We start from the raw sequence: 67798 nt of genomic DNA, 5'->3' as shown, positions 1-67798 counted from the left end.
GTTTCCAAGTTGAATAATACTCCAAATATATTGATGACTTAAAAGATCACTGATGACTAAAAAGGTAAACTGATGACTTAAAGAGGTAAAGGTAATGAAAAATGTCAATCTATATATATTAACTTAGAAGTTTCTAGAATAGTCTTCCATTTACTACAGTAATCATAATCTAGCAACTTCACCAATAAAGATCATTCCAGAAGTTTCTATCTAAATATAATGCATGAGTTTTCTACAATAGTTAAGAACCTTCTAGTACATACATGTAGTTTATGTTCTAAAAATAGAACAATGATAATATTGGAAAAACCAACTGGTCAGATACAAACTATATACATGTAATATGTTGCATACATAACAGATGTTCAATAATTGGTGTTAGTAATTGTTAGTTCACTAATCGAAACACAACAGCTAGGTTTGTTTAGAAACACATACATCTTAAGGTGTTCCATTTTTCAAGATTAATAACCCTACAAGAAATTATTACGTCATTGTTATGCAGGCTATGCTAACATTGCTATATGACTTTGCATGTAAAACTTAGAATTAACATATGCAAGTTAACCAGTTTTACTTCGGCCGCATATTTTAAAGATACTCCTGGTTTGTGCTGTCCTTGGTGTTGGTGTGCATGTCATGGCTTATTTATTCTCATATATGTTAAATATTTGTATCGTACATGTTTTAAATGTCCATGTACATTAATTCCATACAGAAATGAATTTGTGAATCTAGGCAAATATTGCCATTTTTTCTGTTTGTGCTTGTTCCTGTCTGCTAGTTTTCCTTAACTGAACTGCTTATATCAGAAAATCTGAGGTGTATTTAATGTGGGGTCTCCCTAATTACCGACAAGAACCGTCAGGAACCGACAAGAACCGACAAGAGCCTATATATTACAAATAAACAAGTACAGATGTGTTTTTATGATTGTTAAACATGCAGGGCATATATATTTTACATATTTGATAAGGTTTTTCTTGTATTTTTATAGAAAATTAAATGTATGCGTACCGACAAGAAAAATTCGAGTGTAACGCGTACTGTTACTGTTACGTTGACACCGACAAGAAAGATTGGTTATTTTCAATATAATATAAATAATATAATCAGTTGCAAAAGTTGTGGTCAGAATATCTTATAAACATGTTTCAACCTTATTTGTAGTCATAAAATAGTTTTTCATGACATTGCATGAATGTATATGCAACCGACAAGAAAAATCCAGGGATCATGCTTAATGAACATTTATCGACAAGAAATTGAGAACGAGCTGTAGTGTAGAAAGAACATGTATATAGTCTTTTTTTTGTAATTAAATAACTTTTAAGACTTTAAACTTTCATATTTTAATGCATATAAGAAAAAAATATCTGTGCTTATTCCTTTTAGTTTTAAAATATATTTAACAAATCGATTACCGACAAGAAAAAAACAGGGATCATTCGTAATGAAGATTTACCGACAAGAAATTGAGAACGAGCTGTAGTGTAGATGTAGAACATGTATATAATCTTTTTTTTGTAATAAAATAACTTTTAAGACTTTAAACTTTCATATTTAATGCATATAAGAAAAAAATATTTGTGTTTATTCCATTTAGTTTTAAAATATATTTAACAAATCGATTACCGACAAGAAAAAACCAGGGATCATGCGTAATGAAGATTTACCGACAAGAAATTGAGAACGAGCTGTAGTGTCGGTGTAGAACATGTTTATAATATTTTATGTAAATAAATAACTTTAAACTTTCATATTTTAAATGCATATAAGAAATAAATATTTGTGGTAATTCCATTTAGTTTTAAAATATATTTCAACAAATCCATTACCGACAAGAAAAAAACAGGGATCATGCGTAATGAAGATTTACCGACAAGAAATTGAGAACGAGCTGTAGTGTAGAAAGAACATGTATAATAATCTTTCTTTTGTACTTTTTTCAGTTTTTGAAGAAATTGATGATGACTTAATTCTCACCACTGAAAAGAAAAGACGGACATCGTGGCGTACAAAGATGTGATGTTATGCATTATACGCTTGTATTTGTTTAATGAAAAAAACATTGAAACCTATTTCGACCCCTCCACAGGTCTCATCAGGTTGTGGTTCATTTCTCCACCAGAAGTAAAGAAATAAACAGACATCCCCACTATAGGTTTTAATATTTTATTATCATAAAACTTACGGGCAGTTACGCCACGCCAGAGGTTGCTGAAATTTTTAACATTTTTTTTTTTAAATTTAAAATTATTTACATAAGTTACAGCACTGCTTTGAACTTACGGGCTTTCAGGTACTGTACACAAACACAACACTGCATTAAACTTACGGGCAATTTTTTCTTTCGTTGCTACTTTTTATATACAATGTTTTCATTTGTCACAATTAAAACTGCGAGTTTGCTTTTTGTATTTTATTGATAGGCATAACATAAAATAATAGGGATCGCGGTTTTTTATTTTCTCTATTTTATCGCCGCAGCCTTTCTTTAGGGATACATACTTTCTCTATTCTATAGTTTTTTTTATTCTTTCATTAAATTTAGACATAATCAGTGAGAATTTCATAGATGTCAATAAATTTCCGTGATTAAAATAGTTTACCCAAGGTAAATACAAAACAATTTATTGCTTTACCTTTTCAGTGTAAGTTCTGATTTTGTAAAGGGAGATGATTTAAATATTTGCTAATTTATTTCTCGGAGCGTCTTGTTTAGTTGTCGAGAAGCCAAAAACTTGATCCCTTGGGATCTAAATATCCTATTTCTTTCATTTCAGTAACCAATTTGAGCTATATTTGCGTATGATGGTATTTTCGGCTCAAACTTCACTTTTTAAAATATTATCTGCTGTTCAATCATTCAAAGAATGCATAAATATATAATTAACATAATTTTTCAACCAGATAAAATTAATGCAATATTTTTTAAAAAAAAATCTTATTTTCGTAGCCGCGATCATATTTTCGCGAAAATAGCTTATCCATCTATACCAGTAACCAAGTAAACCAGCCAAAGACTACTAGCCAGTCTAAAATAATTATCCGAAGACTGACGGAAAGGACCGAGTAGTTGCGATTTGATTGCTAGCCAATAGCAACTTGGCGGAACGTACCGAACGGGTCGCACTAAACTGCTGACGAATTAGCTGACGATATAGAATATATCAAACTCCTCACAGCGGTTACGTCACGCTTTGCTACTTTAACCACTGCCACCACTGAAATCACGTGATGATAGTTGTATCATGTGACAAAAACATGGCGGCCAGTTTCAGAACGCCAAGGATCCCATATCAAACTGGCAGATTTATAATTACATCCTTACCAGACAAAATAAGTTCAATACACACAATTTGTTATCACTTTAAAACAAGTGCCGGATCAAATCTTTTTGTGCAATCGTTCAATAACTGTTTATATTCTGCCATTATTTACTGGTTGTTACTATGCATACGGTGTCACAGTGAAAATATCTTTCGTTATGTTTACAAAATAATTTTTATACGTATAATTTTTTACTTTCTTGTACATTAAGCATAACTATTTAACGAAAGAAATCTAAAATGATAATATGAAAAAGGCAAAGCCTCAAAGCGAGCTCGATGTACTTTTTTAGTTTTTACGTGAAATAGTATGAAGTTATTTCAGATGCAGTGACGAGTGCGTGTGACGTCACACGTACTGTGTTAAATATGGCTCCGCCCCTGTCGTGAAATGAATAACGAGTTTTGAAAACGTTTATAAAACTTTATTTTATTTCACTCTATAATTTTTCAAGCGAAATTAAGATAATTTAAAGTGAAATAAATATAAAACTTAAAACGTTTGCGACATTAAAAAAGCGTATTCGATTTGTTTGTTTTGCACGCGCTGTTTGGCGCTACATTGTGACGTCACGTAAACAATACTTTAAACGACTGTACAGCGTTAACGACTGAATAAAAGATATTGGTGTTCGGATTCATTTTCTTAGTTAGACCATTTTCTTTCATTCTAGATAGTTTTCACAACAAAATTCGACAAAAAATTGTTTTTATTTATCAGATTTCAAACAAAATGGCGCCTTCGATTTTCATTTTTTTATACACAGCTTCCGTTATTCTGGTTCCCTGTCCAATTATGGTTCCCATAGACGTGCGCGGGTGACCAGTCTACATGCACATCCGTTTTCAGCCAGAATTCCTCAGTTTTTATCGTTATCTTTAAATTCGAAAGGTTGCGATGTGTCCAATTCGGTACTTTGGACGAAAGTTTTCAAAACCATCACTTAGCAGGTACTCGCGTTACCGTAAAGCTCGCTTTGCGAGCAGGCCCTTCGGGCCAGCTCGTCGAGCTCGCTAATATCTATTTTAATAAGAAATAATGAAATACTTTTTCACGGATTTATAATATGAAAAAGGCAAAGTCTCAAAGCGAGCTCGATGTACTTTTTACGTGAAATAGTATGAAATAATCGCTCATTTTTATTTCAAATCCAGTAACGAGTGCGTGTGACGTCACACGTACTGTGTTCAATATGGATCCGCCCCTGTCGTGAAATGAATAACGAGTTTTGAAAACGTTGATAAAACTTTGTTTATTTTATTTCACTCTATAATTTTTCAAGCGAAATAAAGATTATTTAAAGTGAAATAAATGTAAAACTTAAAACGTTTGCGACATTAAAATAGCGTACTTGATTTGTTTGTTTTGCACGTGCTGTTTGGCGCTACATTGTGACGTCACGTAAACAATACTTTAAACGTCTGTACAGCGTTAACGACTGAATAAAAGATATTGGTGTTCGGATTCATTTTCTTAGTTAGACCATTTTCTTTCATTCTAGATAGTTTTCACAACAAAATTCGACAAAAAATTGTTTTTATTTATCAGATTTCAAACAAAATGGCGCCTTCGATTTTTTTCATTTTTATACACAGCTTCCGTTATTCTGGTTCCCTGTCCAATTATGGTTCTCATAGACGTGCGCGGGTGACCAGTCTACGCATCCGTTTTCAGTCAGAATTCCTCAGTTTTTATCGTTATCTTTAAATTCGAAAGGTTGCGATGTGTCCAATTCGGTACTTTGGACGAAAGTTTTCAAAACCATCACTTAGCAGGTACTCGCGTTACCGTAAAGCTCGCTTTGCGAGCAGGCCCTTCGGGCCAGCTCGTCGAGCTCGCTATAAAGTATTCTATTTTAAAATTAAAAGTGAAAAAAATATATCCGGCTATATTCGACCGAATTTACTTGTGGTGGCAGTGGTTACTGTACAGATCAGGGGAAGTAACCGCTGCGAGGAGTTTGAGAATATATAGGAAACTGCTGACCAGTTAAACAAAGAAGGATTATCGAAAACTGCTGACCAGTTAGATAAAGAAGGGAAAACAATGAAGGTGTCAAATTGCCGTTGGTGATATTACAGGCGAGGTCGAGAAATGCTTGATAAAATGTTTTTTCAAGATGTCAATATTACAAATGATACATATTAATTATAAAAAATTCAATTGATATATACTGTATATTTCTCAATTTATTTTGATATAATATTTTATTTAAGTACCTTAATGAATTTTCTTCTATGTGTTATATATTGGTTAAAATTTTAAAAATGTAGTCAAAATATGATGTACGAAAAATCATAATTTGTTTCAAGTATGTATAAAACTATGCATCATAGGTTAAAATATATACATGTACATATACGTAATGTATATTTTAACAAAATATAATTATTATGTCGTATTTAGTGCAAATATGAAATAAAGTGATTTCTGTTTCCTTATTTGTTGTTCGTATAATTGTATAAGTAATATTGAACAAAAATTAATAATGTGCTAATTGTTATAGTTAATAAGCTTTTATTACATTATAAACAACATGTTTCCACAGATATCCATTAAACTGATAATTTATCGAGATCGATATGCCCCAAGGTCATATTAAAATCGATTTCACACGCGACGTGTCATTCTTGATTTATCTATGACAAAATACAATAAACAGTCAAAAATATGTTATTAAAATGCTGACCATATTGTAGAATCTGCTGAAAAGTTAGATATATAGAGAAAAATATATTTAAATGCTACGAAATTGTTACTCATTATGCAAATTTAATATATTTTATAAAATAATGTCGACATTTAATTAAGTAAAAACACTGCTGACCAATTTAATGTTAATTCAAATTGATTTAAGCCGTAAAACTCTCTTATTCTATATGGTCAGCAAATTTAACGCTCTTTACATTCAGGCGAGAAAATGCTGACCAGTTAAACATATAGTAGAATCTGCTGACCAGTTAGATATATAGGGAAACTGCTGACCAGTTAGATATATAGAGAAAAATATATTTTGCCGTGAAATTGTAATTCATTTTATAATGTATGCAAATTCAATATATTTTATATATTTCAAATTGATTTAAGCCGTAAAAGTCTTCTTATTCTATCATTGTTTATTTATTTAAGAATGTTTATAATTTGTATGTTTTCGTATGCCATGTGACTATGTTTAATCAAATCTTTTGTTAAACAAGACGATGTACCTATGTATAAGTCTGTAAATAAAATTCTGTTCTGTTCTGTTCTGTTCTGTTCTATATGGTCAGCAAATTTAACGCTCTTTACATTCAGGCGAGAAAATGCTGACCAGTTAAACATATAGTAGAATCTGCTGACCAGTTAGATATATAGGGAAACTGCTGACCAGTTAGAAATATAGAAAAAAATATATTTTGTCGTGAAATTTTAATTCATTTTATAATGTACGAAATTCAATATATTGTATAAAATTTTGTCGACATTTAATTAAGTTAAAACACTGCTGACTTATTTAATATTAATTCAAATTGCAATTATTGCTTTTGAAAATACATTTTTTTTTCCGTTACAAGATTTTTCTATTGAAATATCACTAACAAGAGATTTTGATAAAACTCATAACATCATAATTCTTTATAAAACATTAATTCAAATTTTTGCATATCTTTAGAGGTATAAAAAGCTGTTTAATATATCCTTTTAAAATCACGGATTTATATTACATGTAGTAATGTAAATCCGTGTTAAAATGTATGATATTATGGTACTTTAAATGTATATATTAATTTAGTTTATAAACATAGTCATATAAATGCAAAAATTAAAAATATAATTAAAAGAATAAAAGTAATTTCCCATCTTTTTATTACCCCCTACGGCGTGTTTATATAACTTCACACCTTCAATGTTTCCCTTCTTTGTGTAACTGGTCAGCATTTTCCGATAATCCTTCTTTATTTAACTGGTCAGCAGTTTCCTATATATCTATATCGTCAGCTAATTCGTCAGCAGTTTAGTGCGACCCGTACCGAACACCTCGACATATTATTCGACGGTTGACGGAAAATGCCGAGTAGTTGCGAGACCGTGGGTTTGGGATTTCCCACGGTATTTTTAGGGTCTCTCTTATTTTTAAGTAAAATATGTGAAAATTATTTAGAATAGTGAAAGTTGAAGACTATCTTTTCACCTGATAAAAGTTTGAAGTGATATAAGTGACGAGACTAAAATATGGGATAATTATTTGAAATTATTTCATTGTTTTTGTACTTTCACTTTCACTTGGGGAAACCAGTAGAGATTTTCGGAAAATTGAAAGGAAATCTGAATAATTTTCAGGGCACATAACAGGTACAAACTTTCAATTTACATCTAATCAGACAAATAGTTATTATCTGAAATGAAATCCATAAGACTCACGGAATGTTTTTTTTTTAATGACAATGTCTTTGGGCTCAACTTATAACACTAACTGGCGGTAGTCAGACTATTCTCTCCCTTACCACTTCCTCCCCTGACGTTTCCTCCCTGACGATTCTCTCCCTATTTTGGGGGAGAACCGTCTGCATATTTGCAAATAAGCAGACAGTTCCTCCCCATTGTTATTTTTATTAATGCATTATTATTGAAGTATTCAGATGTTAAATAATGGGTAAGTTTAATTAAAATTGATATGAATTAGAAAAAAATATTTTTAAAATTGAAGTATTAAGATGTTAAATAAATAGGTAAGTTTATTATTAATTGATAAAAATGGGAGAGAAAAAAATATTGTATTGAAGTATTTAGATGTTAGACAAATTGGTAAGTTTATTATTAACTGATAAAAATTACAAAAAAAAAATATTGATGTATTAAGATGTTTAATAAATTGATAAATTATTATTGATATAAATTAGGAAAAAAAATCATCGACGTATTTAGATGTTTAATATATGGGTAAGTTGATATAAATTAGAAAAGAAAATGTTTTAGCATAATAATTAATTATTCTGATTTTTTTTAATCAGATCTAATGTATACTTTTTAATGTGTTTAGTCACTGAAAATAATTAAAATGAATCATTTACTTGATTAGGATAATCATTAGGTATTAACTATATTGTGTTGTATTTATTTTATTCATTATTTTATTAATAAATAAATAAGACTAAAATTTATAAGAAAAAATGATTAATTAATGCATTTTATACCCAAATGTCATATTTTTGTATAATGAAGAAAGTTGTTCAATACACATGTGCATTAAGTTTGCTGTCAGAGATAATTAAGGTGTTTATTAATTCATTACTCAAGAATCAAGGTGTTGATTAGATTAAAATAGCTGTGAAAAGATGTTGAGGACTAAATATTTTTAGTAATTATTTGGTCTTATATATTGTTTCAAGTGAATGTCTACATTTCCTTTAATCAAGTTTGTATAAAAGTAAATGTGAAATGTGATTGCATACCAGGTGTTGCTTATTTATTTTCTAGAACATACTTGTTACTATGTTATTTGCTATTTAACAAATAAATAAATATCACTTGACCTGAACATAATTACAGGTGTATATCAATCACTGTCCAGTTATCTTAATCTCTCACAATGAAGGTGTTGATAGGATTAAAATACCTAAAAAAGGTGTTAAATTTACAAACACTTTTCAGATAAACATAAAACATAAAATGCACTGAACATCAAACATCTTCATTAAGAAATGTTAAATATTAGATTAAGTCAAAACTAAATGATAACTTATAAAAATAAAATTGGGGGAGAACTGTCTGCTTATTTCAAATTTGGGAGAGAACCGTCAGGGGAGGAAATGGTTTGGGAGAGAACCGTCAGGGGAGGAACTGGTAAGGGAGAGAATAGTCTGTCATTCCTAACTGGCCTTATGCTGTAATGAATGACGATAGTTTTGTAGGACAGTGATTTCCTGCTTATATAACAGACTCCGGTAAAAGGCTTCTTTCAAATTTTCCTTAATCATGCAGTTTTCACAAAGATCAGAACTTAAACCTGCTGTTTTACTTTCCACATTATAGCAATTTTAGCGAAATTTAGCAAAATCAAGCGGCTATGGTTTCTTCCCAATTAAGTGAGAAAGATCACTATAGGATATGTGAAATATTATCATCAGAAACTTCACCAAAATGTTTAAAACGTATGAAATAGGAAACATTACTATAGTCCTTTAAATATGATGACGCTTTGAGATATTTTTGTTTCTTGGCAAGGCTTGACCAACATAAACTATAATTAAGAAACCTGTGACGTCTGATATATAATTGGACTAACATTACTAGAGCATGTCAATATTAAGAATCGGCAGTTGATGTTGATGATTTTATTGCGAGATACGTGAATACACTGGTACTATGGAGCCACCGGTATCACGAGAATTGCAGAAGATGAATGTAAATCAGGGTCAGTGTCTTTTTAGTCAAAATATAGAAGCATTTTGGATTTAAGGTGAAAAAATTATCGGGAAAATGTCTTCTTTGACTGCTTTTTCAATGTGCTGAATTTATCTTTCTGACATTGTTATTTTTGTAAGAACTGACCATCAGCTGAAACTGCCTTTTTGGGAAACTGTGACTTTTTGGCAAGCTGAAATTTGTGAATAAATGATAATACAATATCTTGACACTTATGCAAATAAACCCTACATTGTTGAATCCAAAATATTGTTAAAACACTGCAATAGACGGCTAGTTGTATAGAGTAAAGGCTACGCTATTTTGTTGGATATTTTCCATACCGTTCCTAATTATTTTCCATACCGTTCCTAATTGTCAAGATATATGTAACTGTTAGTAACTACATTATAACCGTTATGAATGTGCTATAAGTGAGTAAGTAAAATAATTTTTGTGTTCAGCTTATGCACATTATTACATGTAGTCTGCAAATTGTCTCATCCAGTACATCTAAATGTTGAACACTTTAAATTATTTTATTAAACTTGAGTAATTTATCCAAAATAGTTTAATCACCTTACATATGACAATACAAATGTGATGTTTCTATCATCTGTGCTTCTATTTTGAATGATATTTCTATTTTATTAGGTATTTTACTTCTCAAAGCTTCAGAAAATATTAAAGCTTTTAGCCATTTACTTTAACTATCAAAATGTCAATAGAAAACATAATGTTGTTACATCACAACTTTAAATAAATTTTGCATAATACATCTGTGTGAAAATATAAAGTTTAAATGGATTACAGGCAATTTTCTTTAGTCTACTCTTATTGTGATACGTATCGTATCAAGGACCCTATACCGTGATACGTACATTGTAGTGAATGTCAGACATTTCAGTCCCAAGACATTTCACTAATGAGACGTTTCACTCCCAAGACGGTTCACAACTAGACGTTTCACTCCCATTTTGTCAATTGTATGGATGTTTCACTCCAAATTTTTAGAGATGTTTACTAAGAAAGTTAACAAATATAAATTTCATTAATATCAAACAGTAAACAGTAAAGTTACTTACTTACTAAATTACTAAAGTTATAAATATTGTTCAAATAATAAATAAAATATCAATACTGTATATTTAATTCATTGACTATATAATGATTATTTTTTGTAAGTCTTAAACAATGAAATACGAAACATGTGTATAATAAAATTATTTTATTCATCAATTTATTAAACAGTAGCCATTAAAAACCTTAAGTAATTGTGGTGTTATCTCATTGCCCAATTAGTTGTTTAAACACTGAGACAATCAACTAACAGTTTGACACCACTATTAAATCATCAAAATATTTTTTGACTACAGCCAATTTGAACACAGAAACTTCTCCATAAGTTTTGTTTATATAATAATGAATTTTAATCACAAAAAATGATAAAACATGACAAATATTGTAAAAGTCCCATTATGCTTCTAATTTAATTTAAATTCAACGGCCATTGTACTTTTTGACATATATCGTAAAAGCACTATACTAGCATTAAATAATTTAACAATTTTTTATCCCATGTTTAAAATTTACAACAAAAAAAACACTTTACTAAAAGTTAATTGTTGTCACAAGATTGTTATGCTTTAAATCAAAATTGCCTATGGAGTTTGCATGTTTACAAAAGATTTGAAATGATAGAACTTAAAGTACCGAGTTTTAAGCCATTGACAAAAAAGTGAAATTCCCCTTTTTAATTTATTTTTATTAAATTTAAGATCTATTTTAGTTCAATTCAATTCAATATTTTTGGTCTCTTTTAGTATATCATGAGTATCAAAATAATTTTGTTATAAAAAGGGAGTGAAATGTCTGGGTGTGAACCGTTTTAATAGTGAAACGTCTGTCTACCAGCATATCATGAGGTGAGCGTATCGTTACACCCTTAGTTTGAGGAAACATTTTACAAAGAATCATGTCAGGTCATTCATCCTTTTGCTGCTTATCTGAAGTTTAAAAAAGATTTGACCTATTAATCATTTCTTCTTTTGCTTTTCTAAGATTCAGTTGAACGTTTTTCTTATGGGATACTGATTCTTGATAAGGGATAGAAATACAGTATTTTGTTTTTTCTACTGGTTCAGATTTTCACTGCTCCATGACCAATTCGATTTCCAATTATCCACAGCCCCGTAAGCCCTTCTGCAATAACATCAAATGGAAATGAGAATTATCAGTGTTATTAGATACTACCTTAAGTATAAGAATAACTTAAAACTCAGTAACACACTGTAGATTGATATTCACACATATATAATGAAGAGTACATGTATGTTGAATAACATTTTAATTTAACCAGTCTAAGAAGATACAGTCAAATTGGCATATTTAGTTATTGAACCATTCTGTCTTTCTGTCCATATGTATGTTAACCTCATGCAGTCAACAAGTTGGATATATCTACACCAATGCCTTCATAATTTATACAGTTATTTACCAATATAAACTCCATTATCTTGGCAAGTTGCATATGAATCTGTGGCTTCCAATTTTAATGAGTTATTTCCCCTTTTTGCACTTTGAAAGTAGGTATAATTAAGCTATTCTGCGACAGTGACACAAAGGCCAATATCCTGAATGAGCAGTTCTCTTCAGTTTTCAACAAGGATGAAGACTTCTCAACTATTCCTGATATGGGACCAAGCCCACATGATCCGGTTGGACATATTACAATCACAGAGAGCGGAGTACAGAAGATCTTTGCAGGACTTAATCCACACAAGGCTACAGGTCCAGATCAACTCCCAGCAAGACTACTAAAGGAAGCAGCTACAGAACTTACTCCTGTATTTACACTGTTCTTCCAGGCATCTGTGGACCAAGGAATCATCCCTGACGACTGGAAAACTGCCAACGTGGTACCAATTTTTAAGAAGGGCGACCGCAGTAAAGCAAAGAACTACAGACCTGTCTCTCTTACTTCCATAGCATGTAAGATACTTGAGCACATTGTCACAAGCACCATTATGAAACACCTTGACACCTACAACATACTTACAGATGCCCAGCATGGATTTCGAAAACGCAGATCCTGTGAGACTCAACTCCTACTGACAGTCCAGGACCTCGCTCGCAATATGGACTCTGCTGGTCAGACTGATGTCATTTTATTAGATTTCTCCAAAGCTTTAGACAAGGTCCCACACCACCGATTACTTGCAAAACTTCAATTCTATGGTATATGAAACAACCTACTGAAGTGGATAAACAGCTTCCTAGGGGATCAGAGCCAGAGAGTGTTACTAGACGGCAGCAAATCAGGTGAAGCACCTGTCCAGTCCGGTGTCCCATAAGGCAGTGTTCTAGGACCTCTCTTATTTCTCATCTTCATAAATGATCTACCCAACCATGTATCACCTGAATCCACCACTAGAATGTTTGCTGACGACTGTGCCCTTTACCGCTCAATCCACTCAGACCAAGATGCTATAGCCCTACAGAAAGACCTAGATGGACTACAAAGATCTGAAAAGGATTGGTTGATGGAATTCCACCCTCAAAAATGCCAGATACTCCACATAACAAACAAGAGAAAACCAATCAGACAACCATATAACATCCATGGACACATCTTAGAAGAAGTAGATACAGCAAAATATTTAGGCCTCAACTTCCAAAAGTCACTAAACTGGAACCATCACATTGACCTAACTACAAAGAAAGCCAACAATGCCACATCCTTTCTACAGAGAAACATCCATCAATGCCCAAGAAGGACCAAAGAGCTCTGCTATATGACCCTCGTGAGACCTCTAGTGGAATACTCCTCTATCATCTGGGACCCGTTCACTGAGGCAAATATCTGGAAACTGGAGATGGTGCAGCGCCGAGCAGCAAGAATGGTCTTCTCAGACTACAGAAGAACCAGCAGTGTGACATCGATGCTGCAACACTTACAGTGGCCTTGTAACCCTCCGAGAACGCAGAGCCCATGCCAAGGTGACCATGATGTACCGCATAGTAAATGTGTTCTGCTTTCGTTTTACGTGTTCTGCCTTCGCTTATTGGGCAGAATCTTTCACAATGGGGAATATCTAGATATAAAAATATAAGAAAGTTTAATCCACTTTTCCAGCTTTTATTTAATTTGTCAACACATATAGTTACTAATCAGGCAGAATGATCAAATACAAAACATAATAATAAAGTCTAACATATCAATGAAAGTAAGTTTTACATTCATTTACTTGAATTGCTTATAAGACAAAAAATAGATATTATTCAAATATTAAGTAACATCTTGATACCTGAAGTTTTTAACAAAGTTTTTAACATAATTATATTTTCAAGTATTCAAAATAAGAACAGCCTAGTGTTTTAGTTGTTTAACAAACATTTACAAAATGTACATAGAATAAAATACAACTTACCTAGATATAAAAATATAAGAAAGTTTAATCCACTTTTCCAGCTTTTATTTAATTTGTCAACACATATAGTTTAATCGGCGCAATTAAATTTACCTACACTTTTATGCCAATAACTATTGTTCTATAGTTAATAATATTCAATTAATAATTTTATTCCATCATACAACAAAATGACCTGAAGAGTTTTCTTTGAAAAATACATATTTTGGGGCCGGAATGGCCGATTTTGGGGCCGCACTGACCAATTTTGGGGCCGCATTGACCAAATAAAAATACTGTGGGGCCGGATTGACCAATTTTGGGGCCGGGTTGACCAATTTTGAGGCCGGGTTGACTTGGGGCCGGGTTAACTTGGGGCCGGGTTGACTGTAATTCATACTGCCAGCTGGAAAAGGGATCTTTTAAGGGGTTCTCTCACTGTCCATTGGTTTAACTTAGTTGACCAATAATTAAACATTATTTCTGGAGAGGCGGAACTACAAGTTCTGGCTTAAATCTGAAAATACTTGAGAAATAACTTACATATTTTCTAATCACTATTAGTAAATTTAATTGTCTATGTTTTTAAAAGAATTAAGTTTATCACAGATGTTAATATAACAAGCATTTTGCAATGCTTTGTCTGGTGTAAAAGGTTTTTAGCACATTGGCTTCTCTGTAACAACATGTCACCAGCTGTTTGAGACATTCTAATTGACCACATAAATGTACTTGAGATTTAACAAAGAAAAAGGGTATAATTTAGTTTTATCATTTATAAATTTATGCCTAATTTTGAAATCAGAAAATACAAAGTAAAATTTAAAATGAAATTCAATACAAATATTTCACTCACTTATTAAATATACACAATATAAAATATAACAAGAAAATAGCTACTTTTTCATAGCATGACAAATGGCCTAGTTGAAGTCCCTACATCCAACCTCACCCCAGTCATCTCTGTTCGAGGACATGGACTTCACTACCTGGTACCATTTGCAAGGACCCAGTGCTACCAGCGATCCTTCTTCCCAGACACCATCCGCCTCTGGAACAGTCTTCCCCAGACAGTTGTAAGCTGTACAACCATAGACAAATTCAAGAGGGAAGTACTAACACTCACTCTCCTATAGACAGTCCGGTGTTTTTACCTTTTTACCAGCACTATACATAGTACTTTTTTAAATCACTCTTGTACATACATAGACACTTCTCACAACGCGCTGCGCTAGTACGAGTATACGCCGGAAGGTGTCAGTACTATATTGGAAGAAGAAGAAGTTGGATATATCTTAAGTTTTATCTGTACCAATGGCTTCATACTGCACACTCTTAGGCCATCCTTAAAAAAATGTTTGTTTGCAGTAACCCGACCCAGAATTCTCAAGGTGGGTAGGTAGGTCAATTTTTTTTTTTTATTGAACTGTACTCCCAAATAAACATGGAATTTCAAAATGCTGGACAATATATGCTTTAATTGATAATCTGGTAACAATTAATAAATTGATATCTGAATTCTAATTTAATAAGCCCTACATTTTATTTCTTCTATTAACCTTTAAAAGAACGAAAACAAAGCACAAGGCATAATTTTCTGATTCCAAAAAAAATAATTTTTTATCCAGACCATGAAAAAAAATTTTTGAGTAGGGGCAAATTTTTTGAGTCGGTTGTGTTACTGCAAACAAACATTTTTTTAAGGATGGCCTTATCAAAACAAAGTACCATATAAGTACTTTTTTATGCGGTAACTTTATTTCTGCTATTTCTGCGGTTCATAACGGCACCGCAGATTTAAAATCCACAGAAAATTAAGCCTTCTTCAATGTTAATGTCCAAATATTTCAGCTACAGGTTTTGGTTTGTTTGGTATTATAGTTTGACGGATGTATTGTATTGGCTGTTGTTGAAGGAAACGTTTATATTGATAATTATTGCAATTAAATTCCTAAATTTATGTCTGGTTTTTACCACTGTTTTAGTTTCCTTATTTTAGAATAATTTTATTTAAAGATATCATAATCAAAGACATGATAAAAAATGACTCTTGTTTGTTATTGTTACTCAGAACCTGCTATAAACATGCTCTTTAATCTGTATTTGTACAATATCTTGTCTATGTGTGATTTTTCCATTGTTTTTTTTTTCACACTTCATATTTTATACACACACATACAGTAGTAAAATTGTTGTCATTGCAAGTCCTTTTTTTTTCTTGTTTATATATATATTATACCAACATATTAATGATTACGACAAACCACATTATCAGTCCTCTGCATCTTTAATGGGAAGTAATGAAGTATCAATAAATCTTGAAATGATGTCTGTTCTAATTGGTTAATTTTGTACAAATATCTTAATTAAAATGATGCAGAAATAAAACACATCAATGTGAGAAAGATGACACCGCAGAAATAAGGTACGCAGAAATTTTAACACCCTTATTTTAACAAAAATCAGAACATTAAGCCCACAAAAATAAGTAATTATACGGTATATGATCTTGGCAAGTTATGTAACTGTTAGTCTATGTGACATTCATTTTTGCCCACTTATTTCATATCTTATCACTTTGAAAATAGGACCTGTTATGGTAAACATATTCCTGCAAGTCGGATTTATCTTAAATTAAGTTTCTTCTTGCAACCTCATTTCCTAACCAGTATATTTCATATCTATTTTGGTTTGACAAAATGTCATTTGCTTACTGGACTGTCAGTGTCTAGTCTTTGTTGGTGCTTTTCACATATTTCGTATGCTTAATAAAAACAAATACAGCTAATACATGCTGCAAATAATGTGTCTGCTGCATATATTTACCTACCATTGTAATAGAATAGATAATATAATTGTATTTTATGTTCTTTTATTGATTACAATTGTTCTGATTTATTGTGATTTATGATTTAATTAACTAAATTTTTACAGCAAAATTAAGTCTACATTATTTTGGATCATCCCTCATATGATAGTTAATGTGAAGAAATTATTTAAAGTAAAAATTCAACATGTTAAGGATCTCTGTACGTGGGCTTAAATAATAACAAAAAACACATTTTCATCTAACCAGTTTAATATACTAGAATGGTATGAGAGAGAATAAAGTTTACATTCACATTCACATGGTAAGGTGGCTTCAAATACAGTATACATATTATTACTGTCAACTTAAGAACCAGTGCTTGCTTGAATTGTTCAATATTAGACAGGGTAGGTTCTGAAGGGTGATAGAATAGGGGAAAATGAGAACTTGTGGTAATCAGATGGAACTTGCATTTTCCGAAACTTTTTATATATCCATTTGGCATATTTTTTAATGACCCATGCATATATATATATATATAACTATGTGAAATTTTAGGGAAATCCACTTAAAGGTATCCATTTTTAGATTGGGATAAACCCATTTTTCTCTAAAAATAATTCTGCAGCTGGTATTCCAAAATCTAAAAATAGTCATTAGACTCATCATAAAATGGTGTTTTGAACCTCTTATATAATAGTTCTGGCTTCCAAAACTTTATAAGCCGCTTTTTAACATTTTTGTTTTTCATCTGATGCAGCGTTCACGTCATGTCATAGTATATAAACGGGTACGCTGAAGACCTTAAGCTACTTATATAACAAAGAATTTATCGGGGAACATAAAAGCATTATGCTCTTGTAGGTATGCCACTTTGATCTTTTGACAATTGACCATAATTCTCAGGTACTGAGAAACTTTCAATAAATAAAAAAATGTTAATTGAAAGATGCTAAAGTATTTGTGTTTAAATGTAAAAGGTTTACTCTGTTTCTGGCATACATTTAAGTTAAGTTTGCATTTTTAGCTTGACTATTGGAAGAATACTCGAGCTAATACAGTCACCCATTTGTCGGTGTCGACGTAGGCATCCCTGTGGTTAAGTTTTTATGTGCAAGCTGGTAATTATCTCCATAACTACTGAAAGGAATGGATTGAAAGTCCACACACCTGTTTTCTGTGATTTTCTAACATGATTGGCACAAGTCCCATAACTCTGTTTGCTTTTTTTCATTTTTATGCCCCTTTTTTGACTTACAAATTCTTGGTTAAGTTTTTGCTTGTATTATTTAGCTGGTATCTCCATAACTTACTGAAGGGAATTGATTAAATTTCACATACTTGTTCTCTGTGATTATCTTACATGATTGGCACAAGTCCCATTACTCTGATTTGCTTTTTGTGTCGCCTTGAAAAAGGCGACATATAGGGGTTACTTTTGTCGGCGGGTGTCGTTGTCGGTGTCGGCGTCCCCAAAGGCTTGTCAGGAGCATAACTCAGTCACTTTAAGTCGGATTTTCTCCAAACTTGGTATGCATACTTTTTCAATGACCCAAAGTGCAGTGCACAAGAATCGTTACTCTGTGCTTCTTATTTTTTGAGTTATTACCCTTTGTTAATTTTCATACTTTATTTTTGTCCAGGGCATTTCTCTTAAACTATAAAAGCTATGGACTTTAAACTCTATAGGATGATAGATCTTATTAATCCAAAAACTGGTATGCAGCACTTCTTATTATCCCCCGCCGAAAATTTTCGGCGGAGGATATAGAAATAGTCTCCGTCCGTCCGTCCGTCCGACCTTCCGTCCTTCCGTCCGAAATTTTTGTCTGGAGCGTATCTCTAAAAGTATTTGAGTTATCAACTTGAAACTTAATAGGTGGATAGACCTCATTGAGGAGGAGTGCAGTGCACAAGAATGATAACTCTACCTTGCATGATTTTTGAGTTATTGCCCTTTGTTATTTTTCAAAATTGATTTTTGTCCAGAGCATAACTCCAAAAGCCTATGAGATATTAACATGAAACTTCATAGGTGCATAGATCTCACTCAGGAGGTGTGCAGTGCACAAGAATGATAACTCTTACTTTCATAATTTTTGAGTTATTGCCCTTTGTTATTTTTCATACCTAATTTTTCACCTGAGTGGAGCATAACTCAAAAAGTGTTTGAGATATCAACATGAAATGTCATAGAAGGATAGATCTTATTGAGGAGGAATGTTGTGCGCAAGAATGATAACTCTTCCCTATACAATTTTTGAGTTATTGCCCTTTGTTATTTTTTTCATGCTATTTTGTCCAGAGCTTATCTCAAAAAGTATTTGAGGTATCAACTTGAAACTTCATAGGTGGATGGATCTCATTGAGGAGGAGTGCAGTGCTAAAGAATGATAACTCTACCCTGAATTATATTTGAGTTATTGCCCTTTGTTATTTTTCAAAATTAATTTTTGTCCAGAGCATAACTCAAAAAGCCTTTGAGATATCAAAATGAAACTTCATAGGTGCATAGATCTCACTCAGGAGGTGTGCACTGCACAAGAATGATAACTGTACCTTTTATAATTTTTGAGTTATTGCCCTTTGTTATTTTTCATACTTAATTTTTCAATTCAATTTTTTTCTCAAAAAGTATTTGAGGTATCAACTTGAAACTTCATAGGTGGATAGATTTTACTGAGGAGGGATGCAGCACACAAGAATGATAACCTACCCTGCATTATTTTTCAGTTATTGCCCTTTGTTATTTTCAGCCATCAGTATTCACATAGGTTTCAAATCTGTAATCACTATAGCCATCAGTTTTCATTACCAAAAGACCTCTTAAAATGGAATTATTCTGCTCTACTACATATACATTCTTCCAATGAGCAAACACATTCGGCGGGGGATGGCCATATTGACATGGCTCTTGTTTGATTGGCCTTTGTTGATTTTCTTGCTTTATTTTTGTTTGGGCCATTTCTCCTAAACTATAAAAGATTTTAACTTGAAACTTCATAGGATGATAGATCTTATTGAAAGGAAGTGCAGTGCATAAAAACTGGTACTCTGCACTTCTTATTTTTTTAGTTATTGCCCTTTGTTACTTTTCATATTTCATTCTTGGCCAGGCCATTACTCCTAAACTATAAAAGATATGGACATGAAACTTCACCGGATGGTACAACTTGTTGAGAAGAAGTGCTGTGCACAAAAACCAGCACTCAGTTCTTCATGATTTTAGAGTTATTGCCCTTCGTTGCTTAACCAGCACTCTGTTCTTCATGAATCTAGAGTTTATATTGCCCTTCGTTGATTATAATACTTTATTTTTGTCCCAGCCATTTCACCTAAACTATAAAAGCTATGGACTTGAAACTTCATCGGATGATAGATCTTATTGAGAAGAAGAGCAGTACTCTAGAACCGGTATTCTGTATTGCATAATTTTATAGTTATTGCGGTTTGTTAATTATAATACAGGCCAATTCTCCTACACAATAAAAGCTACTGACGCTACATCTATCCTAATGTAACATTGTTACAATCAGTTCAAATGCCACTTAAGTTCATGGTACATGTACATTATAAGAGTGGTGTTTATAAATAACCTATATTCAAGAAGAAAGTGACAGCTATACTGTTCACAAGGCGACACATCAGACTCGCAGAGTTCCAGTTTTTTGTAATATGAATAAATTATGTAATATCATTTTTAGCTCACCTGTCACAAAGTGACAGGGTGAGCAGTTGTGATCGCTTTTCGTCCGGCGTCCGTCCGTCGTCCTTGGTCCGTCCGTAAACTTTTACTTTAAATGACATCTCCTCATAAACCACTAAGCCAATTTCATCCAAACTTCACAGGAATGTTCCTTTGGTGGTCACCTTTAAAAATTGTTCAAAGAATTTAATTCCATGCAGAACTCTGGTTGCCATGGCAACCGAAAGAAAAAACTTTAAATATCTTCTTTTAAAAAACAATAAGAGCTAGAGCTTAGATATTTGGCATGAAACATCTTCTAGTGAGTGTCTACCAAGTTTGTTAAAATAAAAGCCCTGGGGTCAAAATTGGCCCCGCCCCGGGGGGTCATTGATTTTCCCTATATGCATATAGTAAAAACTTAAAAAATCTTCTTTTAAAGAACCCAAAGAGCTAGAGCTAAGATATTTAGCATGAAACATGTTCTAATGGGTGTCTACCAAGTTTGTTAAAATAAAAGCCCTGGGGTCAAAATTGGCCCCGCCCCGGGGGGTCATTGATTTTCCCTATATGCTTATAGTAAAAACTTAAAAATCTTCTTTTAAAGAACTCAAAGAGCTATGGCTAAGATATTGAGCATCAAACATGTTCGAATAGGTGTCTACCAAGTTTGTTCAAATAAAAGCCCTGGGGTCAAAATTGGCCCCGCCCCAGGGGGTAATTGATTTTCCCTATATGCATATAGTAAAAACTTAAAAAATCTTCTTTTAAAGAACCAAAAGAGTTAGAGCTAAGATATTTAGCATGAAACATGTTCTAATAAGTGTCTACCACGTTTGTTCAAATAAAAGCCCTGGGGTCAAAATTGGCCCCGCCCCGGGGGGTCATTGATTTTCCCTATATGCATATAGTAAAAACTTAAAAAATCTTCTTTTAAAGAACTCAAAGAGCTATTGCTAAGATATTAAGCATCAAACATGTTCTAATAGGTGTCTACCAAGTTTGTTCAAATAAAAGCCCTAGGGTCAAAATTGGCACCGCCCCGGGGGTCATTGATTTTCCTTATATGTGTATAGCAAAAACTTAAAAAATCTTCTATGAAAAAACCCAAATAGCTAGAGTTAAGATATTAAGCATGAAACATCTTTTAGTGAGTGTTTACAAAGTTTGTTCAAATAAAAGACCTGGGGTCAAAATTGGCCCCGCCCCGGGGGTCATTGATTTTCTTTATATGTGTATAGCTAAAACTTAAAATCTTCTTTGAAAAAACCAAAATAGCTAGAGTTTAGATATTAAGCATGAAACATCTTCTAGTAAGTGTCTACAAAGTTTGTTCAAATAAAAGCCCTGGGGTCAAAACTGGCCCGGCCCCAGGGGTGTCATTGTTTTTAACTATATGTGTATAGTAGAAACTTTAAAAAAATCTTCTTTTAAAAAGCCCAATGAGCTAGAGCTTAGATGTTTAGCATGAAACATCTTCTTATTGGTGTCTACCAAGTTTGTGCAAATAAAAGCCCTTGGGTTAAATTGGCCCTGCAACGTTGGGGGGGGGGGGGTTGGATGTTGGGGGGGGGGCTATATACAGGTGAGCGACCTCAGAGTCATCATGGCCCTCTTGTTTTATGTTCTATTAGGTAAAAGTTCTAGCAACATTATTTTGGCATACCGGGTAGTTCATATCGAAATGGCATCCAAAATTATGAGAAATATGTTCTTCGATACATAGCATTCTTTGATTTTTGAAGAACAGGCATATCTTTTAAAAAAGGATATAGTTAGATTAACTGTGTTTGCCTTTATGTTTTTCAGCTTTGTTTTTGACTGATGGCTCTACAACGGAATTGTCGATGGCTCTCATATAAATAGATCACCAAAATGTGAAAGAGCCAGCGTTTAGAGTGCTATAAGTTATAACAGTAGGAAACATTACACCATTCTGTCCTCAGGTGAGCACTTTAAGGTTTAAATGGCAATTTGTTGAATATGTTTGTAAGTTAGTGTTTGCATTTGACAATGTTATAAAGTTGTGAGGGCAGAGCCCTTGAAGCAGCTTGTCTACATTTTGTAGTCTTATTAGCTATGTAGAACAGGGTCTTTTTTCTTGAGTCTCTGAATGCCAATGTCTATTTATTCAGATTTAAGAAAATTGTATATACCATGTTATTAGTCTGCTGTCTGTCTGTTAGCAATTTGGTTTCCGGAGCATAACTTAAGTTCGATGCACACACTATTCAAACTTCATAGAATGATTGTCCATATTGGGTAGAAGACCCCTATTGATATTTGGGTCACAAGGTCAAAGGTCAAGGTCACTATTACCTTAAAACTGAAAACAGTTTCCGGAGCATAACTTAAGTTCCATTTTGCCCACAGTGCTCAAACTTCATAGGATGATTGTCCATATTAGGTTGAAAACCCCTTATTGATTTTGGGGTCACAAGGTCAAAGGTCAAGGTCACTATTACCTTAAAACAGAAAACAGTTTCCTGAGCATAACTTGAGTTCCATTTTGCCCACAATATTCAAACTTCATAGGAGGATTGCTATTAATTTTGAAGGAGTTAATACTTTATTCAATTCCCATGTCTTACAAATGCTTCTTCCTTACTAAAAAGAAAAAACACACACTTTCACCACATAATGTTCCGCCTAGCGGTGCTCTTGTTCACTATAAGTTCTTTATTTCTTAAGGTATTTACTTCCAACTTAAAATAAAAGTTTCTGGTCATCAGATGAACCACATCATATGTGACAAGGTTTACAACTCTAGCACAAAAATTATCAAAATGACCTCCCTTGAAAAAATGTGTTCTTTTAAATAACTTCTTTAGTTCTTAATGTATCTACTTCAAACTTCATATATATGTTTCTTATTATCACTCAACATTTGTGAGAAGGTTCAATACTCTAGCAAGACTATTTCCCTTGAACTTAGATTTTTTCCAAGAAATTGGTATCTTTTATTCCAACTTTTTCATTCCTTATAGGATTTACTTCAAACTCCCACAGCATAATAATATGACAAAGTTTATAAGTCCATAATCCAAATTTCCAGAATTATCTCCTACTTAACTTTTGAATTTTTCTTATTCATTCTTAAAAATTTAACTTTCTTATTTCTTCGTGGATTTACTTCAAATTCAAAATAAACATTCATTATCAACACCTACATTAGATCTATATTTTTTTTAATTGTCATCTTTGTTACTATACATGTTCATTACTTGTATATTTGAAAATTGGTATTTTTTACTTTTCTTCTTTGTGACTTTAATTGGTATCTTTTAACTGAAAATAATTGTTCTTTATTACACTAACATCATGTATGACAATGTTCATAAATCTAGCATCTTTATTTCAAAGAGTTATCTCCTCTTTAAGCATTTCGCTTTAAAAAAAGTTTTATTTTGGTTACAGGGATGTTTAAAAAATTAACTTTAGAGTCTCCTTCAGTCTGTCTGTCTGTCTGTCTGTTCATAAAAACTGTTTCCAGAGATCATGTTTAAACATTTTTTCCAAAAAATTTACTAAAATAGAGAAAAGTTGAATCATTAGTTTTACTGATTCATCCTGAGAGAACTGGACCTTTTGATTATCTGTTGTATTAATGTAATTTCCTTATTAGGCAGGGAAACTTAACACATGATTTTACTATGATATAGACAAACTTAGAACTCAAAAGATTTAAGTTAAAATATTCATGTCATTCATTCATTCAATGACATAATCGAATGGCCAATGGTCCATCAGAGTGTTGCTGGGGTTCTAACTGGTAGGGGACTTATGGATTGCTTGCAATACTATGATAATTGCTTCTTACTATAGGCATCCCATTATGGTTAAATTTATTGATCTGTTAAATAGATGTAATACTTTATTCTTTGAATAGATTAGCAATATTTTGTAATTAGAAATGAAAATATGAATAATTTATTTAATTTTATCCATGAAATATGGTGCTATATCAGTCAAATATATTTCATATTTTTTAAAAATAAATATGAAATATAAATATGAAATTGGGCGGAGTTAAAACTCATATTTATTTTAAGGGACTTCTTTCGCCATTTTGTTTGAAAAATCTGATAAATACAAAACAATTTTTTGTTGAATTTTGCTTTGAAAAAAACTATCTAGAATGATAGAAAATGGTCTAACTAAGAAAATTTATCCGAACACCAATATCTTTAATTCAGTTATTAACGCTATACAGACGTTTAAACAGTTGTTTACGTGACGTCACAATGTAGCGCCAAATATCGCGTGCAAAACAAGACGCAATAATATATTACTGCGCGCTGTACAATTGCAGTTGCGTAGCAAGCAATAGAGTTTGTAACCATTTTTCTTTGATAATGAAATTAAATAAAAAGGTTATTTTTTTGTTTTTCGTGAAATATGGTATATATTTTCACTCAACATGATAAAATGCCACATATTTTCACTCGCCGTCCGGCTCGTGAAAATATGTGGCATTTTATCATGTTTCGTGAAAATATATTCCATATTTCACTCAAACGAAAAAATATCCTCTTAGTATATGACTAGTATGATAACACCAAATGTTAAATTTGTATATTTGTATGTTTGTATTTTCATTCTCCCTGTATTTATTGTATGCTGTATATTTGTGTAATGACGAGAAACTGTTATGTTCAAGTCATATTGAATAATAAAATCTGTTCTGTTCTGTTTTGTTCTGTCAATCACAGCTGTGCCCATCAATTTTCACAATTAGACTACTGCAAAGTGAAAATGATCATAAGGCTATAATTATGGCTGTTAACGTTTTTAAAACAGACATTGTACACTTTAAACCAAACCAAAAGATTTGGAAAATAAATACATTGCTAATGTTACATTGGTCTAAATTATGCCCTTTATGATGTAAAGGTATAAATTATAAAGAGGCTGAGTTCGTTCAATAACTTTTAATTGAAATGTCATCAGTTTATGATCTTAGTATAAATATTAAATATTTAACCCATGAGGTTATGGTCACATCATGTACTTGCTATGGTGGCTGATTTTGTATGCTTTTGTGCGTCTCGTTGGCTCAAGAGACAACACGATAAAGCGCCAAATTGTGCGTTGTCAGGCTGTCGTTTTGTCCTCCTGTCTCTAGCGCGGCACCCCAAATGGCGCGTTGTTGTGTGGCGTGTTGTGGCGATGTCACATTGTCGCCTGGTTCAAATTGAAGGATTGGCTTATAAGCCAAGCAACAGGGCGACATCGGGACAATGGGCTGCACGACAACACACTGTTTGGCATGCCGCACTAGAGACAGGACGACAAGACGACAGTGCCACAAAGTGCCATTTGGCGCTTTGACGTGTTGTTGCTAGCCAACAAGACGACAGTGCTATCATAATGCGCCATTTGGCGCTTTGTCGTGTTGTCGCCAGAGCCAACTTTTAAGACATACAAAAACGTACTAAATCAGCCATCATAGCTTTTTGATAAACTCCAATCAATTATGAAGCTTCCAAACACAAATGAAAGTAATATGAATGTGTAAATATATACATGAATGAATCCTCACATATAATTCTATCAAGCGCTGAAACATTTAACAAAATAGCAATGCTAAATACATGGACATACTGAGATCATTAATACCTCACAATATATACAATTTAAGTCATAGCATGATTATAACATATATATCTCACATCCAATAGCAAAAATAACAGTCATTTAACCTTAATTTATATTATTTAATTATTTCAAAATTAATGAATGATCAGTTATCTGCATTTATATTCAAAATTTGATAATTCAATCTAGTGGCCCATTAAATGAATGAAGTAAAACTTATGAAATAGTAAAAACAATAATATGACATGTATAATAATACATACTAATTGAAGATTTGACTCAAATGAAACTCATTCACAAAAATACTCTTTCAGTCATGTGATGTTACTCACCTACTTATCCATTATGTAGCAGTGCATTTATTGTACAGTATTAATACACTTGTTACTATATATAGTAACAAAATCACCTATGATTTCAACTGATTATGAGTGTCATGTGACTTATTATGAGTTCGCGTCCATGGGCCGAGAACTAGTTATCAGCCGAACATGTACAAGTGCAGAAACTGAAACAATGACGTTATATTTTATGTCATCAAACAGTTAACTGTAAAAGTGAAAGAAGGTTAAAAGCACGAATCGCTTGATGTTATTATGAGAGCTGAAGCGTATTTCATACAAACACAGTTTTATTACTTTTGAAAATTAAAGAAATATTACGACAAATTAATTCCGTAAAAAATGAAAATAAAATTTGCTTCTAGATCCTACACTAGTGTACTTTTAACACACAAAAAGTAAACAACTCTGTAGAAGTTACTGAACTGTACAGTAGAGTCTACAGTAGAAATGCAGACAGGAATTTCAAGGAAAGAAATTTCAGAGTATTTATTCATAGCAAAAATAATGCTACTATTAAATCTACCAAGTGTATTAAAGACATTAATACACGTCATAGTTGTGCCAGAAGGTGATAATCAGCCCTGAAATGAATAATGCCCTCGGGCTGAAGTCCTCGGGCCATTATTCATGTTGCGGGCCGATTATCACCTTCCGGCCCTACTCTGCTGTGTATTAATCTCTTATTAATAAATACTATCTAAATGTTAGATTTTATCCATATATCAAAATTGTCTGTCTTTGTATTTCAGGACTGGGCAAAAGAAAGGAAGAACGCAGTTGCATATTAATAGTATATTGGTACAGAGCCGTGGCATTGCTTTAAAACTGTAGACAAAGAAAGTGCATCAAACTGTAGACAAAGAAAGTGCATCAAACTGTAGACAAATTAGTGAACTACAAAATACAGACCACAGTAAATTGGACAACAGGAAAAGACCAATGTCGTGATTGTGTTCAAACTTTTTCAGCAGGGCTGATTCAGTGAAGGATCTTCCCTGTTAGGGATAATAATGTTAGAGTGAATCAACACCTGAGCACTCTCTATTTGCCAGAAGAGAAATATCTGTAAAAAACAAAGGTATAGATATTTAATATATATTTACAGTTTTTGTTGCCTACATTTCTTTTAAATGGCCATACTTTAAGTTGTGACCCAGTCACAGTATCATTGTGTGTCCAACAAGAAAATTATAAGGATATAGAATTTAATTAACTGATAATGGTATTGTTTAATCATAATTATATGTAATTTGGGTTTGAGATATCATCATAACTATTACTTTTTCCCCCATGAAATTGTAAGTTTTTATTTCATTTACAAACATCTGTAAAAGTGAAGATTTAAGTATGTGTCAGTTTAAGTAAATTCTAGAAATTTTGAGAATTGTCCCTGACAAATAGACTATATCAATATTACATACAGTTTTGACAGTGTCATGAGTTACAGCAGTTTGTTATGTCTGTGGTTTATTTTATGTTAACTCTGTATAGATGCTTGTTCCAACGTCCTGTTTCTACCATGTGGCCATCTTGTGTTGTTTGTGTCATATACAGGGGGTAGGGGGGGTTCAACTAAATATGGATCTCAAAAATGAGCTTCAGGAAATAGACATCTTTTAGCACACTAGCATTAGGGAGGTCTTTTATCAACACTACTAAAAATCAGTTAAAAAGCATGAAATAAAACATTTAGTTTGAAATATATTTCATTCGTGAACACCAGCCATTCTTTTTTTACTTGTGGCTACATGCCACTCATGAAAATATTGCATCTGGTGTTCACTCAGTGAAACATATTTCAATCTAAATTGCAAAAACAAACAAATATCCTCTATGTAAATGACCAATAACTAAATAACTAAATAGTGGACCTCTACAAAACTAAAATCAAAGCACAGAAGGCACTGAATTTGATTGGGTCTCAGAATGTCAGAAAAGTGAAGGTTGTGAGATTATAAACCAATTTGTTTGTATAGTGTCACTATGCAATGCTGTTTTATAACTATATTAAATTGGCTATAAGACTAATTGCAACAGTGATATTCAATTCAATGTTTATTTGGCTTAAACAATGAAAAAAACAAAAAAACATGAGTTGCCTATACTGGGATTTGAACTCCAGACGTCTCGCTTCCAAAGCAAGCGTGTAAACTCCTCGACCACGGGGAGTTATAAGATAACAGCTGGAAGAATAACATATTATTCTAAATTAGAGTTTGTAACCCAATTATTAATTTCGATATATTTTGTTCACGGTAAACCTGTTGTTTAACACTGAAGTAAATAATCATGGGGCTGAATATTAGCATGACTTTGTATATCTATAAGAATAACACAATATTAGAAATTTTCGACCAATCGGGGACTATTTTTTCGTTACGAAAATTAATACGCCTGTCATTTGACAATCTTTATGCAGTGATCTCCCCTTAATTTTTTGGTGTTGCTGTACATATGAAGCGAAGTAACCTCTTCGAGGAGTTTGGACTACTTTCGGTATTTGCAAATGTAACATCAGGGTCTAAAATTTCGCTACCATTATTTGTTTGGGTCGTCAAGAATCATGGTCAATTGGTAAAAAATGGTCTCATCCCCATATCACTTTACTATATGGACTTGTGTAAGAAACTTAGTTACTGTAAAAATCCACTTGTCAGAAACTTACATTGCCCGAAGCAAACATATTTTGCATGGTGAGGCCCTCTACAAAAGTTATATAAATCATATTCTCTTCTACAAGATCATTTAATTTGTACAGACTTCAATTTAAGAATCTTGTGTGAAAGTATTTGACCTAGAGCTTAGATTGTAGCATTATATTCTCATGAAGTTGTATGCATGAATCATGGTCTTATTGGTAAAATGGCTGTGGACCGATGTGACCATATGACCTTCTACAGTAATGAAGAAATTAGAGCTTTTTCGAGCAAAGGATTTAAGGGAAGCAAACAAATAAAAAAAATTACTGTATTTTATAATGATTATGTACATAAGATCACAAGCATAGTATATTAGTGTTAGCTTTACATAAATAAGGAATATATTTTGATGATAATTTGACCCTCGATTTGTCAGCCACCAGCTTGACCCTTGATTTAGTCAGCCACCAGCTTGACCCTCTGTTCAATCAGCCACTTGTCTTAAGCAGCCAAAATTACTGCATAACTTGGCTCACTGGCTGGCAAGTTTGAAAAATATTTGTATTTACTAATTTATCAAAGAGAAAAATAATAAAATTTAAATTTGTAAGAACAGATTTTATTGTTTTGAAATATAATTGCCTAATTTTGCCATTAGTTATCACTTATCAATAATTAAATCATCGTCATGAAGATGATAAATCAACTCTCGTACAGAAAGTATTCACAAATTTTGTAATAAGCAGATACTTTTGAGTGTATATATAATGCAAAGATAGTTTGGGATTACAAAAATGTATTTTTGGCAGCTGACAGTTTTTCAGTAAACATTCAGAAAGTCAATTTCTACAGTTCAACAGGCTGTTCAAATATTTGTAGCCAATGTGAATTAACCTCAAGGTGATTAAAGGGAGACTAATTAGCAACATATGTTATGAGGAAAACTATATTGTCATGGTTTTGGGAATTATTATGAAGGGAAACCAATTATTACATAAAAAAGTCTATAATTAGTCTTTGAAAAACCAGTTTGTTACTAAAAATAGAATTTTACCTCCAGCTTGCCAAGGATTGCATGAGGTTTGTATGAAGGATTGTGGTTTTTGGTAAAATCAGAGCATTAATTAAAAGCTCTTCATGTGTCATTTACCTTAATGCTATTTTTCTGCTATGTACTAAATAAATTTCTAAATATTTTGTTGTGCTCATTGTGTTGGCTGTATAGTAAGAACATTTCGTATGAGTTCACTTGAGCAGTATACAATAAAGCCAAGATGTAAGTTACTATTTAAGAATCCTTGGGTATCTCTAGGAATTAGTGCAAATTTCATGGAGTGTTTTAAGTTGGTAACTAGTGTCTAGACTAACTATTGTCTACACTAAACTATTAATCTGTTGTTTGTCTGACATCCAGTTTTATTTCTTTAAAGTTAGCAGTTTTTTAGTCCCAATTTTTTTTATTTTCCCTCAGTCTTGGTGTAATTGTCATCGCTGTTGCTGACCGATGCCTCTGCCATCTGAAACTTGGACTCAGAACTCATAGATGACCTTGATAAACTTGATGTTCAAATTCAAATTTTTGAATTTTGCTGAGTTTTGCTACAAATGACTTTAACATTGTATGGTTTTACAACACTGAATAATTCTTAAGGGTTCAGTGGATGCACAGAACAAGAAAATTAGAGGTCTAGGGTACAAAATGATATAAACACTTTAACTGAAAAAGACAATAATTTTTAGATAAGACAACTCAATTGCTCAAAATGATTTTACTCTGTATGGAATAATGCATGTAATTGAAATGATTATATTTGAACAATATTCCTTAGAGGGTAAATAAATCATCATGAGCAAAATTGAGCGGTCTTCTTGCAGAAGTAAAAGTGTGGCCGAACATTTTACAGTCTTATCATATTATTGTCTGTTTCATTATCGTTTCTTCTACCCGGAAAAAAATTAAAGAAGTTTGCTGTTTTGACATTTTGCAGCATTCTAACAAACAAGTCGGAAATTGTGTATCTGTGTCTATGCTAAAAATGAAAATTCATGATAAAATGGGTTAGAAATAATAATGTGTACTGTCTCGGAATATTTTTAGCTCACCTGAGCTAGCTCAGGGTGAGCTTTTAGGATGGTTGAATGTCGTCAGACATCGTCTGTCATCTGTCCACATTTGTTCGTTAACACTAGCGGTCACATTTTTGCCTCAGTCATCATCAAACTTTGTTAGGATGCTTGTCTAGGTAATTATTGCTCGGATGAGTTCGAACATGGGTCATCTCGGATGAAAAACTAGGTCACAGGAGATAAAAATATAAAAACCTTGTTAATACTCTAGTGGCTACTGTTTTGATCCAAACATCCTGGAAATTGGTCTGAAAGTTTGTTTTTATGATTTCTAGGTCAAATTCGAATATGGGTCACCTGGGGTCAAAAACTATGTCACAACTCACAAATATGTAAAAACCTTTCATAACGCTTCCCTTAATTAACTAACACTCTAGTGGTCACATTTTTGACTCAATTGTCTTCAAACTTGGTCAGAATGCTTGTCTAGGTAATTGCTTGGATGAGATCAAACATGGGTCTTCTCAGGTGAAAAACTAGGTCACAGGAGCTTAAAATAGAAAAATCTTGTTTAACACTCTAGTGGCTACTGGAAATTGGTCTGATAGTTTGTTTTGAGGATTTCTAAGTCTAGTTTGAATATTGGTCACCTGGTCATTTCGAATGAAAAAAATTGTCACACTGTCAGGAGCTAAATATAGAGAAATCTTGTTAACACTCTAGTGGCTACTGTTTTGATACAAATATCCTGGAAATTGATCTGATAGTTTGTTTTGATGATTTTTAGGTCAAGTTGAAATATGCGTCACCTGGGATCAAAAACTAGATCACACTGCCCAAATATGGAAAACCTTTGTTAAACTCTAGTGGTCACATTTTTGTGCCCCCACTTTAGTGGCGGGCATTTAGATTTACCCTTGTCTGTCCGTCTGTTCTCTTTTGTGTCGCACGTAACTCAAAAAGTATTTGACCTAGAGTCATGAAACTTTACAGGAATGCTGATCAGCATGTGTAGTTGTGCACCTGGGTATTTTCATCTGGATATTTTTAGTATTTTCAGAGTTATTGCCCTTGACTTAGTAAAATTTTGCAATTTTCAACTTGTGTCGCATGTAACTCAAAAAGTATTTGACCTATAATCATGAAACTTTACAGGAATGTTGATCAGCATGTGTAGTTGTGCACCAGGGTATTTTCATCTGGATATTTTTAGTATTATTTGAGTCATTGCCCTTGAGTTAGTAAAATTTTGCAATTTTCAACTTGTGTCGCATGTAACTCAAAAAGTATTTGACCTAGAGTCATGAAACTTTACAGGAATGTTGATCAGCATGTGTAGTTGTGCACCTGGGTATTTTCGTGTGGATTTATTTAGTATTTTTAGAGTCATTGCCCTTGACTTAGTAAAATTTTGCAATTTTCAACTTGTGTCTCATGTAACTCAAAAAGTATTTGACATAGAGTCATGAAACTTTAAGCATGTGTAGTTGTGCACCGGGTATTTTCGTCTGGATTTATTCAGTATTTTTAGAGTTATTGCCCTTGACATGTAATTCAAAAAGTATTTGATCTAGAGTCATTAAACCTTACGGGAAGGTTGCTCAGCATATTTAGTTTTGCACTTGGGGTTTCGCTTGTGGATTAGAGTTATTGCCCTTGACTTACAGTAATATAAATTTGCAATTTTCAACTTGTTCATGCATAGCTCAAAAAGTATTTCACTTGTAGGCCTGAAAGTTTACAAGAATGTTGGTCAGCATGTGTACTTATGCACCTTGGGGTTTGCTTGTGGATTTATTCAGTATTTGTAAAGTTCTTGCCCTTTATTTAGTAAAAGATTTATAGTTTTCAAAAAATATTTGACCTAGAGTCATGAGATTGACAGAATAGTGGCGCAGTGGGGGCACCCGTGTCCTATGGACACATTTCTAGTATATCTTGTTTATTCAATTGTCATCAAACTTTGTCAGGATGCTTGTCTATGTAATTGCTCGGATGAGTTTAAAAGACCTAGGGCCATCTTAGTCCTCTTGTTATATGACTTGTATACTTAAAGGGGCAACATTCGGCAGAGAGTATTTGTGGGTGTGACTAATCAGTGATGTAAAACTGTCTGTTATAAACCCTGAACTATAAATAGCATGCAGTGTTAACCTGCCAAAAACTGCTGATTTTACACAGGAGAGGTTTAATGGATGTTTTATATAACTCAAAGATTAATTAAAGACATTATCAAGTCATCTTGTCCAGATATTATTTTTATGCCCCCGCCATGTAATGGCCGGGGCATATAGTGTTACCCTGTTCCGTCATTCCGTCCTTCCGTCCTTCCATCCTTCCGTCCTTCCATCCTTCCGTCCTTCCGTCATTCTGTCATTCCGTCATCATCAGTTTCCGTTCATTATCTTAAGAACGGTTGCACACATTCAACTCAAATTTGACATATGGATATGTCATGAGAAAATACAGGTCAAGTTCGAATTTGGTCATGGTTCGATGATTTTTGGCAGAGTTATGCCCCTTTTACTTTGAAAATAATATGAAATTTCAGTTTCCGTTCATTATCTCCCCAACGGTACAACACATTCAACTCAAATTTGACATATGGATATGTCATGAGAAAATACAGGTCAAGTTCAAATTTGGTCATGGTTCGATGATTTTTGGCAGAGTTATGCCCCTTTTACTTTGAAAATAATATGAAATTTCAGTTTCCGTTCATTATCTCCCCAATGGTACAACACATTCAACTCAAACTTGACATATGGATATGTCATGAGAAAATACAGGTCAAGTTCGAATTTGGTCATGGTTCGATGATTTTTGGCAGAGTTATGCCCCTTTTACTTTGAAAATAATATAAAATTTTCAGTTTCCGTTCATTATCTCCCCAATGGTACAACACATTCAACTCAAACTTAACATATGGATATATAATCATGAGAAAATACAGGTCAAGTTCAAATTTGGTCATGGTTCGATGATTTTTGGCAGAGTTATGCCCCTTTTACTTTGAAAATAATATAGATTTTCAGTTTCCGTTCATTATCTCCCCAATGGTACAACACATTCAACTCAAACTTGACATATGGATATGTCATGAGAAAATACAGGTCAAGTTCAAATTTGGTCATGGTTCGATGATTTTAAGCAGAGTTATGCCCCTTTTACTTTGAAAATAATATGAAATTTTCAGTTTCCATTTATTATCTCCCCAATGGTACAACACATTCAACTCAAATTTGACATATGGATATGTTTTTGGAATGCCCAGGCCAAGTTTGAATTTGGTCATGGTTCAATGATTTTTGGCAGAATAAAGCCCCTTACACTTTGAAAATAATATGAAATTTACAGTTTCTGTTCATTATTTACCCAACAGTGTTACATATTCAACTTAAATTTGACATATGGATATGTCAAAGGAATGGGCAGGTCAAGTTGGAATTTGGTCATGGTTTGATGATTTTTTGGCAGAGTTATGTCCCTTTCTTTTTGAAAATAATATAGATACATCTAAGGAATAAGCAGTTTAAGTTTGAATTTGGTCGTGGTTCAATGATTATAGACAAACTTATCTTTCCTGAATGTTGGAAAAATTTTGAACTTTCAGTTTCAGCACTCATACTTTTAGCCGTTATTTTGGCTACAAATATGCAATATGCTATTTTTAAAAGGTTAATACTGAATTATTTCAGTGCCTTGAACATTGTATGAAAATGGTTAGTGTTAACATTGAAAAGTTTTATGGGCTTTGAACTTAAAATGAAAAAAATAATTAATGCACCATCTGAAATTTTGGCTGCATGCGGGGGCATCCGTGGCATGATGACACATTTCTAGTTGAACATTTTTTTCACTGGAATGCAATTATGCTGTATGTGTCCATCATCAAGTCAGACAATTATATCGAAATCCAAAAGATGTGCCTTACATGGGGCATTTCTTTTAGGAACAACCTGCTAAAAATGTTCTTGACAGAAATTTAAATTATTTTTAAACTGTTAATGTATAAAATTTTTATGCAAATGCAACATTTAATTTGATTAACATTTGTGAAATGTAATTTTTGACTACAAGATATTTACAACAAAATATAGTGGAAATGAAATATACCTGGAAGTAATACTTTTACTGTTTTCATGAAGTTTATAATTATACCATTCAAATACAAGTTAAATCAGTATTTTGAAATTTAAAAACAAATCATAGATTAATGGATTATTGTAAATTTGTTGGATTTGATAAAGCAAGTCAGTAAAAGTTATTGTTTTATTCAGCATTCCAATGTGTCCTCTGCTGAAAATCTCCCTCCCTGAAATATACATCGTCTGCTACAAATCTCTCTCCCTAAACACTGCCACGTGCTTCTGTTTACTACTGAAGGTTCATGACCTGTAATGATCACATGGCTCCTCCCAGGGAAATTCAAATTTCAAATTTGACAGTCAGTATTTTTTTCCTGAAATACACTTCACAAAGTTATATTTTGAATAATTTTGGTCAATCTTTATCAAAAATATCTATGCCTACAAACATGCCAAGTATTGTTTTAATGCATTTGGTAATTAATCTTAAATCTTTGAAAAAGGGTCCCTGAAGTGAAGCATGCATAAAAATAATAAGAAACCTGCCCTAGCGCCATCTGCTGGCTTTTATAGTCCAGTTGGGCCTTTAAGGGGTGCAGGATTCTGTGTCCTGTAAAACCCTGTGTCTTTGTTATTATAATGAATAGATTTTCTTCATACTTTGATGTCAAGAACTTTAAAAAGATCAAACAAAACATTACTTTGAATCATGAATGACCATGATCTATAGAAAGTCAAATTATTGAACATTTCTTGATTTTTTGCTATAAGTGGCAATATCTCTGTTATTTATGGATGCTGAGAATTAACTTATATTCGTGGGCATGAAATTTCGTGGTTTTATCAAAACGGGCATTTTCGTGGGTTCTTAAATTCGTGGATTTTCAATTGCTTGTAAAAAATAAAATGAATAACCAAATGGAATAATCTTGCACTTAATCGCTGCGCATTTTGCCTACCGCATGTACATATCATTAATGTATCACACAGCGCTTCAATTCTTGCCTCTGGGCATTCATTACACAAAAATTTGCAGAAAAGGGCGGATGCATGTTTGTAATGTATAGAATAGAGACATAGTTAGAAGTATTTGTTGGGGGAAAATTTTGTCGGATTTTAAATTTGGGGATATACCTACCCATGAAAACCACGAAAATTCATGCCCCACAAATAAAAATGATTTTACAGTGGTTGATTTTCATACTTGGATAAACTGAATATGCAGGGATTTTTTCCAGGATTTTCAGGTGCATAGCTTGAACGAAACCCATGTGTAGGCACTTGTGTTAGGGGGGTCCGGGGGCATGCTGCCCCGGAAATTTTTGAAAATCTACATTGCCATAGATGCATTCTGGGGTATGTAAAGGCATGTTCTGAAGGAAGAGTATTCATAATTTTGCTGAATTTTGGTTACATTTTTTCCATCAATTTAAAGATGACCATACTTATACCACTAACTCAACGCAAAGCTACTGTGACATTAGAGCTTTTATCCGTATATAGTTTTGGGGTAATAATAAATGAATCCAGAACTATACATTTAAAAAGAACAAATTTATGCAATTTTTTTAGCATTATCATCAAAATTTAAAAATTCAAAATAAGGTTGTCTAAATATATACTTAGAAAATAATAAAAACAAAGATCAACAAGATCGAACGCCATTAACTAAATGCATTCGTACTAACACCTTGCTACATACCAATGATGATGATGAAATATCTAATGTCACACAAACAGCGTCTCAATAAGATTTTATGCTCCCATAATTCATGTATGAAAGCCTTAGTGAAACATATATAGAACATAGAATAGCCTGTTTACGTGAAGTTAAACATATAAAGAAAGTAAAGACAAAGCAAACTTACACCTCCAATACGTTACCTACAGTAATGTAAGAAAAAGAATTCCGAAGACTTTTATTATAAAACATTTTTGTAATTTGAATGAACTATTTTGCGCGAAGTAGTGTCAGAATGTTCAAAAATTTCTTTCACAAATGTAACAAGGGTGCCATAGTCACAAAATACGCCCGTTTACGAAAAAGCTTTAGATGGAGATGGGGGCATTATGGATAAGTGTTATCTAGCAAGCAAGTTTTTATTCTTGGCACGGTGTTGTTAAATGAACCTTAAAACAAATCAATAGGGACGATATGCACAGAATGTGTGACCTTGACCTTGGTCGCAGGGACCTGAATTTTATGCACGGCACTCAGCCTCACAATGATGAACATTTGTGCCAAATTATATTGAAATCCCTCTATGCATGTAGAAGTTTTGCTCCAGACAAGTGTTTTTCTATGAGCTCTAACTGTGACCTTCACCTTTGACCTAGAGACTTGGTTTATGTGCAGGGCACTACGTCTCATGGTGGTGAATAATTCTATAAAAGTAACATTAAAATTCCTCCATGCATGTAGAAAATATGCTCCGGACAACATCTGGATATTTAATCATCTCCAGTGACCTTGACCTTGCAAATATTAACCTAAATTAAATGTGTAACACCTGTAGTCATGATAGTTACCATTTGTGCTACAATCCATCAATAAATGATGACTAAATGGTCCCTATAACCATCTTCAAATTTTTATCTGAACTTTGACCTCTATGTGTAACCTTGACTTTGGTCGCAGGGATCTGAATTTTGCATGCAACACTCAGCCTCACAATGGTGAACATTTGTGCCAAGTTATATTGAAAACCCCCTATGAATGTAGAAGTTTTGCTCCGGACAAGCGTTTTTCAATGAGCTCTAAGTGTGACCTTGACCTTTGACCTGGAGACCTGGATCATGCATGGAGCAATACATATCATGGTGGTGAACATTTCCATAAAGTATTATAAAAATTCTTCCATACATGTAGGAGATATGCTCAAGACAAAATCTGGATATTTCACCATCTTTAGTGACCTTGACCTTGCATATATTGACCTAAAGTACATGTGTCACATCCGTAGTCATTATAATGACCATTTGTGTTACAATCCCTCAATAAATGATGATTAAATCGTCCCTATACATATCTTTATATTTTTATCTTTTTTTAAACGGGCGTATAAAAAGTACATGTAATTTAATAACTAAAAAATTCTGATTTAAGATTTTATTCTAGGGAAATACATTTCATTACAATTCTTAATCTTTGAATGAGCTGAACTGATATTTACTTGAAAATTAAAATATAATTAAATTTCTATGAGAAAGTATTTACATTTGATAAGGTAATTACTGTATGATCTTTATGAACAAATACCAAGTCTACAGAGCACCATAGTTATCATAGTTAAGAATCTTGACCAATGAATGAAACATGTGTAAATAAATGTTACATTTTTTAGAACATACTCAAAGAGGATTATTTCATGCCCTTTGATTAAATTCTATTTTTAGAATTGAAAGTGAAAATAGATCAAGGGGAGTAATTGTGTAAGTCATTTATGAACCAAGTAATAACTTTGTTGTCTCCCTTTGATTAAATTCTATTTACAAAATCTGGATATTTCATCATCTTTAGTGACCTTGACCTTGTATATATTGACCTAAATTACATGTATCACAGCCATAGTCTTGATAATGACCATTTGTGTTACAATCCCTCAATAAATGATGACTAAATGGTCCATATACACATCTTCATATTTTTATCTGAACTTTGACCTCTATGTGTGACCTTGACCTTGGCCAAAGGGACCTGAATCTTGCACGCGACACTCCGCCTCACAATGGTGAACATTTGTGCCAAGTAATATTGAAATCCCTCTATACAAGCTCCGGACAAGCATTTTTCAATGAGCTCTAAGTGTGACCTTGACCTTTGACCTAGAGACCTGGTTCATGTGCGCGACACTGCTCCTCATAGTGGTGAACATTTATATGAAGTTTCATTAAAATCCCTCCATACATGTAGGAGATATGCTCCGGACAAAATTGGACGCTGCCCGCCCGCCCGCCGACCGCCCGCCCGCCCGCCAGGGGCGTTCCCATAATACGTCCCGTTTTTCAAACGGGCGTATAAAAATTACTATCAGTGTGAATGATCTTGGCATGTCAAAACGCTCATATTCATTTACATGTACATGTTTATTTTAAGAAAAGTTACTAAAAACCGGATATTTTCAATCATGTGTTTCCTTACATTCTTCCTTTCCATATGTTACTTAAGTCACTCTATAGTGATAATTCAACAATCAATTATTCTCTTATTTTTCGTTGTACATTCAAAGAGCTTACATCTATCCGCAACATTTTGTATCTTTATTTTGAAAATTACTTTAGCTGGAGAGGTATTGTTTTACAAATGATATTTTCCAATCCAATCTGCATAACATTGTTGTGAAATATTTGTAAATGTTACTTTATGTGCAATTTAATGAATAAATTAAGTTTCATTAAAGTATAAATTACAAAAAAGAGAATTGCATAGCTAGCTTTTAAAGCAAACTCTCCACAACTATGCTAATTAATGCAGATTTTGATGTGTATTCAATATTCAAACATATTACTTGTAAATATTATATATAACTAAAATACATTTTAAAAAAAATATGTAATTACACAGATTATGTTTCACGTTTACTTCAAATCGACTTTATGAACTTGCCAGGTTTTATTTGTGCTCAAGATTTGACGGAAATGCAGTTTGAACAGAATAACGTACAAATAATTAAATCATGAATACCTTAAGAAGGGAAGATACTATAAAAGACAAGATGTCAAGCCTTCATTCAAAATATATCGCTTAGCTTCCTCGTCAGTTGTATAAAACTAGCACTACCTATATCTGGATATTGCCGATCATTGTCGTGCATACTTGTAATATTTATATTTTGAATCGAAGCGCTCAAAAACTTTAATATTGTCAAAAACTCCATCAGTCTCTGATAGGTTTTACCACAAAACAACTTTATAACACGGCAACACTTTCGTTATGAAATAAAACTCGATATAAAGAGTATAAAACTCGTTTTAAATAAGCAAGATTACAGGTCATTTTCTAATATTAGGACCTACACAACTACTGCCCTTACCCTTAAATTTTTATTGCATTTTTGTAATAATTTAATTTTTCATTTTTGAGGAAAAAGTGTAGGCACGTGCCTACAGTGCCTATAGGAAGCTACGCCACTGATTTTGGGAACATGACCCATATATCCACTGAATTGGGAATTTCAGCGGTGTTAAAAATTGGGAAAAATGCATGACTGAAATTTTACAGTACCTGTCCACTGTCGAATTAACTCAGTTACTGTAGTTAAACTCCATATTATTATGTCCCCTTTTAAAGTCATATAATGATATTGCTCTGCAGCATGTTGTTGGTCAGTCAGTTATCCTTAAATTTCATGGGTGTATTGGTCTTAGTAAGAAGATAACTTTTATTGATTTTGAGTCAAAGGTCAATGTCACATTGACCTCATATGTCATCCATATTTGTCAGGAGCATATCTCCTGCACCTATGGGGGATTCTAACGAAACTTGATAGAAATGTTGATCACTTTGAGAAGCTGTGTTGCACATGAGTCAGGTTTCGAGGTTAAAGGTCAAGGTCACACTTAAAAGTCATTGAAAAATGCTGATCAGGAGCAAAACTTCAACATGTACAGAGGAATTTTGATATTACTTGGCACAAATGTTCACCATTGCGAGGCACTTTGTTGCATGCTTCATTGAGGATGCTTGACCAAGATCAAGTCACACATAGAGGTTAAAGTTCAAATGAAAATATGAAGATGTGTACAGGAGCCATTTAGTTATCATTTATTGACCCAGATATTGCCCCAAGCATATCTCTGACATGCATTTTCAGAGGAATTTTAATATCACAGTCATAAGACGTAGTGCCCTGCACATTAACAAGGTTTCTAGGTCAAAGTTTAAAAGGCCACAGTCACTTAGATGTCTTTGAAAAATGCTTGTCCAGAGCAAAATTTCTACATGTATTGAGGAAATTATTAATATAACTTGGCACAAATTTTCATCATTGTGAGGCTGCAGCCAAGATCAAGGTCAAACATACACATAAAATTTCAGACGAAAATATGTATAGGGATCAACTTGTTGCCACACTTCTTATTGCCGTCTTCTCCACTTAAACCTTCTATAATAATTCAGAATCGATACTTACACTCACACTCATTGTGTAAATCCCATATAATTGCCTAACGGTCAAGATAGCCCTCACCTTTCAGTATAGTGGTATTCAGATTATAAAGTAAGTGTGGTCAGTGAACTCAGGACATTTGAGAATCTGTGAGATTGGGAGGGCGTTACCTTGAGGTGTCCTCAATAAAATAATTCTGAATACCACTATGTTTTGAGTATTGATTTAAAATTAATTTCGTCCCATTTATATTTAAATGCATCATATACGCGAATTGACAGTATTTGAGGAAATAAATGTTGAAAAAGAGTTACATAGGGATAGAGATGATCTCATTAAATTTATGTCAGAAGTTGAATTTTATCAGAAATTTCGATTTTCGAAGGAGTATGCACATTTTATACCGGGATTATGATTGAAAAAAAAAACCCTATTAAAATCAATGTAGCAAAACAATTCCTTTAACATTTGTTTAGGTGTTTAGGTATGATAAATATACTTAACTAAACGAGTATGGTGTTTCATTCTGACTTAGATCAAGTTTGTAACTTTAATAATAACTGTATAATGTTTTACCGCTTCAGCTGTTTTAGGTATCCCAGCATCACAATCAAACAGGGCTATTTTTGTTGTTGTTTTTTTTTTGGGGGGGGGATATGTAAAAACCTAAAGGCACGTTATGTCTTATTCTATTTCTTTTAATTAAACAGAAAAATATTTAAAAACTATTTAAAGTTGCATTTAACGTATAGTAAAGTGCTATTAAGGTAGAAAAATGTAAACAGTGTAGTATTTTGACTTCCATACAAAATGATTATGCACTATGATTATACACTTTGCAAAAAAAGAGGATAGTTCAGAACTATTACAAGATACCAAAAATAAAAATGATAGAATTTCTGAGGCATAGGCCTCATGGGCCTTTAAAAATGTCATAAGATGATTAAGAAAAGAAAACTTGATTGTGTATTGAAAAAAACAAACTTAAGTATTCAAAGAAAAATCTGGAGCTCAATTGTTATGACCCCCTCATAGGCATTGGCATTGATTAACCTTTTCAAAAGGTCCATTTGATACTCATATGCCAGGATATCTATATTTGTAATCTTTATTTTAGATACCTGTCAATCTCACAGTGTTTCTTGGTAAACTTACACAGTAAAGACATGACACTGTATTCGCAACATAGATGAGGAGCCGTAGCTATCCACAGACTAGATACAAATTTCTTTGTTTGTGAATTGAATATTTAATAAAGTATTTTGTTATAAAATCTTGACTGTCCCTTTTTTTCCGTAATTCCTTTGCAATTAATGGTATAGAAGACATTTCAATATCTTGGGTGGCCCTATATCTTTAGCTGGAGGAAGTTGTCACTTTAAGGTTAAAGGCCCAACTGGACTATAAAAGCCAGCAGATGGCGCTAGGGCAGGTTTCTTATTAATTTTATGCATGCTTCACTTCAGGGACCCTTTTTCAAAGATTTAAGATTAATTACCAAATGCATTAAAACAACACTTGGCATGTATGTAGGCATAGGTATTTTTGTTAAAGATTGACCAAAATTATTCAAAATTTAACTTTGTTAAGTGTATTTCTGGAAAAAAATACTGGCTGTCAAATTTGAAATTTGAATTTCCCTGGGAGGAGCCATGTGATCATTATAGGTATGTGGCAGTGTTTATTTCAGGGAGAGAGATTTGCAGCACACAATATATCTTTCAGGGAGGGAGATTTTCAGCAGTCTCATGACACATTGGATTGCTGAATTTATGATAAGAAAAAAAAAACAATAACTTTTACTGACCTAATACTTTATCAAAAAGTATTTATATCCAACAAATTTACAATAGTCCATTAATCTATGAGGTTTTTTGTAAATTTCAAAGTACTGATTTAACTTGTATTTGAATGGTTTAAAATTCATGAAAACAATAAAAGTAACTATACAATATTTTGTTGTAAATATCTTGTAGTCAAAAATTACATCAACTAAATGTTGCATATGTATAAAAAAAATTATACATTAACAGTTTAAAAATATTTTAAATTCCTGTCAAGAACATTTTTAGCAGGTTGTTCCTATGTAAGGCACATCCTTTGGATTTGGATATAATTGTCTGACTTGATGAAGGACACATACAGCATTCCAGTGAAAAAAAAGAAAAACAACTAAGACTTCAAAAATAATATCTGGACAAGATAGCTTGATAATATCTTTAATTAATCTGTGAGCCATTAAACCTCTCCTGTGTAAAATCAGCTGTTTTTGTGTACATTCTCTCTGCAGGTTAACACTGCATGAAATTTTTAGCTCAGACAGTTTTACATCACTGATTAGTCACACCCACAAATACTCGCTGCCACGGCAGCAGATGTTGCCCCCTTTAAGGTCAAGGTTTGGAGACTGATAAAAATATAATTTTACTCTTTCACAGCCTTTATTTATTGTCTGATGTCTTTAATATTTGGTGGGTAGATTCTATGGTTGTCCTCAAACTTAGGTTAATTGGGGTCAAGGGTTTTAGTGCTTAAAATAAATTGTTATACTTTTGCTCTTACTGCCATTTTTAGCTCACCTGTCACTGGTGACAGGAAGAGCTTTTGTAATTGCTTTTCGTCCAGCATCAGTCCGTAGTCAGTCTGTAAACTTTTACTTTAAACAACATCTCCTCATTAAGCAATAAGCCCGAGTTTCATCAAAACTTCACAGGAAAGTTCCTTTGGTGGTCACCTTTAAAAATTGTGCAAAAAATTTAATACCATGCAGAGCTCTGGTTGCTATGGCAACCAAAAGAAAAAGCTTAAAATATCTTCTTTTAAAAAACCCAAAGAGATAGAGCTTAGATATTTGGCTGGTGAGTGTCATCCAAGTTTGTCAAAAAAAAAAACCCTAGGGTCAAAATTGGCCCTGCCCCTGGGTGTGTTTGTCTGTCATTTTCCTTATATGTATTTAGTAAAGACTTATAATCTTCTTTTAAAAAACCAAAAGAGTTAGAGCACAAATTTAACATCTTCTAGTGAGTGTCTACCATGTTTGTTCAAATAAAAGCCTGAGGGTCAAAATTGGCTCTGCCTTAGTGTGTCATTGATTTTCGCTATACATGTATGTCTATAAAAAAATTTAAAAAATTTCTTTTAAAAACCCGACAAAGCTACAGCTTAGATATTAGGAATGAAACATGTTCTAATGGGTGTGTATCAAGTTTGTTCCTATAAAAGCCCTGGGGTCAAACTGGCTAGCACTGGGGGTCATTGGTTTTCCCTTTACACAAGTATGTATATAGTAAAAACAAACAAAAAATCATCTTTTAAGAAACCCAAAGAGCTTGAGCTTTTATATTTAGCATGAAACATCTTTTAATGGGTGTCTACCAATATTGTTCAAATAAAAGCCCTGGGGTCAAAAGTTGCCTGCCCCAGGGGGTCATTGATTTTCCTTATATGTACATAGTAAAAACTTCTTTTAAAAAAACCAAAGAGCTAGAGCTAAGATATTAAGCATGACAAATCTTTTTATGTGTGTCTACAAAGTTTGTTCAAATAAAAGCCTTGGGGTCAAAAGTTGCCCCGCCCAAGATGGTTATTGATTTTCCTTATATGTATATACACGGTGTCAAGGGTATATGCATCATTTTTCCGCGTACCGTCGATAATTTATCATCCTGCGTGCAGCACCGTATCATTTTAGACAAAACAAACACTGAAACACAAAATGCATGACAGAAAACGACCTGAAAGTCACACTTTTAAAGTAAGTGTATTCATAAAAGTGTGTCTACGGAATATCATGATCATGGAAGCTTATGTCTTTACCTAGTTTTTATCAAAGACTTGTACGATTTCTTTGTTTTAATGAAAACAGCTGGAGCTGGCTTGGGGAAAATGACCATTTGGAAAACTTTTAAAAGGAGAAAATTATATTGTCAATCAAAATATTTATTTGATATAACTGTAAGCATCAAAGATATGCATACAAAAAATAGTGCACACAAATTTAAGCTATTTAATTTCTTAAAAAAGTCATAAAAACGTGACAACTGACCGAGTTCTTGGTACCGCATCATGGGTCCGCACCGAAAATTGTGGCACCGTATACATTTGCGCTAGACTTGCACCGCATCATGATCATTAACCTAATGGTGTATAATTTTATTTGTATTTATTTATTGTTGCCCATCTGGGCAAAGCATGTAGATGTATATTAATTATTTACAAACGGGGGAAAATGCATAAATACTAGTCAGTTCTAGAAGCAAACCTGGTTCTTTGTGTGTCCGATGTAAAAACATTTGACCACGGTCACATTCGAAAGAATCTGAGTCTTTACTTTATTATTAAGATCGTCTCGATTAGGACAACCTGAGTGCAAATTGCTGACTTTAGTATGCATGTAAAGAAGCAAGTTTATAGTGAAAATGTTATGTATATTTAAAGCAAATATGCATATATATATTGTTACCATTTTATACATACTCTTTGAGATCGTGCTTACGGAGAGAGTTTTTTCCTACTCAATCCGTGCAATTTAATATTTGTCAATTTTCATGTAAATGAAATGTTCATAAATAAAATATTGTTATAACTAAATAATTTGACTAAATACATTGGAAGAGTAAGGAATCGAAGCCGAGACTTCTAGACTGAAACGGCGGACTTGGAATTATGGCATCGCTTGTCGAGGCCCCATGTTTCCTTGAGCAAGAGTCTTAAATTGTTGTGGTTAAAGTTATCTTTAAGTTTTATAATAGTTTATCAATAACTGGAACAAAAAGGAGAAATACAAGCATGCCGACACAAATATGTAATGGATACAGTACGCGTTTTCCTTCAATATTGTCTTCTTACAGACATAAGAAGACAATTTTGAAGAAAATACGAGTAACTGTATCTGACTTATACGACGTTTAATTGTAAAGAACCGATAAATTAATAAACACATTTAATTATAAATAGATCTATGTATTTTCACGTTGAAATTATAAAACTATAGAAATATTTGCAAGGCTTTTAAGCTTTGGGCAGTGAAAGGTGTAGGTAAATTGTATTCGCACGGAACTTTCGTGCACTTAGTCAATCGGACATAATTCACTTTCATTTATGATAAACAATGTTTTGGCTGTAACAGAATGTGGGTACAGTAAATGTCAAGTTAATGTTGTTTTTATAGAATGTCAGACGATATAAAAAAAAACACTAAGTGTTGTACCATCTTCCAACGAACAACTGTTAGTTTCGTCAATGCTAAAATCAACAGTTACTTTGGTTCTGGAAATGGCCATCCAATTTTTCGATATCCTAAATATTCTCATGAGATGCGCACTACTTTCCATCGGTTTCTATAGTGTCCTGTTTGAGGCAGTGAAATATCGCCTGTTAAGATTGACTAAATCTCTTGTTTAAGTGATTCAATGTTGAATGGCGCGAAAAGTATTTTGTGAGAATGTAGCATCGTGCTACTTTATCTATAAAAAATACAGAAAGGCGGACAAAACTTTACGAAAAAATCGAGCATGTCAATAGCAGTTCTTTAATTGTCCCAAGAAGGACACCGTATATTTCAACTGCACTAAATCCATGTCTAAAGGAACAGTTATCTTACTATTGTGGCTGATTTGGAACACTTTTGTGCGTCGTGTTGGCGCTAGCCAAACGGCGCTTTGTCGGATTTTCGTCTTGTCCTTTCGCTCACGATGTACTCCAAACAGCACGTTGTCGTGCGGCGTGTTGTCGCAATGTCATATTGTCGCTCGGTTCAAATCGAAGGATTGGCTTAATATAAGCCAAGGGACAGGGCGACATCGCGACAACACGCCGCATAACACGCTGCATGACAACGCGCCGTTTGGTTAGGGCTTAGTTACAGACAGGACGACAAGACAAGAGCGCGACAACACGACATTTGGGGCTTTGTCGTGTTGTTGCTATCAACAAGACAAAAAGTTGCTATCGACAACGCAACGCGCAATGTACCAAATCAGCCACCATATCTTACAGACGTAAGAATACATTTTTTGAATAGCTGTGCTGGTGGGGGCGGGGGATTATAGTCGTATAATACTACAGGGAGGATAACTCAAGCACATTATGGTGACTGATTTGGTACGCTTTTGCGCGTCTAGTTTGCGCTAGCGACAACACGACAAAGCACCAAACGGCGCGTTGTCCTACTTTCGTCTTGTGGTCCTGTCGCTAGCGACAACACGACAAAGCGCCAAACGGCGCGCTGTCGTCTTGTGGTCCTGTCTCTAGCGCGGCACGCCAAAATGTGCGTTTTTGTGCGGCGCGATGTCGCCCTTTTCGCTGGCTTATAAGCCAATCCTTCAATTTGAACGACCGACCATGTGACATCGCGACAACGCGCCGCACGACAACGCGCCGTTTGGCGTGCCGCGCTAGAAAAAGGACAACAAGACGACAGCGCGACAACGCAACGTGTTTGGTGCTTTGTCGTATTGTCGCTAGCGACAAGACGAAAAGGCGATCACGAGATATAGGTTGCATCGTCGCTATCGACAACGCAACGCGCAATGTACCAAATCAGCCACCAAACATAGTTGCCACCTTTCATAAATTCAGTAACATGCGTAAGTTACGTGCCCAGTCAATTAGTTAAAGTAACTAAAATCCAAAATGTAAAAAAGAAATACTATTTTAGAAATATGAGCTTTGACTTGCTTGTGTGTTGTATTAACGAATTTGAGAAAAAAATTCAATAACTGATATCTCTGCAAAATTATGCAATTATCTTGTCCAAAGAAAAGTTCAACTTCACAACAGACATAAAATGCAACTGCCTTACGAAAGCATAGAATTTTAACAAGAAAATTATCTTTAAAAAAAACGATATAGGTCCAGATTGCTTCCAGGCCAGGTAATCCACTGCCCGCGCTTACCTAACCGATAACCAACATTTACCTCTTCTTGTCAATCCTACATAAAAAAAAAATAACAATACCCCCCCCCCACCAACAAAAAAAAACAACAACAAAAAAACCGGTTAAACATATTTTAAAGTACATGTATGCAGTATTACCGCGCAAAAAGAAGCGGTGCCATGGTTCTGCATGATGCGGTACCATGTTTATCAATGTTTTCTTGATTTAACAACATTATTTTGCATTATTTGTGTAAAATTGGTATGTTATCAGCTCGGGTCAATGCTTTTTGTGATAATTTGACATATGATACTTCTTCCGACAGCTTTACTTTCAGAAAAGGATGAAAAATGTTCGCATCAAGAACACAACTGTTTCACACGTATAAAAGTGTTTTCATTAGTTTCAGCTTATAATAGACAAATATTGTTGCAAAATGTTTTGCACACATAGATGAATCATTTAAAACTTCCGTGATGTATGCAAACTCTCAAAATAAAATCAATATTAGTAAGAAATTTTGGCATTTTTGAATTGACCTCTTGCACTTTTCAGAAGATTACGTAAGAATGATACGGTGTTGCGCGCAGGATGATAAATTATCGGCGGTACGCGGAAAAATGATGCGTATACCCTTGACACCGTGATATAGAAAAACTTCAAAAATCTAATTGGGTGCCATCTTACTGAACATAGCATATTAGTAAGTTAATTCTATTATACTAATGTTTTCTTTATGCCATATGGTAATCCAAAGACCATAAAAAAGAGACTAAGGATTGAAGGAGCAAACATTTTATATGTAATGTCTGTTTCGACAACACATTTTGTATTGTTTTCTTCCCATGTGTGCATTTGGTAACCTGTACTGATTGTGCTGAAGCTTTGGGAAAATGTCCAACCTGCAGGGAATTCATTGTTTTGGGATCTGTTACAGCATTTATATCCTAAGTTGTAGTAAAAATACAAGTGTTACCAACAATCAGAGCTGCATCAGTACTAAGGGTGTAGTACCTAAGTACCAGTACCAGTACTTGGCAAATTATGCAGTACCATTACCAGTACCAGTACTAGATTTTAGCTCGGTACTTCAGTACCAGTACTTTTTTTGGTGAAATAATTAAGTATCAGTACCATTACTTTTATATATTCATCAAAGTTTGAATAAATACAGTGTGTAACAAATAATTGCAAATATTATTCAGCAATGAAATAAAATCTTAATTTCCTTTAAAGCTGCATGCCTCCAGATGACCAAAAATATTTCAAGAAAATTAAACTTGGAAAAAAATTACTAAAACTTTGAGAAAAGTAAACAAATTAAAGATTCAAGTGATAATTTATATCTTATGTGCAATTGATGACTGTATTTTGTAGTATTTATCACCATTTTTCTACTGCGTTACTAATGCAGTAGGGGCTATTTATGCATGTTTTGACCTCTTTTTGGTAATTTACGTGGATTTTAAGTGCCGATTGTAATGTGTCAAGTACTTTCTTTGTTCATTTAAAATATTTTACCTTTAAATACATTTTCAAAATTTTCATGAAAATTAGGATGAATCTGGAGGCGTGCTGCCTTAAAGTTAACATAACATATTTACAACTTTATAGTTTTAACATACTTTTTACAAACAATATTTACAACAAATATTCATGTCATATCTAATTGTTTAGTAACCAGTCAACTGTATAAATACAATGCAAACATCTTTCATTTAAAACACAACAGTCTTTTTGTTGCCTTTCACACCTTCACACCTCTGTTCAATTTATACCAAAGTTAATAACAACAAATATGGTGCTAACAATATCACTTTTTTCACTTGAAATGGGATTTTTTAGAATAGAAGAAATTAATTAGTGTTTATTTTGCTCTTTTACTAGTAAATACAAAGTAATAAAAGATTTTAATAAGGATATTTTAGGGTAAAGAGTTATTGAGTCTGTTTATCTTAATTTAATTTTTACTTAAAGTCTTTGGTGCTTTTTATGATGAATACTATGTTAACATTTGAAGGAATATTGCAGCAAATTATCTTTAGATTTGATAACTTACTTTTTCACAAAAATAAAATATAGTTAATGTAATTTACAGCTTTATTTTATGAGAAAAAATGATGTTATTTTTAATTTTTATCAAAACCAAAAGTACTGGGTAATGCAGTAGCAGTACCACTTTTTAAGACAGTAATGCAGTACCAGTAACAGTAGTAGCAAAATTTTGTAAGAGTAAATTCAGTATCAGTACCAGTACTTGCAAAATCGCTGCAGTACGTACTGCAGTACCAGTACCAGTACCAGTAATGCAGCTCTGCCAACAATATGTACTATGACTTAATATGTCTCCCAATATGTTAGGGAGACATATTGTTTTTGCCTCGCCATCTGTCTGTCCATCTCAACACATTCAGCTTGTCCAACTTTCACAGGTTAAACTGCTGGCCGGATTTCAATGAAACTTCACAGGAGTCATCAATACCATCCCTAGTTGTGCATATTGCCTACATGTTCTTTGCTGCACAAAATGGCCACCAGTGCTATAAATTGAAAAATCTTGGCCGCCTTTCACAGGTCAAGCTGCTTGTTGGATTTCAATGAAACTTTACAGAAGTGATCAGTACCATCCCTAGTTGTGCATTTCACAAAGCACATTCCGCTTCGCTGCACAAAATGGCCACCAGAGCTATAATAAGAAAAATACCTAGTCTGACTTTCACAGGTCAAACTGCATGTGGGATTTCATTGAAACTTCATAGAACTGATTTGAACAATCCCTAGTGCCATATTACCAGCACATTCTGCTTTGCTGCACAAAATGGTGGCGAGGGCTATAGATAAAAATTTTTTTTCCAGCTTTCACAGTTTGAACTGCATGTGGAATTTTAATTAAACTACACATGGTCTTTGGGTACTGCTGGTGATATTATAGTTAGTGGAGACAATGCAGGTGATATGACAGTTAGTGGGGACAATGCTGGTGATATTATAGGTAGTGGGGATTTTGCTTGTGATAATATAGTTAGTGGAGACAATGCAGGTGATATGACAGTAAGTGGGGACAATGCTGGTGATATTATAGTTAGTGGGGGTTATGCTTGTGATAATATAGTTAGTAGGGACAATGCTGGTGATATTATATTTATATGGGACATTATGCTGGTGATATCATAGTTAGTCTTGGCCTTATGCTGGTGATATTATAGTTGGACATTGGATGATTTCCAACACTGAAAAGCAGTTGTTTCTGGTGAGTGACTTAGGGCTATCATGGTCCTCTTGTTTTAATTTCAGTGACATTGACCTTGATCATAGGTAGTCCAAATGCAATACCAATTGGGGTCTTCATATAAGCTTTCTATACACCAAGTTTGATTACAAAATCTCATTCCTAACTAGTTATTGTTTGGAAACAATTTTTCCTTTTTAAGTAATGGTGACCTTGACCCCAGAGGTCCAAATGCAATACCAACTGGGGTCTTCATATAAGCTTGCTATACACCAAGTTTGATTGTAAAATCTCATTCCTAACTAGTTATTGTTTGGAAACAATTTTTCCTTTTTTAGTAATGGTGACCTTGACCCCAGAGGTCCAAATGCAATACCAACTGGGGTCTTCATATAAGCTTGCAAAACACCAAGTTTGATTACAAGATCTCATTCTTAACTCTAGTTATTGCCTGGAAACTATTTTTCTATTTTTCATAATGGTGACCTTTATCTTGACCCCAGGGGGTCCAAATGCAATATCACCAGGGGTCTTCATTTAAGCTTGTTATACACCAAGTTTGATTACAAAATCTCCATCCTTATTCTAGTATTTGTCCGGAAACCATTTTTAGCTCAACTTTTTAAAAAAAAAAGTAGAGATAGTTAGTGGTGACATTGCAGGTGATATGAGAGTTAATGGGGACAATCCTTGTGAAATCATAGTTATTGGGGCAATGCTAGCGATATCATTGGGGTGACAATGTTGGTGATATTATAATTAGTGGGGACATGATGATATTACGGATATAAGTACTAGTAACATGAAAGGTTATTGATGACAATGCTGGTAATCAAAATGCTTGTGATGTAATTGTTGAGGATGACAATGCTGGTGATATTATGGTTTAAGTGGGGACAGTGCTGTTGATGACAATTCTGGTGATACATGTATTATCGTTAATGGGGACAGTGCTGTTGATGACAATGCTGGTGATATTATGGTTTAAGTGGGCATGACAATGCTGGTGGTGAATATGTGGATTATGATAGAGTTATAATTTTTTCCATAGCTGTTTATATGGGTGCTGAGAATGGTAAAGGTGGTGATATGAGTACTCAGAATAGCAATGTTGATGTAATGATGGCTCATGGGGACAATGATGTTTATATAACAGCTGAGGAGGATAATGATGGCGATTAAAATGTTGTCCATTAATTTGAAGGTGAAATTAAGGTTTTTGCTATGAATGCTGGTGACATATGAGTGCTGACAAGTGAAAAAGTAATAAGTTTATGTAATATAAGAAAAGTTAGTAAATGGATAAAAAATTAAATGCAAAAGGTTAGAATGACTATCAGATATTATCGAAGTATGATGAATTACTATAATAGGAATATGGGCAAAAATTATGTTAAAAAGAACTGACAAAATTTGAGTAAAGCAGATTATGACAAAAGGATATGAGCAAAGCTACAGATACAAGTGCCATGCTGAGTTTTTTTTTTAAATTGAAAAATTGAATCAAAAGTTTTTCTTTGTTTTTTTGGCAGCTTGGAGAGATCTCTTTAGTTTGTGCAAAAAGTTCATAAACATGGATTATACTTAAAACCCTGACTACATAAATATAGTTGAAAATATATTAAGTGAATATCTGAGAGGTGAACATTTCTTTTTTATCTTATTTAGCTCACTTGAGCTTGCTCAGGGTGAGCTTTTAGGATCGTTGAATCCACATTTGTTATTTAACAGTCTCTAGCGGTCACATTTTTGCATCATGAAACTGGAAATTGGTCTGAAAGTTTGTTTTGATGATTTCTAGGTCAAGTTCGAATATAGGTCACCTGGGATCAAAAACTAGGTCACACCGCCCAATTATGGAAACACCTTGAAAACTCTCTAGGTGTCACAATTTTTTGACTGATTATTGTCATCAAACTTGGTCAGGATGCTTGTCTACGTAATTGTTGGATTAGTTATAACATGGGTCATCTCTGATGAAAAACTAGGTCACAAGAGCTAAAAATATAAAAATCTTGTTAGCACTCAACAGTGCCTATTGTTGTTATCTAAATATCCTGAAAATTGGTCTGAAAGTTTGTTTTAATGACTTATAGGTCAAGTTGGAATATAGGTCACATGGGGAAAAAAGCTAGGTCACACTGCCCAAATATGGAATTACCTTGTTAACACTCTAAAGGTCACATTTTCAACTCAATTGTCATTAAACTTGATCAGGATGCTTGTCTAAGTAATTGGTCGGATGAGTTTGATGGGTCAGGTTTAGTGATCTAGGGCCATCTTGGCCCTCCCTGGGGAGCATATAGCTGTCGGGTTGTCCGTCTGTCTGTATGTACGTCCACTTCTTGTCTGGCCCATAACTTTGTTATTTGAAGTCCCATTTTAAAACTATTTCACAGAAATGATCACCATATTGAGACGATGTGTCATGCGCAACACATGGGTCGCAACCTTGAAGGTCAAGGTCACAGCATGACCTTGCAGCAACATCGTGTCCGGTCCATAACTTCATTATTTCAAGTAGGATTTTAAAACTATTTCACAGAAATGATCACCATATTAAGACAACTAGTCGCGCGCAATATTTGGATCTCTACCTTGAAGGTCAAGGTCACAGCATGAGCCTGAAGCAAAATCATGTCTGGCCCATAACTTCGTTATTTGAAGTCAGATTTTAAAACTATTACACAGAAATGATCACCATATTGGGACGACGTGTCGTGATCAAAATTTGGGTCGTTACCTTGAAGGTCAAGGTCACATCATGACTTTGCAGCAAAATTGTGTCTGGCCCATAGCTTCTTTATTTGAAGTCTGATTTTAAAACTATTACACAGAAATGATCACCATATTGAGATGACGTGTCACAAGCAACATTTGGGTCGCTACCTTGAAGGTCAAGGTCACAGCATGACCTTGCAGCAAAATTGTGTCTCGCCCATAACTTCATTATTTTAATCGGATTTTAAAACTATTTCACAGAAATGATCACCATACTGAGACGATGTGTCGTGCGCAACATTTGGGTTGCTACCTTGAAGGTAAAGGCCACAGCATGACCTTGCAGCAAAATTGTGTCAAGCCCATATTTTGGCTTGCAGCAAAATCTTGTCCGGCCCATAACTTCGTTACTTTATGTCAGATTTAACAAGTCAGATTTAACAACTATTTCACAGAGATGATCTCCATATTTGAATTGCCGTGTTGCATGCAACATTTTGGTCGCTACCTTGAAGGTCATATTGAGACAAAGTGTCGTGCACAACATTTGGGTTGTTTTAACACTTTGAACTTTGTCTGTCACATAACTCTGACACTACAAGAGGTATACCTTCCTGTGTCCAAAACCTATGAGGGGAGCATCACCAGTCAACCGGTTCTTGTTTCATAGTTTTCAATATTGTTTTTTCTTTGGCATTTAAAGAGCTTTAATAATCAGTTGAATGAAGTAAAGGCTATGATGGCCCTTTGACCGAATATTTATAATAAATTAATAGATATTATTCCTTTTTTAGACAGACAGCACTTTACTTAAAATCTGTAGAACTTAGTTAGTAGTGGCTCTTTGTTGCTTGTGGTAGTTAGTTATAATGTTATATATATATTTTCAGCTTTGACATGGCAACTAGAAATGTAGATAATGCACTTCTAGTACAAGAAAATGCAGATATTAAGGATGAGCAGCCCAATGTTGACTTGAAGAGACAGTTTGCAGGAGATGAAAAATGCTTAAAAATAGTTAAAGAGCAGGAAGGATCCAGAGAGCAAGTTGATGGAAAGAGTGACAAACACTCACATACTCCTATTACACAGGATGAACAAGACACAGAATTGAGAATTCTTGAAGCTGTAACATTGCATGAAAATGACACAGCATCTAATATAGATAAAGAAAACACTGGCAATAACGTTGATGATTGTGCATATAGTCAGGAGCAAACAATCATTAATGCTGAAAGTGAAAACAGTGGTAAAGCAGTGGAAAATGTGAATGAAATAGGTAATGAACATGTTGAAAAATGTATAGAGTCTGAATCTGATGAAGAGCTTGCTGAAATTAAAGACCAATCTTCAACAGGAAAATCAGGTATTCCTTGCGTGCTTGAACAAACTGGTGGTAGTGAATATGGATCTGACTGTCTAGAGAATGAGATTGTCAGTCATATCAAAATACTTAATGAGAATGATGCTGTTAAAGATAGTACATGTGAAGAAATGACTGAAGAAAAGATTGATGCAGAAGTTAGAAAATTTGAGGAAAAGGTTAGTGAGGTAAAGATAATCAATGCTGACAGTAAATCTGAGATGGGCAGATTTAATGCTTGCTGTCAAAATGGAGAAATTGACAAAGTAGAGGGAGAAAAGAGCGCTGTTGGCAAAGATGATCCAGCTGAAGTAAATTCAAAATTGTGTGAAAAAGCAGAAAGATTCGTAAACAGTTTTGTTCAGAGAGTAAAAGTTGCATATAAACTCTACAGAGGATGTACAGAGAACTTTTTCTTTCAGACTGTCTTTGTACTCACCATTGTATTCCAGCGCAATAATCCAGAGTTCTTTCACTTTGGAAATCCCATCTTGAACCAGTTCCATGCAGATTTGAATCAAACACCTCACAATGGTTTCCAAGAAAACAGTGTTTTCCCTGTTCTTGGAAACAGCTCAGCACCTCAGGCAATAAGTATATATCTTCCAGAACCTAATCTTCCAATGAGAACGGACATTGTAAGGTCCGTAAACATTGATACATTAGGTATTACCTTTAGGCCAGATTTTGAAAATACAGCAAACTCTGGAAGCATGGACAGGTCACAGCCCAGAGTGGACAGCTCTCAGTATTTACAGCATACTGGTACAGGCAGTGGTGGTCATCAAAGCAATGATGAAGTGCAGAGATCTTCAGAGTTCATCAGTATTTCAAGTTTACCAATGACAGCCACTGTTAGAGAAGGCGAGAATGATTCCAGACAAGTTCAAAGATGCACACAAATAAATGATGTTCCAGCACTCCCTGTTCCTAACCAGCTGAGCTTAGATGAGGGCAGCACAAATAGGAAGGTAAAGTTCAGAATACCAAATTTCTTCAAATATTTGTTGACTTCTTATATTCACAACAGCAGAATTAAGTGCTGTGAGACAGTTTTACAAAGTTTCCCAGTACTTCATCTTAGTGTTGTTTTTATCTCACCTGACCTCGTTCATACCGTGTGAGTATAGAATAGAATCATCAACTGGACTGTTCTGCTCAAAACATTCAGTACCGTTAAAATTAAACATTAACTAATCCGCTCACTGGTTAACTCTTACTATGTTTGAAGCAACCTAAGTTACCTTGTTCAGATAGATAAAACTAGGGATGGCAACAAGTAATCAGTTAACCGAGTATTCGTTCGAACGTCCGAGTATCAGTTAACAAAATTGATATTCGATTTCTTGGAAAAATATATATTTCCTATTATTATTTTTTGTGATTTAGAAAGATTGGTGTATCTAATTAGTTCAGAAATTCGGAGATGTGCATGGATCTTCATAAATACCCGTTAAATACAATCAAAACATCCTTGCAGAGGTGCGAAAATGATAAATTTAACGAGGCGATCAACAGTTTGACACGCGCACCTGTGTCGCTTATGTCATCCAGTCTCTTATGATATTTAATTACCTTTAATTGTGTAGCCGAAGTAACTGTTTTGAAAACAACAAAGGGCCAATTGCTATCATGAATGTAAGAATAAAGGTAACTAGTATTTAGACCAGGTTTAACTTTTGTTGCCGCCGATGAGTCTATATTATTTCAAAAAGAAAAAAGATATGTTTAAAACTTGATTTTGCATTAATTAAAACCTTCTAATTTAATTATAATTAATTTGTCTCCCGTGCAGTCCTATTTACTATCTACAGAATTCTATGAATTTAAATAGAAAATGAAAGTAGCATGCCGACGGTGTTGATATTGTGTGATAAACTTGAAGATCACTGGCAATCATCCGAGTAACCGAGTACTCGATCGGAAAAATGACTGAGTACTCGAGTATTGATTTTGGTATTCGTTGCCATCCCTAGATAAAACTGTTGACTTAGAAACTATGTATTGAATGTATTATTTTCTCTTTATTTTTTGCAGGAGACACAGCCAGTGAGGAATATCTTCACAAATGTAATACAAAGCAGGCAATCTGCAGATGGTTTGTTTATTTTTCAATGTTTAGACTTAATTTAGGAATGCAGTTTACTCAAATTATTGTGTTTGTATGCTGATTTAAGGCGTTTTAAATATTTACCAATATTAAACTCAATTTTTTTACACCCTAATTGATTTTACAGCAGTTTTGTAATTATTGAACGGGTGTTAGCATATCAAGAACCAAACAAGTTTTATTAAATATTTAAGATTTTAGGAATTTTAGTCTACTACTGAACCTTAACCAGGAAGCTAGTGTTGAATTCAATCATGTAGAGTATTAAGTTATTTGCTTGAAATTTCATAACCCACAGTATCTTAAAGACTTCAGTTTATTTACAAAATATACAAACAAGAGGCTAGATGTTCATTGAAAGAAAGAAAAAAGGAAAGAAAAAATATCTCACATATATTTTTTGTTTCAGGAAGTCCATCGTCTGCATCCACCAACTTGATAGATAGAAACATACCAACAGTTGGCACATATAGTCTGGAAAGAATACCAGAATATGCAAGTCATCTCTCCAACAGTGTCTCAGAACAACCTTCTCAACAAATCAGTGATGATATGGTGTTTGGGGAGGAACAGATGACTAATATATTAGCTCGAGCAAGAACGTTTGATGACAGATGGCCACACCGTCATTTGAACCCTGGTGATATGGCCAGGGCTGGCTTCTTTTTCACTGGTAAGTTCCAGAAACATAAATGAAGCTCAGTATATGCTTGATTCATGATGACTTATGATTTAGCCTTTATCATATATACATATAAATTTAATATTTTATAAAATTATTATATTTTTATGAATGGATTGTCTGCTGGATAAGTTTTAATTGATTTATACTTTGACAAAGGAACACAAATGACAAAACTGACATGTTATATTATTCTATTATGACCTTGACCCTTAATTGACCTTGATAGTTAAAGTCAACATATTGAAATATGCCTAAATAATAATAACTTTGTTTTATATTCACATATTTTATTTATACTTGGACAACATAGCTCATGTGACAATTCCAACATGTTGAATTATTCAACTGAAATACTGTTGGGAAAAGGCGTAAAATGAAACAAACAAACAAACTTTCGAGAATTAATAACATCATTTATTGTGCCTTACATAGGGTGACTTTCTGCGCTTATGTTAACGTCACCTCCGACTTTACATTGTTTTTGTTGCTTACATAAATATATGACTGTTGGTCAGTAAAGGGCATTCTGGAAACTACAACGCATTTTGTTTAGTTAATATACACCCCCACAATGACCTTGACCTTTATATTACCTCAACCATAAAAATCAAATGTTTTTAAATTTAGCAAAAGATGTCATAACTTTGTTTTCTACTGACAAATAAGATACATTTTTTGAAGAAATAAAATATTTTGACAGAATTTGAAAAATAAGAAAATGACCATGACCTATAAATGACATAGACTGTCAAGGTCATTCATACCTTCCAAAATAACAGAATTAAAGGCCATGGTCCTTCAGAATGTTGATGACATACTTCTTGTGGGGTTCTAACCGGAGGGGCACTTTTGTTGTCTCCCGCCTTTTCGAAGAAAAAAGGGGGATATAGAAATAGGCTCTGTCTGTCTGTCCATCTGTCCGTCCGTCACACTTTCATGTCCAGTCCATAATTAAAGGTATCTGAAATAACTTGGTACAAATGTTTGTTGTAATAAGACAATGTGTCATGCGCAATTACCAGACCCCTACCTCCAGGGTCAAGGTCGCACTTGCTAATTCAAGGTCAACATTGTCTATTTGAGGGTATATGTTGTGTCCGGACCATAACTTTTTAGCTCAGCTGTCACAAAGTGAGCTTTTGTGATCGCTTTTCATCCTGCGTCCGTCCGTCCGTCATCCGTCCTTCATCCGTCCTTTGTCCGTCCTTCGTCCATAAACTTTCACTTTAAATGACATCTCCTCAAAAACCACTAAGCCAATTTCATCCAAACTTCACAGGAATGTTCCTTTGGTGATCACCTTTGAAAATTGTTCAAAGAATTTAATTCTGTGCAGAACTCTGGTTGCCATGGCAACCAAAAAAAAAACTTTAAATATCTTCTTCTAAAAAACCCAAAGAGCTAGTGCTTAGATATTTGGCATGAAACATCTTCTAGTGAGTGTCTACCAAGTTTGTTCAAATAAAAGCCCTGGGGTCAAAATTGGCCCCGCCCCAAGGGGTCATTGATTTTCCCTATATACATATAGTAAAAACTTAAAAAAACTCTTTAAAATAACCAAAAGAGCTAGAGCTAAGATATTTAGCATGAAACATCTTGTAATGGGTGTCTACCAAGATTGTTCAAATAAAAGCCCTGGGGTTAAAATTGGCCCGGCCCCAGGGGGTCATTGATTTTCCTATATGCATATAGTAAAAACTTAAAAATCTTCTTTTAAAGAACCGTAAGAGCTAGAGCTAAGATATTTAGCATGAAACATGTTCTAATGGATGTTTACCAAGTTTGTTCAAATATTAGCCCTGGGGGTCAAAATTGGCCCTGCCTGAGGGGTCATTGATTTTCTTTATATGTGTATACATAGCAAAAACTTAAAAAATCTTCTTTGAAAAAAACCAAATAGCTAGAGTTTAGATACTAAGCATGAAACATCTTCTAGTGAGTATCTACAGTTTGTTCAAATAAAAGCCCTGGGGTCAAAACTGGCCCCGCCCCAGGGGGTCATTTATTTTCCTTACATGTGTATAGTAAAAACTTAAAAATCTTCTTTGAAAAAACTCAAATAGCTAGAGTTTAGATATTAAGCATGACATCTTCTAGTGAGTATCTACCAAGTTTGTTCAAATAAAAGCCCTGGGGTCAAAATTGGCCCCACCCCGTGGGTCATTGATTTTCCTTATATGCATATAGTAAAAACTTAAAAAATCTTCTTTTAAAGAACTCAAAGAGCTAGAGCTAAGATATTTAGCTTGAAACATGAAACATCTTCTAGTGAGTATCTACAGTTTGTTCAAATAAAAGCCCTGGGGTCAAAACTGGCCCCGCCCCAGGGGGTCATTTATTTTCCTTACATGTGTATAGTAAAAACTTAAAAATCTTCTTTGAAAAAACTCAAATAGCTAGAGTTTAGATATTAAGCATGAAACATTTTCTAGTAAGTGTCTACAAAGATTGTTCAAATAAAAGCCCTGGGGTCAAAACTGGCCCTGCCCCAGGGGTGTCATTGTTTTTAACTATATGTGTAAAGAAAAAACTTAAAAAATCTTCTTTTAAAAAACCCAACGAGCTAGACCTTAGATGTTTAGCATGAAACATCTTCTAATGGGTGTCTACCAAGTTTGTTCAAATAAAAGCCCTGGGGTTTAAACTGGCCCGGCTACGGGGGCCTATATACAGGTGAGCGACTTCCCCGTCTGTAGATTTTCCACAGTCTTTCTGGAAAAACTCTGGAAAATAACTGATTTTCCATGAATTTTCATGGAAACAAGCTTTTTTCCACAGTATTTACAGAGTACTCTGGAACAATTTTCATGGAGAACTCTGGAACTTGACTTTTTCATCAAAGAAAAAAACATGAAACAGTTCTGGAAACTCTGGAAAGTTAACACTTAGACAATTTTCAAGGAGTTTTACTCTGGAAAACACTTAGTCATTTTTGAGAAAGTTTTGGACTTAGGAAGTTTTCATTTTATTTCTGCATTTACATATACTTCACTTAATACATTTAACTTTAATATTTTTTCCTAAGTAGGCATAAATAATCTTTTTAATACAAGACAGTTTTCTGGTTTTAAGACATAATGAAAATAAAGACAATTTAGAATATGGCATTGACACAATTGTAAATTGTTGAAACAGCAAGAACAAAATTAATGAATTTAATTACTTAGCATTGAGATTCAGGTCATACATGTGTACTCATTGTAATTAAAAGTAGCAGTTAGCAAAATAAACACTTATAGTTAAACAAAATGAAACCGTAATAAGCCCCTCAAGAGCTCAACTGTTTCTTTTTTTATTGCAAAAATTGAAAATGCATTAAGGTATTTTTTCATTTAACTCTCATTATTTTCAAGGTATCTCATATCAAGCCTCAGATCTGAGTGGTTCATTATTATATATTACCCTTAGTTGGAAAAAATAAATACACAATTAAAGAGAAACAAGTTAAATTTAAGAACAAATGTAATTGTTATGCACTTATGTTTCTTTATTAAGTGATGATAAATTTATTATGTATCTCTATTGAAGTATATATTTTATCTATATATTCATCCTGTGTAGAAGTAACTTATGTATAGTGATTAATTTCTGGAACATTCAAATCAGCATCAGCCACAATGTAAATATTTATGACCCCTCAAGTGGAAGCCACTGTTTTCATAAACACCAAAGTTAAACTCTCCTATCTGATATAAGAGAATAGAAAGAGGTAAAGCAGGTTTACAACATACTATATTACACTGTAGTTCCCAAGTAACTTAATACCCTTGCAGAACAAATCACAGGTCAGTTTACAACATACTATATTACACTGTAGTTCCCAAGTAACTTAATACCCTTGCAGAACAAATCACAGGTCAGAACACTCCTTGCAGGCGGGTCATTTGAACAGAAGCATTGAAAGATAATGTTTATAAGTGCCTAACTGCTTAAAAGTTATAACTTGAAATATTATGTTTGAGCATTGGATATTAGATCAAATGAGTTTAAACTGGACAAATTTACAAAAGTTTTCTGGAAATATGAATTTTTAAACATGTGTATTTCGTGATTCAGTTAAAATGGAGGGAACTACATGTATATCATTGTATATATAACCATTTCTAACAGTAAGTACAAATGTATTTTTATTTTTTAACACTTATTATTTTAGTTTTTTCAAATTTTCTTTGCAAGTATACACTGTTTTAGTGATTGTATTTCTACATACATGTATCTTTTCAATATTAATAGTTAAGAAAATCTTTTACATTTTTAAATAATGGCGGGAAATTTTAAATCAGAGATTATAATTTTCCATTCAAAATATTTGTGATTGAAACAGATTCCATATCAAGCAATGAATTTCCAAATTCACATTTAATAAAATTCATATGCCTTAATTGTAATTTCTTGTTACTCATGTACATATGTTTATTTTTTCAACATATTAGGTTGCAAAACTTTCAAGTCTTGGAGTCACATGAGATGTTTCCTCTCAAAGGATATCAGATGAGGGAAAAGTGATAAACGTACTTGTTGAATACAGAATGCTTACAGAACTATCCTGGTAATAATTTAGTTTGTTTTTGTTGAAAAAAGTCGAAGTAACATGTTTTTCATATAAATGCATGCTATTTTCCAAACACTGAACAAAATGTTGTTATTCATGTTTTATGCATATATTATTGTTATACTGACTCCACTGAACACATCTCTATTCTGACTCCACTGAACACATCTCAAACTTTCAGTGGTAATTAAGTACTTGTGAAGATCATTGAGTAATTTAAACTGCCATTACATAAAGTTGTCATTACATAGATATAGGAAAAGCAGGGAAATAATTGACACAAGTTTATCATAATGTTGATTTTGACCAAAAAAATTAATTTTCATCAAAGCATGGTATTTACTTGACAACTCTGTGCTGATATTCTGCAAAAATCATTGAATTGAAAGTTTTCCATCTTAACTTTTTTTTCACCCTTTCATGTTTTTTATCAATCCTGTTTAAACAATACTAATTATATTGACATTGTGCATATAACACAAGTACATGTATTTATATACAATTAATTCATATTTTTCAGTATCCACCACCAGAGAGGTCACACCACTAGTCAAGAAGATGTTGCATCATGTGACGTGAAGGATATATACATGTGTACTAGATGGATGTTAAATTACATTTGTTTGAATAAAACACTCTGACTTAGAAATAATTGTGAAATGTGCAAATTACTATATGTGTTTGAATTCTTGATGACTAGAGTGCTTTTTTGGATTTGCTAATTAAAAAACATATTAAATGCAAATTAAAAGGTCATTTGATTTTATTATGCAACCATCATTTCAGTAATCCCAAAATGTTCCAGAGTGAATTCCAGAATTGTTTCAAGGCTAATGGCATCTTACCCCATATCCTATTTTTAACTGCGGAACTTTTTCCACAGCGGCTCCGGAACATTCTCCAGAGTAACTCCGGAACATTTTCCAGAGTAACTCCGGAACATTTTCCAGAGTAACTCTGGAACATTTTTTCCGGAGTAGAATGTCATTTTAGCAGAACAATTTCCAGAGTTGCTTTGAAAACTCTGGAACATTTTCATGGAAAACTCTGGAAAAGTTTCATGAAAAAAGCTCTGGAAATTCATGGAGAAAGTACATGAAAATTCGTGATTTTTTTTTCAGTTTTCTTTGAACAACTCCGGAAAACTAGTCCGAATTATCCAGAGTTGGCAATTTCCATGAAAATTCCGGAAGTTTTCATGGAAATTCATGGAAAATGTACGGACGGGTCAGGGCCATCATGGCCCTCTTGTTTATCTTTGAAGGGATTTTGTAAATACTTGCCACAATTGCTCACAATAATGAGAAGATGTGTCATGAGCAACAACCGGTCACCTACCTCGAAGGTCAAGGTCACACTTGGAGATCAAAGATTAACATAGTCAGTGTTACAGGGTATATTTTGTGTCCGGTCCATAACTGTGTCATTTATCAAAGGAATTTGAAATAACTTGGCACAAATGTTTGTTATAATAAGACGATGTGTCATGTGCAACAACCAGACCCCTACCTCCAGGGTCTAGGTCACATTTGCTCATTTAAGGTCAACATTGTCTATTTGAGGGTATATGTTGTGTCCGGTCTATAACTTTCTTATCTTTAAAGGGATTTTGTAAATACTTGCCACAATTGTTCACAATAATGAGAGGATGTGTCATGCGCAACAATCAGTCACCTACCTCCAAGGTCAAGGTCACACTTGGAGGTCAAAGATTAACATAGTCTGTTATAGGGTATATTTTGTTTCTGGTCCATAACTTTTTCAATGATTAAAGGATTTTGAAAATACTTGGCACAAATAGTCACTATAATAAGACGATGTGTCATGCGCAACACCTGTATCCCTACCTCCAAGTTCAAGGTCACATGTAGAGGTTAAAGATTTACATAGTCTGTTATAGGGTATATTTTGTGTCCAGTCCATAACTTTTTCATAAATCAAAGGATTTTAAAAATACTTTGCACAAATAATTACAATAATAAGATGATATGTCAGGCGCAAAACATGGGTCCCTACCTCCAGGTCACACTAAGAGGTCAAAGATTAACATAGTCTGTTAAAGGGGTATATTTTGGGTGTCTCATCTATAACTTTCTTCATAGTTCAAGGGAATTTTGAAACTTACTTGTACAAATAGTTACAATAATAAGACGATATGTCATGGAGCACAACACCTGCAACACTACCTCCAAGGTCAAGGGTAACACTTCACTTAAGGTCAAAGCTTAAACATGAATAGCATTTTTTAAATTCAGTGTTTTTTTTTATTTTTTAATAAATTTATTGTTGCACGTTTGCAATCTAGCATTGATAAAATTTTTGACTAAAATCCTTAAATTAACCTCAACTTTTGAAAAGCCAATTTTATGCTTAAAAAAAATTCCCCAGAGGGGGGGGTTGGAAAATTGTTTAAATTTCTTTTTTGGGTGAGGCGTGTATTTTTCAGTATTGCATACAAAGGAATTAAAATTCCCCAAATTTTTAACTAAATTTATATGGCTTTCAGAAAAGGGAATTTGATATTCAGAATTAAAAAGTTTTAGAAAAATTCAAAACAAAAACTTTTTAGATTTTAAAAAATTTTTAGTTTTTAATATTTACATTTGAAAAATCACAGTTTTTGCCTCCCAAACGAAATTGAACAGTCAGATTTTAAGGGGTTTAGAAATGTGAAATTGAATCATTTTAAAAATCTTTTATGTTTTTGTTTTTAATAGTGAAAGAAGAAGACATGACCAGATGTTTTTGATTGTGACATTTTGGTTTGGGCAAATGGGAGACAGGTAAATATTTTTGCATATATTTTCATATATTGAAAGGATTAAATGAAGACTCTGTCACTGTCTTCATTTTTTTCCATGATTTTTGTCAAGTAAATGAAGATGTCAGGTTACCGAGCAGAATTTAATAACAGCCCTTAACCAAAAGTTACTTTGAGGAAATAAAAAAAATGACAAAGCACCCAATCAAGGAAATTTGTTTGTGACCAAATACTAAAATGGATGCAAAATTGTCACAGTTAAGTATGCAACTCTTTACTATTACTATAATCTTCTTTTTTTTGAAAGGTGGACGGTGGTTTGTTACCTCATAAAGCTTTTTACTGAGTGCCTATAATGTATGTCTGTTGAGCTAATTTTTGTAATTTTTTGCTGAAAGCAGCTGAGATATTTATTTGTTAAGAGCTTCTTTCCAGAATTTATTTTGGCGATTTTGCCTCAAAATATGCTTATTACTCTGAATGCACTTATCTTATGGTTATACTTTTAGCACTGTTTCATTATCATTTTTTGAATGAAAGATCAACTTTTACTGAATAATGCACTGTTTGAGTTCAAATGCTCAGGAATATAATCATGAAGGCTGATAGGCCTGAATGATTTTAATTGCAAAGCATTTCATTGATAAACTGTGCATGATTTATTGCTACAAGGCAATTTTTTTTTTCATTCTAAAATTTACTTATTAAAAAAGATAAATAATAAAAATAATGTATGTTAAGACTATTTGTGTTGAGAAGTAATATTCTCGGGTCATTTGCTTATTGACATCTATTTATATCATAAAGTGTGAGCATTCATTTTTAATAATATGCATAATATGCATATTATATTGTGCTATGTTATACTTGACTGTCCAATCTGTTTGATGATGGGAATAATATAAATCGAGATGATCAGCCAACAGTATAACACTTGGTCTGATTTCACATATGTGCACTCTGGTTTGGCTTCTTAAATTTTGTTGCAAGCATTCTAAGGTTTATATATATATTGATAATGTATTTGCACTTTTAGCTCATGCTTATGTTAGCAAATTTCTAACTGCACGGTTACCATGATGTTATTTTTAGCTCTGCTTTTTTTGGAAAAATAAAATAAAAAATAAAGTGCAGCTTTTGTCATGACCCTCTGGTTGATGTTGGCTTATATTTTAGTTTATAAAGGTCCATTTTTAAAAAAAAAATAATAAGTCAGCATTTTGTGTCCTTTATAAATTTCGAACAAATAACATGTTTTGAAAATATCTTTGCACAAATGGTCACCATTATGAGATGATTTGCAGTCAAGGCAATAACACAGAAGTTCAAGGTCAGTCTATTTTTAAACCTTTAAAAAGTATTTTAAGTAAGGCAATAGAAAATAAATAACTAGATTCTCATCCAAATTTTGGGAAAAAATGGGGCGGGTGGGTGGATTTTAATTTTTATTTTTTATTTTCCATTCGGTCTGGAATTGAACACAAGGAGGTCAATACTTGTGAATTTGTTCTATATAATAGGTTCTAATATTATGTGTTTTGTAAAATACATAGATTCAGATTGAGAATTGAAGCAACATGAAATATATCTTGGATTGTTAATGATCTAGCTGTTTTATTGAACCTTTTTATAATTTTGGACATCAAACCATTTGATAATTGGACAATATAAAAAAACAATATTATTAGATCTAAAGTATTTTACAAAATTAAGACATCTTTTTTTATAAAGAGTTGGATAAAGGCTGACTATGCCTATGCCCGATCTATAGCCTAGTGCTTTTACATGTGGTAAGATTATTTTAATCAAAAAAACCACTGAAGCTACACAAAAGACAATCCTATTTATAATCACATTGCAAAAATAACATCTAAGCTATTGAAAATTTGGCAAAGAAAGTACAGATATTTACCTATTATATTAAAAGGCTATCTTATTTTCACTTTCATACCATGACTGATATTATAATGATGACATACAAAATCAAGCAGCACACTGACCATGGAAGATTCTATGCGAAATTCATTGTTAAGGCC

At 33.3% G+C, this 67798-nt stretch overlaps 1 protein-coding gene across 1 annotated transcript; it reads left to right on the top strand.

Moving 5' to 3' along the window:
• Positions 1-7406: 7406 nt before the first annotated feature.
• On the top strand, positions 7407-58475 carry LOC132731153 (uncharacterized). Its single transcript, XM_060717279.1, has 6 exons — positions 7407-7422; positions 22430-22566; positions 27312-27640; positions 55182-56625; positions 57692-57752; positions 58174-58475. The coding sequence occupies exons 4-6, from the start codon at positions 55189-55191 to the stop codon at positions 58458-58460; spliced, it is 1785 nt and encodes a 594-aa protein (XP_060573262.1). The 5' UTR covers positions 7407-7422; positions 22430-22566; positions 27312-27640; positions 55182-55188; the 3' UTR covers positions 58461-58475.
• Positions 58476-67798: the final 9323 nt, after the last annotated feature.

Source organism: Ruditapes philippinarum, unplaced genomic scaffold (genome assembly GCF_026571515.1).
Source record: "Ruditapes philippinarum isolate M1 unplaced genomic scaffold, ASM2657151v2 ctg3260_1_1_1_1, whole genome shotgun sequence".
NCBI classification, from domain to species: Eukaryota; Metazoa; Mollusca; class Bivalvia; order Venerida; family Veneridae; genus Ruditapes; species Ruditapes philippinarum.
The sequence above is the reverse complement of the archived record's forward strand: the minus strand, read 5'-3'. Positions and strand labels throughout refer to the sequence as shown.

Coding starts and splice junctions, on each gene's coding strand:
- LOC132731153 (XM_060717279.1), top strand. CDS start 55,189: ATGGCAACTAGAAATGTAGATAATGCACTTCTAGTACAAGAAAATGCA. Junction 56,626..57,691: donor AGGGCAGCACAAATAGGAAG/GTAAAGTTCAGA, acceptor TATTTTTTGCAG/GAGACACAGCCAGTGAGGAA. Junction 57,753..58,173: donor AAGCAGGCAATCTGCAGATG/GTTTGTTTATTT, acceptor TTTTTGTTTCAG/GAAGTCCATCGTCTGCATCC.